Below are 72,089 nucleotides of genomic sequence, written 5' to 3'. Positions count from 1 at the left end.
CTGAAGACACCAGTTATGCAAGAGATCCGAAAAGTCACAGTATACAGATGCCGGTTATCTTAATGGAAAACCGTGCCCCGGACACCAGACACACCCGGACACGCCTGAAATCCCTCCTAGTCACAGTATACAGATGCTTACCTCAGAGCCGGTTACCTTAATGGAACACCGTGACCCTGATACTGGGCATGCCTGACATCCCACCTAGTCATAGTATAGTATACAGATGCCGTTTACCGTAATGAAACACCGTGCCGAGGACACCGGACATGGCATCGCATCTAGTTACAGTATACAGATGCTTGTTACCGTAATGGAACGCCGTGCCGAGGACACCGGACATGGCATCCCACCTAGTCACAGTATACAGACGCCGGATACCGTAATGGAACACCGTGCCGAGGACACCGGACATGGCATCGCATCTAGTTACAGTATACAGATGCTTGTTACCGTAATGGAACGCCGTGCCGAGGACACCGGACATGGCATCCCACCTAGTCACAGTATACAGACGCCGGTTACCGTAATGGAACACCGTGCCGAGGACACCGGACATGGCATCCCACCTAGTCACAGTATAAGATGCCGGTTACCGTAATGGAACACCGTGCCGAGGACACCGGACATGGCATCCCACCTAGTCACAGTATACAGATGCCAGTTGCCGTAATGGAACACCTTGCCGAGGACACCGGACATGGCATCCCACCTAGTCACAGTATACACAGACGCCGGTTACCGTAATGGAAGTCCCTGCCGAGGACACCGGACATGGCATCCCACCTAGTCACAGTATACACAGACGCCGGTTACCGTAATGGAACACCGTGCCGAGGACACCGGACATGGCATCCCACCTAGTCACAGTATACAGATGCTAGTTACCGTAATGGAACACCTTGCCGAGGACACCGGACATGGCATCCCGCCTAGTCACAGTATACAGATGCCGGTTACCGTAATGGAACACCATGCCGAGGACACCGGACATGGTATCCCACTTAGTCACAGTATACACAGACGCCGGTTACCGTAATGGAACACCGTGCCGAGGACATCGGACATGGCATACTGTATCCCACAGTATACACAGATGCCGATCTCAGCGCTGGTTATGGTAATGAAATCTCGTTGTCAAAACATACATTCGTAAATCCGCTGTCAACCAAAATAAACTTTCGGTCAAAACACGGTCCTAAAACAACGTTGAACGTAAACCAAAAGTACATTAAGTATAGCAATTGATAGCATTCATGCAAAACGAAGAAGTCAACAGTTTTGAAATAGGATGGAAAGGAGTTCTAGGCGATTAAATCTATGTCACTTTATAGGTTGTCGATGATGTGGGTATCTCAGCTGCGCTTTGTGTCTGTTCATATGTCCGACCTGGCGATTCAACGTTACGCGATGAATATATTGCCCCTTTACCCCGGGTTAAGCTAATTAGGCACAGTGAAGAGTCTGCCCATATTTAGTCATTCATTGTAAAACTTAAGAAATTTAGTGAAGGTGTTTGATGGGATAACGCCGTGGGCAGGACAACAGGCATGGCATCCCACGTAGTCACTGAATATAGATAACGCCGTGGCCAGGACACCAGACATGGCATCCCACCTAGTCAAAGAATACAGATAATGCCATGGCCAGGACACCAGGAATGGCATCCCACCTAGTCAGAATACAGATAACGCCGTGGCCAGGACACCTGGAATGGCATCCCACCTAGTCAGAATACAGATAACGCCGTGGCCAGGACACCAGGAATGGCATCGCACCTAGTCATAGAATACAGATAACGCCGTGGCCAGGACACCAGGAATGGCATCGCACCTAGTCATAGAATACAGATAACGCCGTGGCCAGGACATCAGGAATGGCATCCCACCTAGTCATAAAATACAAATAACGCCGTGACCAGGACACTAGGCATGGCATCCCACCTAGTCACAGAACATAGATAACGCCGTGGCCAGGACACCAGACATCGCATCCCATCTAGTCACAGAATACAGATAACGCCGTTGCCAGGACATCAGGAATGGCATCCCACCTAGTTACAGAATACAGATAACGCCGTTGCCAGGACACCAAGAATGGCATCTCACCTAGTCAGACAATACAGACACCTTATACGCATAAGAAATCAGTACGAACAATAACGCTGATTCTTCAGCTTGAAAATACCAAGAGACCAATTTCGAAGTCTTGAGCACGACCCTGGATTGAACCGTCGACAATACCACTATTTTCCCATATTTAACGCTTGTAAATTCAAAGACAACAAAGCCAGCAACTGTAGATTGAAAAGATACACTGAAACAAGAGTGAAAATACATACCGCATTCAATCCATCGCAATCATTTTCCCTTTTACTATCAGATGTAGAGTAGGGGGGACTATCCTCGACAATACGACTGTTGAAATACCCAGTTAGAGTTACCGCCCTTAATTCTTCCAAGTTTCTGCCACAGCCTCACCTATGGCCTCAGACCCCCCCATAAATTTCCCATAAGCGACAATGTTAACGTTTAGCGCTGTAGCTCAGCCCCAAACATTCCGTGGCCAATAAGCTTTGGTGCATACCTTAACCAGAGAAGCCATAAAAACCTTGACATAGGTTGACCGTCAAAATCTGAACCTCCCCATGCCTTCAGCTGAGAGGGGTGACTAACAAGGTCAAGAGGACGTCACTCACAGCCTCGTCACTGTATTACATTCATCCTCCCGAAAAACAGAAGTTGTAATTGGGTACTGAATCCTTATTCCCGGTTCCTTGTTCTAAAATAGGTGAGGCTCCAGAGGATGCACTCTCATGCTGACTATTGGCTTATTTAACAGTATAAGACGACTGTGCATTTCCACTCGATAGCCGATTTTCTGGCCATCTTTTCATAGAAGGGAAGTTGAATATACTTTATTGTCTACCAGTTACATCAGTAAGTTAGTTTGGGTAACGATCCAAAAGTATAGCTTCTGCCGGAGATCTTATATGCAGAGTGTAAATAGTTCTAATGACAAAATCACACTCTCAGAAGATTTCAAAAGACATTTTGCGCTTGAAGCTTTCAATATGTCAGCGCTACCTTGGTCGTCTTGTCCATACTTTTTCTCCCAAGGTAATGCTGGTCACCGTCCTATGAATGAAACATTCTTGAGTAAATTAATAAATCCTGTCCATACAGCCCCTGATAAGACCATCATATAGAAGATCAAAGTACACAGTGTAAATGGGAACAAAATAGCTATTAAATCTGTTGAAAGGTCCTCTGTCGTCCAAACCAGCGAAATTTGAAGTCAATGAAATGGGTTCTTCCTGACTATATAGATCACCAAATGACCGGGATATGCAGTAAAACATCATCGTCTAATAGGTATAATGGAAATGGCTCTGGTGACAAAACCTCCATTTGTGCCACCCTAGAAAGAATTTGCGTGTACCAGAAGGATTCAATGATAAACGTTACATGGAATTTTCATTGGTTAAAAATGGGGTCTTCATGTTCTCTATGATCCTTAATTACGGCCACCCATCTTTATCGTCTTATCCATATCTGTGCAGAAATGGCTGTGTAATCGCATTAATTTCATTTGTACCACTCTAAATGGCGTTAAATCTGTTTAGAAGCCCACTGTAGTGAACACCAGACCAACTTAAGGTCAATAAAATGGGTTTTTCCTGTCTATAAAGGCTTAAAATGACCCACATTTACAACAAAAGATTGGAGGCTAATATGTACAATTTAAACGGTTCTGGTGACAAAACCGTCATTTGTGCCGCTCTAGAAAGATATTGTGCATTTAGAATCTTTATTGGGTAAATATGGGGTCTTCATGGTTTCTATGACCGCTAATTACGGCCCCCCGTTTTGATCGCCTTATACATACCTGTGACGAAATGGTTGTGTAATCGCATTAGTTTCTCTTGTGCCGCTCTAAATGGCCATTAAATCTGTTCAAAATTCCTCTGTCGTGCATACGAATCCAACTTAAGGTCAATAAAATGGGTCTTCCTGTCTGTATCCCCAAGTAACCCCCAAATGACCCACATTAACTACAGAAGACTGAACTCTAATAAGAACAATTTAAATGGTTCTGGTGACAAACCTCTCATTTGTGCCGATCTAGAAAGACATTGTTCCCTTAGAAGATTCAATATATGAATGCTCCATCTCATTTCCATTGGTTAAATATGGGGTCCTCATGTTCTCTATGACCCTCAATACGGCTACCCATCATGATCGTTCTATCCATGCCTGTGAAGAAATGGTTAAGGAATCATACTGGTTTCTTTTGTGCCGCTCTTAATGCCAGTTAAATCTGTTTAAACATCCTCTGTGCACAACCAAACGGAGGTCAATAAAATGGGGGATGTTTTGTCCGTAAAGAATCTTGTAACGTCCAACAATTAGTCCGTTTTCCGCATTTTGTTTGTGCAATGTTAAGTTACACTTTTAGTACGACTTGGATGTCTTTTTGTCCGAGACCGAGTATGCGAAAGAAGGTGCGCTGAGTTATATCAAAGTACAGCTGTATATGTAACTTGTTGCAAGCCCAGTTGTGTTAAAGATGGCCTATAAAGCGGTACGTACGCATGTTTGTTTAGCGATTAGTTAGTGAATGCACGTGTATAGATTTCTCTTGTGTACCAGCTGTAAACAATAACTGTTATCAGTGTTAGCAGAGTTTACATGCGCGAGTTGCAACAATAACACCGCTGTTGTTTTTAAAATTTTTTGTTTTTTTTAAATTTAGCCTATGTTTATGTACGCAAAGTAATAGTAACTTACTTTCCATTATGTTTTCTTCCCCATTATGTTTTCTACCCAATTATTTACGAGCCTGTATGTTACTTCACATCACTTAATTGAGTGAAATTAGTGCTGTAATGTTCAGACGTGTAAGTTTGTTTTGTTTCCAGTCAGTCATCAAATAGATTACGCAACTCACATGAAACGTCAAAGACTGATGTATGCACAAAGACTGAAAGATATAAAGAGCATATATATCAGGGGAACGTTGGTCTTTGTTGCTAATTCCGATGCCAATAAATCTGTTAAAAGATCTTCTGTCGTGCACACATAGCCCCAAAAGGAAAGTCCCAAAAGGGAAATGGCTCTGGTGAAAAAACCGCCATTTTGCCCTAGAAATGTCTACCAGGATAGTGTTGAGTTCAAAATGATATAGTCCATGTCAGCCATGTTATCAGTTAGGTTTTTGGTGTTTAAATTAAGGTTTGATTTGAGACTTTGAAAGCGAGAGCGTGGCAGGAGGTGTTGTGATATTGTTATTGTTGTTTACATGAAGATTTAAGCAAAATAGTTGTGAGATTGGTCGTCAGGGTGAGATAAACAATGAACATTATGCGATATCCAGACTTCGCTATATGACATAAAATATAGCAAAGAGATAAAGTAACTGAAAGAGTATTTGTTTGTGTTACAGCTTGAACCGTCATCATCGTCGTCGTCATTGTCGTCATTGTCAGTGTTCAGAATAGTGTGTTTCTGTACCGTATGAAGTAAATCGGACGATAATGCTGCTGGTATGTCCCGAAATGACGTGTTCAGAATTCATTGGATGATGTTTGCTTCTGCTTCTGCAAAGATGTTCAAGAAATTTCCTGAGAGATAAATTCAAATATGATGTCAAGAACTAAAGAGGAATTTCGTACAATGTTTCATGAGGACAGGATAGTGTCGGAGAAAGTAAGAGAGGAGGTATTTTGTCAACATTAACAAGACAGTGAAGAAATAAGAGAACTAATGCTAAAGGGCGTACCTGTAACGGAAATAGATGAGAAAATGACGGTGTTATTGCATACTTTTCGTAAATTTACGGAGAAACAAGAACAATGCTATACAAATGTTAACAAGAATGTGAATGAGTCACAGACGTCTCATGAATATTTTCAAGACGTGAATGAAAGGTATCAGATGCCTAAATCTGATGTAGCAATGTGAAAAGATAGAGATATTCGGCCGAAGTCTTCGAATGGCGATATAGACATTAAAGGTGATGACAGCAATCTTCCGCAATAAGCTCAAGAGCTAAGGTGGCCCCTAAAAGGGCTACTTTAATGGTGCGTGCTGAGGCATTGAGAAAGCGCCGAGAATTAAGACGCAAACAAATGGAGCTTGAACAGTTAAATGAAATGATGACTTTAGGAACAGAAATAGCAGCTGCTGAAGCGGAAGAGCAGTTGTTGGTGGAATTTGGCTGTGATACCGCTCTTAAAAGGCCAATAGCGTTATCTCCCGTCAGTAGGTGTAGCCACTCTGATGAAATGCATGTGAAGTTTCTAGGTCAGACACCACACAGATATATGTCATAGACAGAGGTCAAAGATCAGTCAGGTGACTTTGACAGCGATATTCGGAATAATTCAGCGGATTATAGGACTGGTAAAAGAACTGCAGGTAATCCTCAAGAGTCTCAAAATAATGCTGGCACGCCACACCAAGAGGCAGTAATGAGAAGACAGCAAATCAGTGCCACAAGTGAGGGAAAGTTCTTGTCCAGCAGAAACAAATGTTAAATGTCATGCAGCTTCCCAGGACGGAGATTATGAAATTTGATGGAAATCCATTGAAGTTTTGTTTATTCATTCGAGACTTTAGAACAGTTTGGAGGTCACTGGAGTGAATGACAGTGTAAAGCTTAATCGCCTTTTCCAGTATTGCACCGATTAAGCCCTAGAAGTAATCGAATGTTGTTCTGTAATGGAACCAGAACAAGGTTATGCTGAGGCCAGAAGATTGCTATTTAGTCGTTTTGGTAACCAGTTTGTAACATCTAAAGCATGGATTTCCAAGATTACTGAGGGTCCGTCTGAAATATGGTGACAACACAGCTTTACGAAAATATGCAGATAACGTACGTAGTTTGCGTTGTGATAATGACAGCAATGGGGCGATTGAGCGAGGTAGATAATCAAATAAGGATGGGTAAAATGGTTAACAAGTTACCTCCAAAATAGAAGGCCAATAGATGCCGTCAAACATTTGAGGAGGAAAAATTGTTATCCTGACATAAATCAGCTTGTAGATTTCATTGACATGGCCGCTGAAGAAGCCAATGACCCAGTTTTCGGCACCATTACTATCAAGGGGAACTTCAAAGACAAGTCACAGAAATTCAGTTACAAAAGTAATCCCTGTAGTTCCATCTTTATGGTGCAAGCGAATAATGATACCAAATCAGCACCAGACATTCAGCCTCAAACACAGTCAAGTAGATATCCACCTTGTATCCACCTCGTGAGGCCACGCCATCTTTGTTTATGTCAACTTCAAACAGCTGAGTGTTGAAAAGAGATTTGAGTTTGTGAAACAAACAAATTTTGCTTTAATTGATTTTCACCCAAGCATATGTCCTATGCATGCACAAAGTCTAGTATGTGCAATATCAATGGTTGTGACGAGAAACATTCGAGATTATTGCACATGGCTGGCAGACGCCAAAATATCCTACTAAGTGAGACATTAGTGAACATCAACAGAGAAACCCAGAGTTCAAATAGTGTGAATGACAGTCAATGCCCTGCCGCCAGTAATTCAATGTGTGGCATCGCTGATATTTGGGTCGACAAGGACAGCGTTGCCTATAGTTCTGTTTGACAAAGGATTACCGAAGCTATATTATAACTAAGGCGCTACTTGACAGCGGTAGCACACATACGTTTTGCTCACAGGCGTTAGCTGATCAACTTAGCCTGCAAGGTTCAAGGACAACACTTTCACTTACCTCGCTTTCATCTGAAAATAGCAAATCGGATACAACGCTTGTTTCTTTGGATACTAGTGACGTTAAAGGCAGACAATTGATGTACCTTCCCAACGTATTTGTAGTTTCCAAGCTGCCTGTTCTAGAGGACAGCACTGTATCACAAGAAGATGTGAACAAGTGGCCAGGTGAGGAGAAGCAAGTCAACACTATGCTACCAGGACAGCATTTGGCTGATAGGGTTATGCGGAACAGCCATTTCCAACTTTGTGCAGGTTGACCAAGAACTACAAAGGAAGGTTGAAAGGTTAAATTAGATATGTATGAAGCAGATGTTCCGGAGATATCATTAGAAAGATACACGCGTGATTGACATTTGAAATGACAGTATCAAGATGACAGATGGCCATTATGAAATGTCCATTCACTTTAAAACCAGACCGCCATGTTTGCCAAACAACTACTGTCTGGCTTAATCAAGACTTGATAATTTCAGGAGAAAGTTGTCCAGAAGCAAGATGTTGTATGAGAAATACAAGTCGGGAATGCAGGGACTTTTTGATAAAGGATATGCCGAGAAGGTTCCAGAAGAAGATACTACAAAGCAGCAGATATCAGTTTGATATCTCCCACATCATGGAGTAACCAGTGAAAGTAAGCCTAATAAACTGCGAATAGTTTTTGACTGTTCGGCGAAGTCAAATGAAATCAGTCTGAATGACGCTGTATTACAGGGCCCTGACCTGACTGATAAATTAGTAGGTGTACTTCTGAGGTTTCGTCAGGAAAACATTGCTTTGATGGGTGATATAGAGGGTATGTTTCATCAAGTTAAGGTCGCACCGGAGGACAGATGCACTGCGGTTTCTGTGATGGCCTGGTGGTGACATGTCTCAAGAGCCAGAGATTTATCGGATGTCAGTTCACCTGTTCGGAAGGTTCTGGCGCCCAAGTTGTGTAAGTTTTGCAGTCAGACCTACAGCCCTGGACAATACCGAAGACTTTCCGGAAAATGCAATACAGACCATATTAGAGAATTTTTACGTTGATGACTGCTTGCAATCTGCACTCACGGAAAAGGAAGCGATCGACCTGGTTCAAGACTTGAATGAACTGCTCCGAAGAGGTGCTTTCAATCTTACCAAATGGATAAACAATAGCAGAAAAGTGCTGGACTCGAGCCCAGTTGATCTACGGGCGAAAGCAGCTTCGGGAATAGATCTCAACAGTAGCAGCCTCCCTTTCGAAAGAGCTCTAGGGGATCGTTGGGATACACAGTGTGACCTGTTCTGTTTCAAAATTCACCTCAGAGAGAAATCATGTACCCGACGAGGCCTCATGAGCATCATTAGCTCTGTGTACGACCCATTTGGTTTCGTATCCCCGGTCATATTACAGGCGAAAGTCCTCTTTCAAGATCATTGAAGAAAGGATGGGATGAGCCCATGGAACCAAGCAATTCAGCGAAATGGTGTTCGTGGAAGCAAGGGCTAATAAAAGTGGAGAAGTTTAAAGTAAGAAGATGCTACCTTCCAGTAGATTTTGGTGATGTTAAAGAATGCCAAATCGAGTTGTTTGCTGATGCCTCCGTAGTCGGCTACGTCGCTGTGGCATACATGACGTTTGTAAACTGGAAGACCAGGAGTCATTGTGCCTTTCTCATGGGAAAATCTAGGCTGGCTCCAATCAAGCAGCTTACAACCCCAAGGTTGGAGCTCCAGCTGCGGTTCTTGCAGTAAAATTGAGCTAATCGCTGCGCAGAGGGCTGAGAATTAAGAATGACGCCATGATGTTCTGGACGGACGGTATGCTCGTACTTCAATATATAAAGAATGAGTTTAAGAGGTTTCAAACCTTTGTAACAACCCGTTTGAATACAGACCGGATCCTTCCCAAGTGAGTGGAGACATGTCGAGTCCAAGATTAATCCGGCCGATCATGCCTCCAGGGGTTTGAAGGCTGAAGAGCTGGTCAGTCAGCTAAAGATGGAAGCAAGGAGCAGACGTCCTGTGGGAAGAGGAGCTGTCATGGCCGACTACCCCACGGATACCGGACGTGCTAAATAGTGATGTGGAGGTTAAGAAAGACAGCAAAGTAAACAGTACGGTTTGTAGTACATCTTTCTGTACCAGACTGCTTGAGAAATTTTCCTCCTGGTACAAATTGAAGTCATGCGTGGCTTGTATCTTACGACTAAAACTGTGCCTAAGAGGTAGAGCCAGAGGAGAAGACTCCAAGATTAGCAAAACACCTTTGACAGTAGCAGAGATTCGTTAATCTGAGATGGAAATTGTGAGGTTTTTTCAAAGAACTCATTTCCAGGACGAGTTAGACAAACTCATCAAATGTGGAAACCAGCCTGTGAGTCGGAAGAGTTCCATATACAGATTTGATCCTATGATTAACTCTGATGGTATCTTGTGCGTAAGAGGACGTTTAATGGCGGCTCCAATCAACCCTGAAGCTCGACATCAAATGATTCTTCCACAGGACAACCGTGTTGTGACACTAATAGTAAGGAACTGTCATAAACTTTTGGGTCATTCGGGTAGAGAGCACGTCTTGTCCTACATACGTCAGAAACGTTGGATTGTTGGATCTCGATCAGCAATAAAAAGGGTTCTTCATCAGTGTGTCCATTGCAATCGCAGACAAGAGCCATGTGGCGCTCAAAGAATGGCAGACTTACCTGTGGAAAGAGTCACTCCTGGCAAGCCGCCTTTCTCTTCCACCGGAGTTGACTGTTTTGGCCACTTTGTGGTAAAACGAGGCCGGTTTCAGGTGAAGAGATATGGTTGTCTATTTACTTGTTTAACAACGAGGGCAGTGCATATTGAGAATCTTGATTCGATGAATACAGATTGATTTATCACTGCCCTCAGAAGATCCGAGAGCAGAAGGGGACGACCTGAAAGGATAAGATCCGACAATGGGTCGAATTTTAGAGGCGCGAAAGGGAGTTGAATTCGGTTATCCAAGCCTTGAATCATCAGAAGATGAACTCCTACATGAGACAAAGGGAAAAAGAATGGCAGTTCTGTCAGGGTGATATTGTTCTCATTGTGGACGAGAACACCCATAGGAGAGCGTGGCCGCTTGGAAGGATTCAGAAAACCTTTCCTGGAAGTGACGGGATTGTCAGATCCGTAGAGTTAATGCCAAGAGGAAGTCTGTTGAGAAAACCGGTTCATGAGCTATGTCTGCTTGAACCGGCACATGAGTGACATTTTTCCTTTGCGAATTGGAGAAATGTTAATACGAAAGATTTAAGTTCCATTGGACATTGTAACTATTCATGTTTGTGTTACTAGTATTGTGTATTGGTATCTAAGTTTAAATGTTCCGCCGATGTTACGCTTCACATTTAAGGGGCCGGTATGTCGAGTTCAAAATGATATAGTCCATGTCGACCATGTTATCGGTTAGGTTTTTGTGTTTAAATTAACGTTTGAGAGTCCGCCAAACCCAGGGCGTGGCAGAGGTGCTGTGACGAGTGCACCAGAGACTAAACAGTGATGAAACGTTTCTCATTAACCAACTCCTTACAGAAGCCTGAATATTGCCAAGAAATTTGTGAGTTCATACAATGAACGCACAACCTGTGTAGGGTTGTCGGATATTGTTATTCCAGTTCTCAGATCGGTCGTCGGGGTGAGATAAACAATAAGCATTATGCGGTGTCCTGACTTCTCTAGATGATATAAAATATAGCAAAGAGATAAAGTAACTGAAAGAATATTTGTTTGTGTTACAGCTTGGACCGTCTTCGTCGTCGTTGTCGTAGTCATTGTTCAAAATTGTGTGTCTCGTATGAAGAAAATCGGACGGTAATGCTGCGGCTGTGTCCTGAAATAAGAGACGTGTTCAGAATTCATTTGCTTCTGCTCCTACAGAGAGTTCAGTGATGTGTGTCCCATCCAGTTTTGTGTGTCCCCCCTTACATACCTGTGAAGAAATGGCCATGTAATAACATTAGTTTCTTTTGTGCCGCTCGAAATTGCAATTAAAGTTGTTCAAAGGTTTTCTGTCGTGCCCACAAAACCAAGGTGAGATCAATAACACGGGCCTTCCTCTCTGTAAAGACCCAAAAATGACCCAGACATACAGCAAAACAATAACGTCTAATATGTATAATGTAACTGATTCTGGTGACAAATCCGCCATTTGTGCCGTTCTAGACATTGTGCATTTAGAAGATTCAATATATGAACGCTCCATCACATTTTTATGGGGTCTTCATGTTCTCTCTGACCCTTAAATAGGTCCGTCCATCTTGATCGTCCTATTTGCCTGTGTGAAGAAATCGCTATGAAATCGCATTAGTTTCTTTTGTGATGCACAATGTCTTTTTGTAACCAGAGCCATTTACATACTACATAGTAGACCTCAATTTTTATCGTATATCTGGATCATTTTGGAGTGCATACAGACAGGAAGGCCCCATTTCACTGACCTTAACTTGATCTGGCCTGCACCACAGAAGACCATTGAAGAGATATGATGTATCCATGTAGACATTTCCTCACAATAATTTATAGGACAGCAAGGATAGGTGGCCATAATCCAGGGTCACAGACAACATGAAAACCCCATATTTACCCAATAAAAATTGGGTTTGAATGTTCATATTTTGAATACTTTTGGTAAAAAATGTCTCTAGGGAGGTAAAAATGGCGGGATTGTCACCAGAACCAATTAAATTGTACATATCAGACTCGTACTTTTTGTTGTAAATGCGGGCCATTTTGGGGTGTGTAAAGACAAGAAGACCCCATTTTATTGACTTTTATTGGACTTGGCTTTGTGTGCACGACAAAGGACCATTGAACACATTTTATAGCCATTTCTACACAGGGGTGGATAGTGTGATTAAGACGGGTACCCCTAATTAAGACCCCATATTTACCCTTTAAAAATGGAATGGAACATTTATTGTTGATTTTTTTCTTGTACACAAAGTCTTTCTAGAGCGGCAGAAATGCCGGTTTTGTCACCACAGCCAATGTCCACGCAACTGAAGCCTGTTTATTGAAGGGTTAAGCAGCTCCACCTGGCTTTATTTACTTTCCGAACGCGAAACTGTGAACATTCAAGTACTCTTAAACTTCAGCCCGGGATGACTCGGACCTGTGTGTTACATAGGGCTACACGTCTCGCTCTGTCTCGTCAAACAGATTAGGCAGGTGTCTGGTTCTGTAATGGCCAACATGTTGGCCGTCCATGTACTGACGTAATGTACCGATGGAGATGTTTCAGATAAAGATTATGCTGAAGAGTTGGAATCCATGCATGATGGTTAGGCGACTTCATCGCGGCTATGCCGGCGATTTCTGCCACTATATCCTCAGGTAGACAGGCCTTTAGGCAGATCACTAAATAGTAGAACAAGGTTCTGATGTAGGTTGACAAATCCTGGAAAAATGCGATTTTTGGCAGGAGTGAAGGTGGTTTGAATCCGTGAAGCACTACCGGGGTATTCCGAATGGCATTACATATCGGGTAGGCTTCCCTTACCTTAGCCACTTGCCAATATTCTAAGGTTGACTTTTCTCTGTATAGAGAAACTACTATGCACAGGTTGCTGTGCAGACCTTCCCATTAGCTGGAGTTGGACTTGAGCTCACAACAAGCGCATGGGTTTATGGTGATAGCACATCAAAGCTTGGGGTTTAACGTCGTACGAGACAATTTTTCCTTCGACGAAGGAATCCTTAGGGTGCATGTACGTGTAAGGACAGATTCCCACCCCCTTGGCTGAAGGCCAAGCGAGGAAGATACAACTTCCTCTTTTAAAGTCTTAGGTGTGACTCGATCAAGGATTGATCCTGGATCTACCGGTCCCGAAGCGGACGCTCTACCAACTGTGCTATCCGGGCCGGTGTCTGTTATTGAGTTTGTACAGAATCGCATATCTGCAAATAGTTATACAGTCTACATTACTCTATGCGTATATAGTCTTATGTCTGTATATATTTGCAGAACATGCACAGACTGGTCTATCTATTTATATGCACATCGAAAACAAATCTATCCACTACGTAGGTATACAGTAAGTGAGTGCAGTCTATTTATCTACACCATCTGTCACGTCATCTGTCTTTCACGTCCTATCTGGTGCTTAGTTTACCGTCAGGAATGTTAGTCTATTATCCAAATCATCCATAGACCTATATATCCCGTAATGCACTCGTAGGATACTGTATAAGTGATTGTCAGCATCTGCGCCATTCACACACATCCTTAATTTAGAATCCCTTTTGTAGTTACTGTAGAGTAAGCTTTTGTTGTCTAACTGTATCTGTGTTATTCACATCCTTCATACCTCACCATTCTGTACTGTCGGCCGTGACACATATTTATGTGTAGCCCACAGATTGAATCCATGCGAATTTATATGAGACTTCACAGATTAAGGATTACGACTTACACATACATGTATATACAAGTGCAGCCCCTAGTGCTTGACAAACAGACTAAGAGATAACGTTTCCTTCTTGTGCATGAGTGCCGTATTTATACCCTCAAAACAAAATAATCCGTTAAATTATCATTCTGAGGAATGATACAATGCATTATGTTACTGCAACAGGTTCTTCTGTCAAAGTTATGTGTAATTCAACTTGTAAACGCTATATTAGGCTAAGTTATGTGTAATTCAACATGTAAACACTACATTAAGCTAAGTTATATGTAATTCAACATGTAAACGCTACATTAGGCCAAGTTATGTGTAATTCAACATGTAAGCGCTACATTAGGCTAAGTTATGTGTAATTCAACATGTAAACGCTACATTAGGCTAAGTTATGTGTAATTCAACATGTAAGCGCTACATTAGGCTAAGTTATGTGTAATTCAACATGTAAACGGTACAGTAGGCTAACGGCTTATTCTGTTGAACATACATCACCTGCCATATTATGCTATAAGAACAGGGTGCTTTCTGGTATCACTCAGGCGAAAGACTTTATGTCAAAATGCACAGATAATTTTTTAGTGCAATGTGGTCCATCCTTGCTTGAATCCACAAACGTTGAGGTTTGGTTCTCCAGAGCAGGGAGTCAAGGAACGCCTTTTCTTAGAGTACAAACAGAGGTAATCAATTCTTTCAAACAGTCACAAGGGACAGAATCTCAACTCCAGTTCTTACGCATGGTTACCTCAAATGAATTGTGCCGTATATTGTACAGGCTGTAGAAAACAGGTCACGTGTGTAAGTCCTTGTCAGATATATACATAAAGAACACTAACAAAATGCGCGTATATACAGTGTACATTATCAAAGAAACCATAATTTTGCACATTTTCCTGGCTATGTGCCAAATAGCACGGACTATAAACGTTGTGGCTTTATTAGGTTTCCATATATTATCATATAAAAGGCCTATACTGAAGATCACTTGCACAACTCAATTGAATTCATTGTGAAATCGGCCGTGTTATCAGTATTGCTAATAAATAATCGTCTATATATACATTACTATGTGTGTAGACAAAGGTACAGATATAGAATTATGCTGATACATCAGTGTTGGCAGCCTACAATGTTGAAGTTCACCTGTATATTTAACAGTTAGATATATAGAAAATGAAATAAGAACAAATTTCACATAGTCTCTTATACAAACTTCCAAGCACACAGTGAATCATCAAAAATATGTGTACTTATAGTACGGATACGGATTTCCCTCAGTCGCCTAGAATATACCTTGCGACTTGCCAATATCAATGAAAACTGTTGACAGCTTCTCTTTGCATGATTCCGTCCTATTTTCGCGCTTTGTATACTTTCTTAGTTCTTTGGAGGTTTGTGTTATAGGTCGCTTTGGGATTTGGTCGTGCGATTATTGATCCGGAACGTCCTTATTGTTTGACTGTGGTATACGAATGTCTGTTTAGACGAATAGACCTATATCGTGAAACGTAATTCACGTTTATGAAATCTTCATAATTTCCTATAGATTAGAGTAGTGCACAACTTACAGCTTAACTTACGGATAAACGATTAAGCTAGCATGGCACATGATTTCTATACTAATTTCATTCGTACCTCTTGAACATTCCTAGCGTCTTTCCAACATCACTAAAAAATTTTATTTTATACTTTTTTGGACGCCCACCATCTATTTGGAATATATATAGATATCAAACTTCATACCGAGGTCATTGGTTATTTTTCTAATTATTAGCCTCAGGCTATACTTCACATGTACGTGTAATGTTTGTGTGGCTGGGATAAGTTTTTATGTGGTTGGGATAAGTTTTTATGCGGTTGAGGTAAGTTTTTATGTGCTTGGGATAAGTTTTTTATGCGGTTGAGGTAAGTTTTTATGTGCTTGGGATAAGTTTTTATGTGTTTGAGGTAAGTTTTTATGTGCTTGGGTTAAGTTTTTATGCGGTTCAGGTAAGTTTATGTGATTGGGATAAGTTTTTATGTAGTTGGAATAAGTTTCTGCATTTAATTTTCACCATACATGTATTTATATGTTATGGACAATGACCAAATTGCCATGTGCTGAAATGTCTGTCGTGTCTTCAGTTTTGATTTTTATTCACCATTTCCATATAAATGTTTTAAATCATTACAGCAGGTTGGGCAACAGCGAAAACAAAGCCATTAAATCTTGTTCTATCCTACGTGGAATAATGTGTTTAAATAATCAGTGCAAAGGGCAGGATATTAGACATTCTTTTTCTAATTAAGAATTCCGAAAACAATTAACCTAATAGGACATGGTATGGTCACGCGGGGAATCGGCTCTAGTGCACGAAAGTGTGCATCTCAAGAAGCGAAAATGACTACAGCTGTGAGTAACAGCTGCTGACACACTCGTGTGGCGACTTCTTTTTCAGTTCTGTTTTGCTCTTCTTTTCCTGTTATATGCCAAGCATGCGACTTATAAAGCTCCAAGCATAGACTGAAGCAAAGTACAGGTCATAAAATCGAGAAATGATAGACTGCTATAATAGCACTGAAATATCTCTCTTTTTTTTAGTTTCGGACACTGTGGAGTGGAGAAAATCAGGGCACCATAAATGTAACTTTCTGAAAAATCAATGAACACGCAGTTACACAACAGTTAATTAAATACATATATAACAAATGTTCAGCCTTATACTTCCGCTATACGCATAACATGTTAATGTCACTGATAGCTACAGGACCACATGTCCTCTCAACCAGGGTTCACGCATGAGCTCGCTATAGTTGCCACACATCACGTAATACAATAGCTTAATTCTCATTTCTAATTTATGGTAACACTTATTTAATACAAGACAGCCTATATCTTATCTCACAAAAACGTATTTGCCTCGGCCCCTCCACCCCCCCCCCCCCCCCGCCCCCAACAGTAAAAAAAGAGAACAACAAAGTGTGGCGAATTTGCTAGAGACAGTCTATTATTTCATATAATTCCATGGGGAGGTTAGGGCTTCATTTTCTGCCTTGTCCATAACATAGACACAGGTTTTACCTGTAGAATGTAAATTTTTATGGGTTACAGATACCCTTAATTAAATTAGAATTTTTGTGGAATATTTTGAAATATTTTTTTAACATATAAGAGATAGGATATTTTGTGGACTCATGAGCGCAAGTTGTTTTTGGCGCCTTGATATGACTTTTGAAGGACGCAGTTTCCGTGGACCCCTGTTCTTTCCAACGTAAGAATTTTAATACTTGATGATTTACTTAGATGACCATATTTCACATATAATACATTTACATGTTGAAGGAGTTTCTCTCCAAGCTTAGTGATCAGATATTTTTTGGCTAGGTTGCAAACAACATTTTTCTAGCGACCTTAAGTTTGGCGAAACATCCGCCATTGTTAATATTTTGAAGTGACAAATTCGAGTAGAGTTTCCATTACTTTTGGACATATTCTTGTTGTAACAAACTACGTACAGCATCTTTCCAGTTAAAACAACATTAGTACTCACTGACTGTGGCATGATTTTGGCATAAAACGTCCTTTGTACCAAGTTTAAGACACTAAATCATTTTGGTTGTTGTTGTTGTTTCATCGCTCACGATCGTCGTTCACGGTGAACTGCCGTTAGACGAGATTGTCTACTTTACGACATCCTTTAGTGTTAAACTCATATTGAAGAGTTTCAAAAGGCGCATTAACTTGTATTTGAGAAAGTAAATAGTTTCACTCTACAGGCTCATCTCCCTTCTACCTACAAGGTATTGTTCATCTTTCCATTATCTAAAAAAAATGTATTTACAGTTAGATTGTTGCGCCATGAGATTAGATACACATGTACATGTATAGTATTTCTATACATATATGTTGTTACTTTGGTATTAGCCAATCAGTGCCCTGAGTACCATCCTTGGTACTCATGAATATTTATGAGCATAGACTATAAATACTGGGCAAATTCCCACTTTTAGTCCCTCGCACGATCGTCGTTCACGGTGAACCGCTGTTAGACGAGGTTGTCTACTTTACAACATCCTTTAGTCTCACTTGAAAACTAATGATTTTGAAGCACTGAGCTTTACGTGTCAGCCAGAGAGGGTCTAAGAACTGCAAGCGTAGACCATATATATATGTGCTTTCCGTGTCTGAGCTGAGCTTTACGTGTCTGAACTATACTGAGCTTCCTACCACGCAACCAAGAAAGACAGGCAACAGAAGAAGAAAGGAAAACAAGAAACGTAAACCAGAAACGTAAACCCTTACACTCCTATAAGAAGAAAGAAAGAAGCAAAACAGCTAAGTATAATCGTTTCATTACTCCTTTCCTTTTAAAGAAGCCTCAACCTAGCAAACTTTCGACAATCCCTCCCCCTCATCTAACATGGCCAAACGCAAGGCGACTGATATCCCTGAACTGAACAAGTCACCGAAGCGTTTCGCCCATAGCCCTCCTACAAACATTGCCAGCTTTATAGCAATTATTCAGAGTTTAGTGAATATGAGGGCTAGCCAATTCCCTAAACAGAAACTAGCCCAAGACCTGAAAAAGAAAGCTGGGGATGTCCACAGCGTTACGGAACTACCTGGCGGTGACCTTAAAATCCGTTGCAGATCCGAAACGCAGTTCCAGAAATTTCTACAGGTTGACCTTCTAGCAGACAAACCAGTAAATATTAAACATATACACCTCGAAGAACACAATGTAAAGGTGTAATATATGGCATTGACCTACATACCAAAATGGAAGATCTGATGAATAAGCTCAAAGATCAAAATGTCCTGTATGCAAAACGTCTTAGTAAGGGAAATACACCAACAGCAAGCGTAATGCTTGTCTTTAAAGGATTAAAATTACCAGAAACAGTTCAGCTGTCCCTGCACAACATTATTGTAAAGCCTTTCTATGAAGCGCCGAGACGTTGCTACCAGTGCCAAAAATTTGGTCAAACAAAGAAAGTTTGTAAATCCGACATAGTTTGTCCTAAATGTTCAGGAAAACACGAATATCAAAATTGTACGGAAACAAAAACCACCTACGCAAACTGCAAACAAAACCACTCAGCAGGATATAAAGGGTGCAACGCATACAAAAGAGCCAAAACAATCGAGTTTATAAAGGCAGACAAAGGAGTAAGCTAGGCCGAAGTTGTCAAACAAGCCAGGCAGACACAAAAACTCACCAAAGAAAGCGTGCTACCAAGCTTAAATTCTAAGGACACAATGCCAGCGCAAAGTGAACTAGAAAATCATGCACAGGAAACCGGAACCGAACAAACCGACCAAATTGTCATGAGTAAACTGGAATTTCTGGGTTTTATAAATATAGTGATCAACTCCTTTCACAATCAACGGTCAACAAATAGAACCAAAACTGACATAATAACCAATATCACACATGACTTTCTAAATTGGAAATTCACCCCAAAAGAAATAATTGAATGGGGAATGAACACAAAATTTGCCCAGAAGGCATCTACTCCAACCAAAATATCAGAACGACTAAATACGTCATATAATTACATCCCCAACGATGATCAACCGTATGGCTCCAAATTTCGATCAATAAATTCAATCAAAATCACATCAAAATCCTACAATGGAATGCCCGCGGCATTCCAACAAACGGAGACAACCTTAAAGTACTTACCTCTAAAACAAACCATAGGTTATTTGTATTCACGAAACCTTCCTCAAACCAGGAAACAACCCCACCGATGTGATAGCTTACAAGACCGACTGGGTGGAAATCTTATCCTTGTCAAGGAAAACATCATACACCTGTGCAAATATACCACGAAAATAAACCAATCCACATTATAAACATATACTCTCCCGGAAGTATGAGGAAAATATCCAAAACAGAACTCGACAATATTATTTCCATCTTCAGCCCAAGTGCTATTATCTGCGGCGATTTCAATAGCCATAGCCCTGTATGGGATGCAAAGTGTAAACATAATGACGATCGTGGTAACACAGTACAAGCATGGTTAGAAGAACACAACCTGGTTTTCCTAAACGACGGCGAAGGAACAAGAACAGACTTCGTCACAGGCATCACTTCAGCAATAGATCTCACTATTAGCACACCCGATCTCGCACCTAAAGCAGGCTGGAATGTTATACCAGATACACTCGGGAGTGACCATTTCGCTATCATGACAGAACTTGGTATGTCACCTCAATCTGAAGTAAATCTCAACAACCCCAAATTTCTGTTCCACAAAGCAAACTGGAAAAATTTTAAGAAAGATTGCCAAAATATATTCATTGACGATGACTGCCTCTCCGATATAGACCTATTCAACCAAAAACGTGATAATATACTCAGGATTGCAGAACAACACAACCCTATTTCCTCCCAGCATAAAAGGCCTGCAAATCCTGTTCCCTTGTGGAACAGTGAGTGTGCTGCAAATATAAGAAACAAAAAAGAGCACTGCGAAAATTCAAAAGAACCATATTACATACAGACCACGAAAAATACAAAAACTTAAAAACTGAAGCCAAAAAATCAGTCTACCGTGCCAAAGCCAAATTTGCGAATTAGGGTACAAAATCCTGAAACACTTACCGCTTAAAACACAAAATATAATACTAAAACTCATAAATACAAGTTGGAGGAAAAAAAAGCTGCCACAAAGCTGGAAATCGTCCATTGTCATTCCCATCCCAAAAACTGGAAAAAACCCATCAGATAGCTCCTCCTACCGCCCAATATCACTCACGTCATGCCTGTGTAAACTAATGGAAACTATGGTCAAAAACAGACTAGAATTTCATCTTGCTACAAATAAAGTACTAAATGAAACACAAAGTGGATTTAGAAAAGGACCAAGTACATACGATCATTTAACAAAATTACAACATCAAATCCGAAAGGGGATAAGTAGGCGCGAATTCACTCTTTCTGTTTTTCTAGATATTGAAAAAGCCTTCGACCTCGTTTGGCAGGATGGAGTTATACTCCAATTCGATAAACTCGGGATAAAAGGAAGAATTTAACATTGGATAAATGATTTCCTAACAAATCGGAACTTTAAAGTCAGACTTGGACAAACTTCATCTAAAAGACACACTCAACAAAATGGTACACCTCAAGGGAGCATACTAAGCCCGACGTTACTTAACATTCTGATAAACGGTTTAGCAAATACAATAGACAGCAACCATCCAAAAATAGAGCAGTCACTATTTGCTGACGATGCGGCAATATGGAAAACAGGCAAATCTATAAAGAAAATAAAAAATGCTATACAGAAAACATTAAACACCATCTCGAACTGGACCAACCACTGGGGATTTAAATTCTCAGCCACTAAAACGACAGGTATTGTTTTTACAAACGGAAGAAAAGTGAATATTGAACTTTTCTTAGGTAAAAAGAAAATTGAAATCAAAGAAAAAGTGAAATACCTAGGTATGATTCTTGATAGCAGATTAAGATGGAAAGATCATACTGATGACCTCACAATTTGATGTCAACGCGATCTCAATCTAATGAGATCATTAGGCGCGATCTCAATCATTTCAGGCACTAAATGGGGAGCTAACAAAACCACACTCATAAAAATGTACCAGTGTCTAATTCGCTCCAAAACAGACTATGGTGCAATAGTCTATCAATCCGCGTGCAAAACTTTATTTCAGCGAATTGATAGTATTCAATATTCTGCCTTAAAAGTAGCAACAGGAACCTTCAAAGGCACTTTGCTTTGCAGTCTCTAAGTAGAAACACTTGAAAAACCCCTTTACCTTAGAAGAGAACAACTAACCCTCAAATATGCAGGAAAAATAGGCGCTTACGGTAATACACATCCATGTTACAATCTAATCCACCCATATTCTGAAAATGAATATCTGGGAAAAAAAATGGACATACACTCAGCTCCAATAGGATATGAAATCAACAGACTACTTTGCAAATATGACATTGCCTTGCCAAAGCAACGAGAAAATGCATATCAACAACAACCCCCGTGGCTATTGCAAACTCCCCAAACAGACATTGCACTCCACGACCAAATTTCAAAACTGGAAAACCCAGTATATATCAAAGCTCAAGCCTAAGAACACTTCCATGAACACTACAACGGTCATCTAAAAATATATACTGACGGATCAAAAAATGTGCAGGGTCACACTGGATCATCATTTGCAATACCAGATCTAAACATAGTTAAAAACTATAAACTACCCAACCACCTCTCCGTCTATACTAGTGAATTATTTGCAATTACAATGGCACTACAATGGATTCTTGAGAACAAACCAAACCGAGTAGCCATACTAAGCGACTCCCTCAGCGGATTAATTTCCATCCAAAACTCCAAATCTGAGAGCAGACCAGACCTCCTACAAGAAATAATCTCGCTAACTAACAAAATACAGAAACAAAAAACCGAAGTGACTCTAGCATGGGTTCCAGCGCACGTTAATATTCGAGGAAATGAAACTGCAGATTAGGCAGCAAAATCGAGCCTACAGAAATATCAACAAGATATAGACGTTCCCCTGAGCCAAACTGAAATATATACATTGATCAATACCCAAATTAACAATCAGTGGAAAGAGGAATGGGACAAAGAATCCCGTGGATGGTGGCACTATAAAATATTAGACGGAACGATTACAAAATTAAATTCGTTCCAATTATTGAATAACCAAGATGACAAAACCATATCACGCCTGAGACTAGGGAAAACAGGGCTCAAAGCACATCTAGCAACTATAATTCAAAATTCTTCACCAACTTGCCCAGCCTGTCAAGAGGATGATGAAATCATAGAGCACTATTTGCTGCAATGTTAAACACAGTAAAGAACGAAGACGATTGGCAGAATGCCTGAAAATCTACAAATGTGAACTTCACCTTCAGACTATCCTTAACCCCAAGCCACACATAAGAGCACAAATATTCTCCTTACTAAAAGACTACATCAAATCGACGGGTTACGAAAGCCGAATCTAATAAAACATAACAATCAATCGATACCTTGATTCTGAGGGCCGTTTCTGCTCTAGTCAACAATACGTCACCTTCTCTGATTAAAAACAGTGCATTTTCCGAAATTACCAAACACATATACTAACAACGGCGATACCTTGACGTTGAGGGCCGTTTCTGGTCTGGTCAACAATACGTCACTTTATCTGATTAAAGAGAGTGCATTTTCCGAAATTACCAAACACATATACTAACAACGGCGATACCTTGATTTTGAGGGCCGTTTATTCCACAGATATATAATTCCTTCCTACAACTTTATCCCCAACTATATCGGCGATACCTCGATCTTGAGGGTTGATAAAACGTCCATGAAACCGATCTGCAAAAACATAGCACACGAAAACAATGTAACCATAAAAGTTGATAACAGTAGTAATTAATAATATTTCTCCATTTACTAATCTGCCCTCTTGTTTGTTGTTATTTATCTATTCTAATTAATTGATATTTATTTTCTATTTGTTTACAAATGTGTATATATCATACGAGGGGAAACCCTCTATCAATTTTTGATTGGTAGCTATACCACTAATTTGCTCCTAAGTATCTGTTTTATCAAATATCTTCTTGCTTAAGATATACATTATCTCATAAACAAAACCCCTTCGCTAATCAAAAATACAACTAACTTGTATATTTGTTTTCTCTATTTGTTTTCACAGGAACAAAAAAAAAACAAGTATGAAAATCTTAATTATCGGCAGCAGTAACGTTCATAGGCTGGAGAATAGTATCCTTCGAAATTCGATCCCAAACTCTAGAATCGACTTTGGAACAGGCCAGGACATTCGGTTCTTTGGTATTGGGGGAGCTAGAGTTGGGACAATTAGATGCTCTGGAAGATTGGAAAGTCTCCTTCAGGAGACAAAACCTGACCTAGTTATCTTCCACATTGGGGGAAACGATGCGGACTCTCACAAATCAGCAGCAGCAATTTGCGCTGATATTTTAGACTATGTTGGTGCACTTAAATCGAAATTCCAAATTCCATGGATCTACATCAGCCAGCTTCTTTACCGTCAGGTAACTCGGCGAATTTCGGTCCACATTTATAATACAAAAATCCATGAAATTAACAAGAAGCTGACAAAAAACCAATTGGCCACCTTCTGGAGACACAGGGGACTGATCCGACTACAAAAGCAAATTCTAACCAACGACGGAGTGCACCTAAACACTCTAGGCCAGGAACTGTTCTACCGGTCTATGAAACGTGCTGTCTGCGCCGCCATGGGAGGCCACGAATAAAAATTGGAAATAAAAAAGGAAATCAATTAAAGAAGACAGGGAAAACAATAAGAAGACCCATGGGAAGAAAGAAAATTAACACCAAGGAAACGAAGACCAGAAACATGAAATACATCATAACAATAGGACTATCTCTTGCTTCAACTAAGTGGATGAGGCCTGACATCCTTGTTTCTCATTTATACTTGTCGCACCTATTACAGGCACAGGTTTCCAGTACGCTGGTTTTGCCTGGACGGTGTCCGGTATAAGTGGCGGGAGCTCCTGAACTCCACGACACAGAGGAGGAAGCAAGAGAACAAAACTGTTAACCAATAAATAAAAGCACTACTGTTGTTTTCTCTCTGTGTAAATTTCTGTATAGGCAACTCATTGTAATTCTTTAATGTATATAGATCTATGTATTTCTAATGTAAAGATAACGTTAATCCCTGTAAATAGCTATTTATCCCCTTTCTGTTAAATGACCATGGCAGCATTTGAACCTATACAATAAGCTATACACATGCTACCACAAAAAGGTTTAATCCCACTAATTGACTCATGTACATATGTAAATAGTATACCAACGCACTGCCATTATCTACCCAAAATATTCATGTGTTAAAAAAAATAAATAAAACACTGATTTGATGGTCCACGATATCCGCCAGGAAAGTGACTCTAAAACCAGTATTTGAACCAAACTTTTAGTCCCAGATGACCTCGGACCACCGTCGTGTTTTCACCTAGTTAGCTTTCCAAGGCAGGTATTTTACATTTATAGAAGCAGTGTAAAGTGGTAGTTAGACAAGTTGTCAGCACTGAAGTGGGATTTCAGCTTTAGAGCATACCAAGAGACAGTGGGACTGCCAGTTCCAAATTGTGACACAAGTGTTCCCAGGCTGTCAGTCCGACTTTCCCAGGCTGTCAGACTGATATTCCCAACCATAATTGAGACAGTATATCTCAATAGTTTGTAAGTGGGATTTTCTGGACCAAAATTTTATAATTCCCAAGTATGTGCTGAAACATTTATACTGGGAGAAGTTGTCTATAAGTGCCCCTGAGCAATAGTGGGACTGGGATTCCCAGTTTCGGCACAGTGAGACGCCGAGTCCCACAATTTGGAACTCTTTTTCCCAAGTTATTACTGGACCATCTCTGTAACTGTCACTCCCAGAGAAGACCTGAAAAGTATTATTTGCTGGTAATGTCCCCACACATGGCTGACATATTGTCTATATAACACCAATAGGACATACCGCTATCACAGCAGCACTAGGTTTGATAGCTCCCAGAGATATCCCTAACACAGTTATCCGCACCATCTGAAGTACAGATGTCGTGTTTGTATATATATATATATATATATATATATATATATATATATATATATATATATATATATATATATATATATATATATATATATATATATATATATATATATATTAACATAGTCCTGTCACTCTACTTTAATAAAACTGTTGCTGCTGTTTGTTGAACCTTGAAATCGGACTTTTCTTGGTTTATTCGAAGTTCAGAGCTAACTAGTGGTTTTCCCGAACATACTACGGAATGACACGGACTGACCGAGCTGACATTCAAAAGAATCCATAGTAGTGAAAGTCTCCAGAAGTATACAGATATTGTTCCAGAGTTCGACACTGGGTGCTTCACGCTACCAGTATTGTGCTTTCCGCTGTAGTAAATGGTGTGACTTGGAACTCGGATATCTGTATCGTTAAGAAGGTTATATATATATATATATATATATATATATATATATATATATATATATATATATATATATATATATATATATATATATATATATATATATATATAAATCGCTACAAAAGGTTCGAACTTTTTCCCGAAATGCAACATGCTCTCCATAGTAACCTCGTTAGTTCACTCCACTGTGAAGGATTATTGCCAAAATATGACGAATCTGATCACATTATAAAGTTTATTTATTACATATGAAGACATACTGCAAGCTTTGACAGCCTTTATGTGACTTCTGACCTCAGGGCTTGGCGCTAGAGAAGGCTGAGGGCACTCTTTGCATACACCCGTTAAAAACTCCAAGTTCATCCCAGTTTTGATCTTGGTATTAATCAGATTTCTACAAAACACAGCGAAGACAGTCCAGTCTATGACAAGATGTTCAGTCTGCTGACTGCAGACTTTCCAACCTATTTATTTACCTTCTACAAGTGGCCCGTGGTTATTTGACAGTTCATGTTATCATTTGTATCGGAAAAAACTTTCAGATAAGATTTGTACATGTTTACCTTCTACAAGTGGCCCATGCTTATTGACAGCCCATATTATCATTTGTATCGGAAACAACTTTCAGATAAGGAGAAAATCAACTCAAGTACAAGACACAATACATCACTTGACCTGGTCTCAAAACAACAGAGAACTTATTTCTCTCAGAATGGGTTTGTTGGACTAACTACTAAAGTAGGGTTCGCCTAAACAGAAATTCACTCTGCAGTCTGCATGAGACACAGATCTGACTTTAAAGTGACCCAAGCTACAAATGGAGATCAAATCACGTGTATGGATGATTATTAAAGAAAATCATAGCCTTTCAACAAATGTTCGTTAATCGTGGGTTCACATAATTGATGTGCTCCATTAATGTCGCCATTAACTCTCCATTAATGTGTTTTATATCAAGATAAATAGTATTCCGTTGCTTTGTTGCTGTTACCTTAATGACGCGAGATCTCTGCTATGGGTTCCTCAAAGTGCATATAGTCGTAGTGCACGTTCGAGAAGATCAATGAAAAGTGAAGGATTGATAACATCCTCTTAACATCCTTTCTCACTTCTTAACACTCCAGTATATGAAATACCTTAATTCCAGCACACGACATTGTTATCAGGGCGCCAACTCAGCATTGGTATTAGGGCGCCAACACGGCACTGGTATCAGGGCGCCAGCGCCAACACGGCATTGGTATCAGAGTGCAAACAAGGCATTAGTGCCAGGGCGCCAACATGGCACTGGTATCAGGACGCCAACACGACATTGGTACCAGGGCGCCATCACAGCATTGGTATCAGAACGCCAACAAGGAATTGTTACCAAGGTGCCAATACGGCACTGGTATCAGGGCGCCAGCGCCAACACGGCATTGGTATCAGAGCGCAAACCAGGCATTAGTGCCAGGGCGCCAACACGGCACTGGTATCAGGACGCCATCACGGCATTGGTATCAGAACGCCAACAAGGAATTGTTACCAAGGTGCCAACACGGCACTGGTAACAGGGCGCCTACACGGCATTGGCAGTGGGCGCCAAGAAAGTTTGTTCCTCAAACTAAGTCCAAGGATATAGCTGATCGCCACAGTGGAATGGCTGACAATCAAGACTTTCACACAATCGTCTTGAAATCTTTCTTCATTAAGTTTCCTAGGTTGAAGGGTTAGTGACAGGTATCGCGCCAAGCACGACCTGCAGAAATTCATTGTAGAGGTACAATAATGGGATGACATGTAAGCAAGGGGAAAACACCAGGCTTTACTTTATAGAGTCTGACGACCTGTTTCCGGTCCGGCGGACAAGAGTTCCAGCGGACAAAAGCTCCGTCGACTTAATTAATGGAGAGAACGTATCAGACAGTCTACAAACATGATGTTAAATATTTGTAAGAAAAAAATTTCTTTTAGCGTGACTTCGTTTGCCATCTAAAGACTTGTTGTCCCAGTCGGGCACTCGAGTTGTCAAAACCATATGGCAAAAACTGAGTGTCTCTGATCTCAAACCAATACTATCATCAAATGCTTTTTGTCAAGTAAATCTGAGTATATTCTCTGAAGCATCTACCTCTATACTCAACTTGATTGGTTGAAAATTTTCAGCATGGCAGCCAGGTCATAGCTTGCTATGATTCACAGTATCACCTCTCGCATGCCTAGCCTAAGCATTTTGAATCGGTTTATTTATTTACTTATTTGATTGTACGCCTGCGGCCAGCATTATGGTGGGAGAAAACCTCAATCAGTTTACAGTTTATTTAGAAATTTAAACCAAATTATATTATAGTTCACAATAAAAAATAATTTTTGAATACTCTTAATAAGAAAAAAAATCATAAATTTATAGTTATAAGTTTCTATGCAGTTGTTTTCTATTTTATAATTACAATATAGATGTACATGATCTAATACAAATTATTCAGAATCATAAAATTGTACATATAAATTTTTGCCTTCAAAAGCTGAAGCAAAAATTGATAGGTGATTAAAGTTCTTAAGCTAAAATTTAAGCTTAAGATTTAGAATAAATTTTCTTAATGACTATTAAATGTTCCAGGAAATCTCGAAATAATCCGAAAGGTCAGTCAGGTTCAGGGAGAAGGTTTCAAGTTTTTTCAAACAAACTGTCAACGTGTATGCCATTCATCATATAGGCCTACTCTGATTACTGATTGAGGGGCTTTTGTTCGCGGTTTCCTTGTTTTGTTTGGTCTGGCGGAGCTTTTGCCCCCACGAAGTCTGTAGCTGAATATAACATATAGATAAAGCTGAATATTTTGTCAACAAAATTAAAATGGTCTGTAGCCTACAAGCCCTGCGTTCAGTAGCCTACATGTCCTGCGTTCAGTAGCCTACAAGCCCTGCGTTCAGCAGTCTACATGTCCTGCGTTCAGTAGCCTACATGTCCTGCGTTCAGCAGCCTACAAGCCCTGCGTTCAGTAGCCTACATGTCCTGCGTTCAGTAGCCTACAATCCCTGCGTTCAGTAGCCTACAAGCCCTGCGTTCAGTAGCCTACATGTCCTGCGTTCAGTAGCCTACAAGCCCTACGTTCAGTAGTCTACATGTCCTGCGTTCAGTAGCCTACAAGCCCTGCGTTCAGTAGCCTACAAGCCCTGCGTTCAGTAGCCTACATGTCCTGCGTTCAGTAGCCTACAAGTGCTGCGTTCAGTAGCCTACTCCTCTGTTCCCACAAGAGCTAGGAAGAACACTACATGAATATGAACAGTACTAGCCTAAAAATGCCATTTCAATTCACACTCAGATATATACACGTATATGTAGACGCAGAGACTTTTGATCATGGAGGTACATATACGTGTAGGCCGGTCTATCCATGCCTCCATGGTTTGGTTCTTCTAACAGTTAGCATGTATATAGGCCTACCAGGATAGGCCTAACTTAGTCGCAATATGTGCAGGCCTATCTCATCTGTCTATCGAGTGGCGCAGCCACGAGGGTTACAACTTTCCAAAACTTTCCAAAAATGTTGACTTTCTGATTGAAGACATTTGTCGGTAAATATCTTCAAAAATAAGGCACTTTACAAAGCAAAAGTTGTGCTGAGAGTCCACGGAGTATACAAGGGGTTAGCGATTCCAAATTATCTCACTAACAAGCTCTTATTTTCATCTTTTTGACATTTATATTGTATTTTAAAACATGCTGTTGTTGTTATCAATGATCTGAAATGTGGTAAAAAAAATTCATAAACACGAAAAGAGGTTGTCTATGGGATTTTTGTCCTCGGTGAGTCCGTATATAGGCCTATACCCTAGACTCTAAGAACAACTTTGCTTTTCCGCGTGGCATATTTTTGAAAATATTTACCGATAAATGTACTCAATCAGAAAGTCGACATTTTACAAACGCTTTCGGATTGTAACTCTCGTGGCTGCGCCACTCGACAGACAGATGAGTGACATATATTCCAATTAGGGCCTAATTTAAACTTAATTGTTCAATAGAAAATATGCAGCGTGAAATTTAAACCATAGAGGTATATGCATACACCGTTTCAACAATGCAGACCTTCCTGGGAAATTAAGGTGCGCATCAAAGATTAACAGTGGTAACTGGTATGCATGACCATCAGGTTTAGCCGTTGATCATACGGATGTAGGCCTATACGTCCTGTTACTATCAGTGGCGACTTAAGCCGGGTAGCTATTGCTTCATTGCATTTTGAAGTAGGGGGAGGTAACCCAGTCTATGACTACGCTTACCTCACAGAATAGTTTGATTGGTGTAAACAAGTCACATGACGGACCACACCTCCGCGGTTTCAAGGACGACGTGAGAACGCAGGCTCAGATATAGAAAGATCGGCCGAGGTTGTGGGTCAACAGCCTTAGTAAAAGCACCCGGAGATCGGAAAACGTGTTCTTAACATCAGTCACATCTGTGACCTTAGCATATATATTCGTCAATACGTCCTCAGTAATAGGAGATAGCTGATTTAGTTTCTAAAATGTTCCGCGGTGTAGCCAGTCGAGTTGTGAAGGGAAATCTCCACCAGAACTTGCAGAAATCAGCGAGTCAAAATGGTGTACTGTCAGTTACCAATGGTGTACGATCGGTAGCGGTGGGACTCTGTAATGATGATAGATTTTATTCCACATCAGTTGTCGATGAAAATGCAGAACCTAGTTTCACGGAAATGGTGGACAAGTTTTTTGATAGGGCTTCTGAACTCATCAAGGAAAAGCTTGCGGAAGATATGCATTCCAAAGGTGCGCGAGTTTCGATAGATGAACGACGGAAAAAAGTGGAGGGTGTTCTGAGAGTGATTAAACCACCAAATCATGTGTTAGCTACGTCTTTCCCAATACGGAGAGATAACGGCGAGACAGAAATGATCGAGGCTTACAGAGCTCAACACAGTCAACACAGAACACCGTGCAAAGGAGGTGGGTCTAAACAAACATCCGTGTGTTGGACTACACCATATTTTTGTCCGATGCAAATGCAGAAATAATACTTAAGCGATACCTTGACTCTTGATCTCATTGGTCAGATTGTAGGTCACCTCGGCTATAGTTGTGAATCTTGTATACTATACACTGCCGTAGTGACCAGGATACTTATTTCTTGCATTCTGAACTCCAGTTCTGGAATCCGAGTTTGAAAATGCATTTGACAGTAGATCTGCACGTTAAGTTACATGTATTTATGTTGCTAACGGCCACAATCATTAATGGAGGTGGTTATCACAGGCTTTTGCATATAAAACCAACAATATTCTGTGTTACAGTCAGTGTTCTGACTGGCCTTTATAATGATTTAAGGAACTCAAGATGACGTCATGAGGTTCTTAAGTGACAGTGACTGATAAAATGTGTAAAATAATCTTAGGGTACATGTGCTTGGATTGTTCAGATTTCGTGTACATGTGAAAATAAGTTAGTTACACAGTTTTCATGGTGATTCTTTATAATTGTGACTATCAGGTATGTTTAGTTAGGTACTTGTTCTTGTGATGTGTACAGTTGTATGATGTTTTTTGCATCCTGTGTATATACTCACAAGGAACTGGTGTATGGAGTCACATGACTTTCCACTCACTGAAAAAAAAAAATTGATATTAATGGCATAGCCCATTTGAGATCACCTTCAAAAGATTAGAACTATGTGTTCTGTCACATTTAGTCCCATATCCTGTTCACTTGTACCTGTGCTGTGAGTTACTAGCAGCAGCTAAATACAGCTCAACTGGGTTATGTAGTACAGTGTATATAAACCTTTTGTGGTGGCAGTAGACATGTCCGATCTGTTTTTCACCTTTGTGTTAACTCTAGAGATTATATTTCTGTCTTCAGGTATACGTTTCAGTGAGGATGTAAATGTGGATGAAGTTAAAGCTCTGGCAGCTCTCATGACCTACAAATGTGCTGTGGTGGATGTCCCCTTCGGTGGAGCTAAAGCTGGGGTTAAAATTAATCCTGCCAATTACTCAGAAAATGAACTTGAGAGAATTACCAGAAGATTTACTGTTGAGCTTGCCAAAAAGGGATTTATAGGTAATCCTTCATTCATCAACAGTTGATCTGAGTACTCACGACTCCTTCACCTCTCCCCAGTACACATTGTGGTTATAATTGTTACTTAAGTCGTAAATGTATACTTTCAAACACCTGACTCGAATCAACCCCTCAATACAAACACTTGAAAGAGAAATCTTCTTTTTTTTTTTTTTTATCTTGGATGTTTTGAAACTATTAATGTGTAAAGTATGAAGCATCCATGTGGTATTGTCTTTCAGTTCTCATATGGACCATCAAGGCACCATTTTATTATAAAGCTCATCATTCTGTTAGCTAAATATTTACAGGTGGAATATTAAGAATCGTCTGAAGTCATGAAGTTTCTTTCATGTATTATAAACCAATATCATAAATTGAACTGTATATCATTAATGTGAAATTTATCAGAGTATTTTAGTTTTTATTCCTTTCCATAGTGAGAGCTGATCCTTTGTTAAATGTGTTAACAAATAGAAAAAATACTATAAATTTTGAGTTGACCAGAGGTCAAATACCAAACACTTTATCCATTTCTGTCAGGTGCATCGTTTGAGTTCCACGAGGACTCTTTGTTCTTATATACATACTACATGTAGAAAAGGTGTGTATGTGTAACCTGTACCAGGGTTGATCAGGTGGCTTGGTGTCTGTTGACAGGACCTGGTATTGATGTGCCTGCTCCTGACATGGGTACAGGAGAAAGGGAGATGAGCTGGATGGCAGATACCTATGCCAACACACTCGGTAAGCTAACCAGATAGTCATTAGGCTAGCCCACTTAATCTTTATATGCCAACATGCGTAGTAAGCTAACCAGATAGTTTAGTGCATGCTATCACCGTTTTTAAGCTAAGCCATACTTGATAAGTACTTGCACGTTTCTGGGCTTCACAAAAATCTGTCTTTAATCAGATTTCATGAGTGTACACAAAGTAATTCCCTGAGAACATGTCTGTAAAACATCATGTATGACTAAGTGTTGTGCCTGTGTTCTTTTGCGGTGGAGGGCAGGGCGGGAGGGTGGGGGGGGGGGGGGGGGGGGTCAGGAAACTGTTTTTAAACAAATAATCACCATTGAGATCATTGTGTCTTACATAAAATTTAAATGCTTATTTAGTGAATTTTTCTGAACGTATCAGTGACTCACATGTACATGGGAGAAAATTCCTGTTCTAGTAAATGATCTAAAATTTATTCATTAAATTGCTCATTTTGCCTGATTTTGAGAGTTTTATTTATCATAGAAAGATGTTTTAAGGGTTGTTTGGAAGGTAGCATGTATCCTACTATGGAAATGTAAGCGTCAAATTCTAAAAGTAGTATTTTATGACTTTTATTTGCCCTAAAAATGCAAATATTTGGGCACAATTCAATGTCATTTATGGTATGTTCAATGTTTTGAATTCCAATTGTATATCCATGAGTTGTTTTCACACAGGTCACTATGATATCAATGCTCACGCTTGTATTACTGGGAAGCCCATCACACAGGGAGGTATCCACGGCCGGATATCAGCCACCGGCAGAGTAAGTCACGCCTCTGCCTTCATGGCTTCTGGATGGTACCAGTACTACATGTTTAACGTCTGTGTGGGAAGTATTCCAGTTGCTGAGCAATGTATGAGGTACAGCTTCTGTAACAGGGTTGATCTCTGTAAGCCTACAGTGTGACCTAAATGTAAGGTCACTCTAACCTGGTAGTAATAGCTCTACCTGACTAGTGGCTTACATTGGGTGAATCACAGTTCACAGCAGAAAGGACTAAGTCGAATGACTTGGATCTCATGTCGGTGAAATTTGATAACAGGACTCCATTGTCAAAAAGCAAATAAATTATGATATGAAGCTCTGATACATGTATTTTATGAACAATGGCCACTCAGTAGACAAAATTACCGGAAGACTGTCATGTTAGTTTTTACCTTTGATTCCTCAAGTGTACGTATGCAGTACATTTCATGTCAAAAATATATTTATGATTTATCTGTTCAGGGGTGTGTTCCATGGAATCCAGAACTTTGTGATGGAAGCAAGTTATATGAGTGCTATTGGACTCACGCCAGGCTTTGGGGATAAAACGTTTATTGTGCAGGTAATTCTTACTTTCACATCATTTGTGTAGCAGCTCTTGGTATGAAGGGCATGGCAGTTTACTCACTCAGGATTTTAAGGAATTTTCCAGGATTATTATTAAAACTTGGTGACATCAGTTGTCTGGGCTTGGTGTCTAACATTGTTTTAAGTGTGTAAAATTGTTGTCATACTGATGATAATTAATGGAAAAGACCCCAGTATGCTCCCAGAATCCAAGTGGAAAGCATGGCATGGCTTATGACAGGGTTGGGTGGTCATGCCATGGTTGTGTATGCGTAGTGAATCTACTGTGTCTGGTTCCAGGGTCTGGGAAATGTGGGTCTGCACACCATGAGATACCTGTGATGATAATTAATGGAAAAGACCCCAGTATGCTCCCAGAATCCAAGTGGAAAGCATGGCATGGCTTAGGACAGGGTTGGGTGGTCATGCCATGGTTGTGTCTCTGTAGTGAATCTACTGTGTCTGGTTCCAGGGTCTGGGAAATGTGGGTCTGCACACCATGAGATACCTGCACCGTGCTGGTGCCCGCTGTATTGGGGTCGTGGAGAAGGACGGCAGCATCTACAATCCTGAGGGCATGGACCCTCGCGAGCTAGAGGACTACAAACTGGTAACATTTTATCATGGTTTTAGTGATGGAGCTGTCATCACGGACCTAGTAGATAAGAAAACATACAAATAAATGCCAACACAACGGAAAACAATACATTAAGAAGAAAACAGACCCGTTTGACACATAAATAAACATACAAATAACAACAGACACAAAATAAATATTAAGGTTTGTTGCCTTGCCTAGTTAAAAATTATGTAAGTAACTAAGTAATGTAAGTAAGAAATCCTTACTGAGTGCATGCAGCATAAAATTCATGCATATGAATGTAAACATCACAAACACAGGGTTTCCCATTTTGCGTTTGGTAAACAGACCTATTCCTCCAGAAATAATACTGAAAATTCCCTTTCAGACATACAAAAAAGTGAAGTTAAGGAAAGCCTTTTCAATCGCTAGTGGAATATTTGAGCCCTTTTACAGATATATTGATGGTAATAAATAGTTAAATCACCAAACAAACCAGTCTACACACTTGGCAAACTCTTGTGTATCCGCTACATCACCACCGAGTCCCATTCCTACATCTAATCAAATTTTGTATTATTAGTACCAATGTGGCCGAGCCTTATGATCAAATGCACGTGGGTATAGTGCATGCAGCAGTAATGGCCCAGTCCAGTGTGCTCCAGCTTATTAGCTAGAATGAATAGGCCTGTATAGTAGCCCTAAAATGCGGTCTAAGGATGCTCTAATCGGCTGACCTATTCATACATCCATAATTTTGAAAAAATACTTGTAGAAGTGACAAGAAGTCAACGTTTGATGTGCGAGATTATGGCATTGTATCTGTATTGAGCTACCTCATCGGTAAAGTTCTCTGCATACGCAATACTTAATATCCAAATCCACTTTATACATGGTCTGTCCACAAGCCGAGGTATTATGGAATTACCACTCGTATACGCCACAGAATGAGATGGACATTGTCCACAAGACCACAAAGTTGCCGGCGAATGTAATTCACTTGACTTTTGCCAATGACACATAAGTGTTTTCTCATATTTTCGTTCTGCCGGTTGTAAACTAGACCTTACCCAATATTAAAAATTCACAGCCACTTTCATGGCAAGGGGAATACCACCTTCTCGCACTCTTTCCACCCCTCTATCGCCAACCCTCGACCTCAAATGGACTCAAAAATTTATTTCCTGGCAGAAACCCTGAAACATATACACTTGTATTTCGTGCTACAGAAATAATTTATTGGTTTCTTTAATTATATACTGTTTTTGTGCTTTGGTATATAACAGAGTAACAAAATATCAGTTGAGTATCAGTTGTTTCTGACGTCATTCTACAGGATGTTCTGTTGTGGGAAGATCTGTTTGATAATTTAATCATATTTTACAACATTATGGAATGCCAGTTGCCTTTTGAATGTTCAGGAAAATGGTACAGTAGTGGGATTCCCAGCATCTGAGGCCTACACCAAGGGAGACTTGCTGTTGGAAAAATGTGACATCTTGGTGCCAGCTGCTAGCGAACAACAGCTGACTAAAGACAATGCACACTTAGTTCAGGCCAAGGTGAGTTGTTTGAATGAATGTATCACATACCTGGTTTCTTTTCCAGTCTATGTATAGGATTCTGTTGTATACGTGTGACTGTTATGTGTTAAAACGCTTGTCTTGTTATTAGGACATGCACGGTCTTGGTTCAACTGGACAGAGAATCATCGTGATTCACTCACTTCACCTCTGTATAATTGCTCATTTCAATTCCTTGAACCCTCAGCAATACGCCTGAACATATGAAGCCAGTTGGATGCAGAGGTTTGGAGACAGAGGCATACATACCTACATGTACACATGGGTATAGAGGTTCTTACAGTTATATTTGATAATAGATGTACCTGACAAAATGCATATGACCAGTCTTCATTTCAAAGATGCTAACTTAGTAACACTTTTCATTTTAGGCAGAACGTATGAGGTCTTTACTTCCGGTGGGAATCTGATTCTCGCCATGACCCCCGTAAACTAAATTTGTGGGAATCTGCTGGGATTCCTGTAAGAAAGTCACAAAAATAATTCTCAAAATGACCAATTGTTCTCAAATTTCCAATTCATTACTATGCCTCCTCCCAATAAGTGGACGTACGATCATAAACATTGCCATAATGTGCGTTTTGTTCGACTTTTTACACGTTATTTTGAATGGGCGTTGTTTTTGTTCGCATGATAACTCATGGCGAACATTACTTAAAATATACAAACACTGGAACCTGTACACTGACGAACAGAGATCAAAATAAACTGCGAACTGATTTTGAATTTTTGAAATAAACCACCTAACTGGTGATTTTATCCTATATTGCAAGCAAACTCTTTAGCATAAACTAAATGACAAATAATAAAATACAGCAGGAGTCAAAATAATCACTGGCACATTGATGGTGAAAAACTTTGACATGGTGGCGAGAGTTGGGGTAAGGAAGTCCGGTGGCCCAAGCTAAATTAAACGGCAGGGAGGGAAAATAAGGGCTCATTGGTCTTCAGTTTGATTGATTTTCAGCAAAACGTGCTGGTTTCTAGTGAATGTCGCTACAGGTTATCCCATTGGCTATGCCTCTTCTGTGGACCACTGAGTGAGCTTGTAACAAATTATCAGAAATGCCACCTGTGTACAACAAGGCAATGGCCATTTGACAGCTACAGCAGTGGTAGTGGCTCTGACCATCTACAGAGGATGATACTGACCAAACTGAAACATATCCAAAACTAATGAGAAGATTGCAATGAAATTAACGTGGAGCTATGAAAGGGGTGCGTGAAGACATTATTGTAAAATATTGTGTGGGCTATCAGGCAGTGATGAAACAACGAAAGCGGCGGGAATTTAAACAGTTTGCTTGTATATTTGATCGCATCTACACCCAAGTTTTGGAACTAAAGGAAAGATTTTATTGTGGCATGCTACTGTCAGATGTCACAGCCACGTAGCAAATCCATTACAAATGTCACCAACTCAATCAGCTACAGCTGACTTCTGTAGCTGAAAGCTTTGGTCTAAGGATGGTTTATATTTCACTAATTGGGCAAATGCGAGAATCACTGAACCCCCTACATCTTACCCACCATTATTCACAGCTGATTTCTTAGCGTCAAACTTCTATTACCAGAACTTCTTAAACAAAAATTCTTCACGTCATCAGTCATTTTGTAATTATTTAAACAAAGATAATGATACACTATATATATCAGATCAACCTACAATGTTGAAACTTTATTGGCGTGGGGCTTTTTTCTATCATGAAGGGCCTTAAAATATTGGCAAAGGGCCAATAGATTTTCAAGTCAACTGGCCCTGCTGACCTTTTGATTTGGGGCTTATATCTACCCCCTGTATGGTGAATCCCTAAAACTGCTTGATTTATATACCACGATTAAGATTTGGAGTAACTGCATATTTTGTGGTACTAGATTCTGGTGGATTCTCACAGAGCAAACGTATGGGAATCCATTTAGATTCTGGTAAAGAATTGCAAAAATAAAGGCTATAGCATAATATATAATAAATGTAGCAATTTTGTCCGTCTGTCTGTATTTGTGTCCAGACTATAACACCAACCGTTTTCCACATTGAGTTTTAGTTTGTGGTGGATACATAGATACACAGGTGACGATATGTCACAACTCACATTTGTCCATTTTCTCTGTTGTCATGGTAACTAGTTAGTTACCCATTTTCCTTAGATTATGTAAATAGATTTGATTTTTTTGTCTGGCAACGCCCCCATCCTCTCTGTGTTTCAGGCAGTGTTTTAATTTTTAGTGGATACATAGATAACCAAATGACAATGTGTCTTGACTCACAATTGTCCATTTTTGCAGTTGTCATGGTAACCAGATAGCCATTTAATTTTATATACTACATAAATTGAAATGATTTCGTGTCTGAGCATCAACTCCAACTGTTCTTCGCATAAAGATTGAATTTGAGGTGGAGAGTTTTGTCCACTTGCAATGAAAATTCCCCTCGGGGCTATATTCACTACAATGCTGCTGGTATTCTTTTATTTATTTCAAACAAATGCATTTGTTGGGCGTATGTTGTGTTCACCTGAACTCTTGTTACAGTTTGAGAAAGGGAGGGCAAAGCATTCACAGCATTGCATAATATGACGTGTCGACATTGGGCAGTAATTACAGACCCAAATCCCATCACTCACATATTCTCAGATGTTTGGGGTATTCTGTTAACTTGAATTGCCTCATTCAAGCATCAAAAAATTGTGCTTTAAAAGGCAGTCCAATCTACTTTTTATATACATGTACTGTGCACCCATTACGCATACTTGTAGGACTTCCTTAACCTTCAACTATTATCATACCACTTGTGTCCAGGTTATAGTGCCATGTAACGAAAAGTTACAAAATATTGATTTATGATGTTTTGTTGAAAGTGACCCCAGGACTGTCTTGTACTTGGAACTGTATTGAATCCAGGAGAGCCGTGGTAATGCTAATATTAAAACACCTGAAATCTGGGAATGAACATCCCAGTATTGGTGCATGTATTTCCATGTGGTGGTTATTTGAACTCCTTGAACAGATTGAACAGGTCTCATCCAGTACAGATTTATAGCACGACAAGGTCTTGCACAGTACCACTTCATAAGTTACAAAATACTTCGCAATAAGGTATTAGCACATGTGATTTATGAAAAACAAATTATAATTGCGCATAATGTCCTTTACTTCAATTTCAGATAATTGCAGAAGGTGCCAATGGCCCAACAACAGAAGCTGCTGATAAAATATTTTTAGAGCGCAACATTTTAGTCATTCCGGTAAGATTTCAGTTTTTACATGACACTGCATTTGTGTTTTTAGTTCAGTGTAAGGTGACAAATTTTGGATTTTGATGTTGGCTTTTGGTTTTGTATAGGCCATGGCCTAACACTGTGGCAGAAGTTTGCTCACGAAGTGGTGTTTGTATAGACATTGGCCTAACACTGTGGCAAAAGTTTACTTACAGAGTGGTGTTTGTATAGGCCTTGGCCTAACATGGGGAAGAAGTTCTCACAGAGTGGTGTTTGTATTAGCCATGGCCTAACGCTATCGCAGAAGTTTGCTCGCGGAGTGGTGTTTGTATAGGCCTTTGTCTAACACTGTGGCAGAAGTTCTCACAGAGTGGTGTTTGTATAGGCCTTGGCCTAGCACTGGGGCAGAAGTTCTCACAGAGTGGTGTTTGTATAGGACTTGGTCTAACACTGGCAGAAGTTCTCACAGAGTGGTTTTTGTATAGGCCTTGGCCTAACACTGTGGCAGAAGTTTGCTTGCGGAGTGGTGTTTTAACAGGCCATGGCCTAACACTGTTGCAGAAGTTTGCTCACAGAGTGGTGTTTGCACAGGCCATGGCCTGACACTAAGGTATAAGTTCGCTTGCAGTGTGGTGTTTGCAAAGGCCATGGCCTAGCACTGTGGAAGAATTTTGCTCACAGAGTGGTGTATGCACAGTCTTGGTCTAACACTAAGGCAGAAATTTGCTTGCGCAGTGGTGTTTGCACAGGCCATGGCCTAGCACTGTGGCAGTAGTTTGTTTGCGGAATGGTGTTTGCACAGGCCTTGGCCTTACACTAAGGCAGAAGTTTGCTTGTGGAGTGTTGTTTTCACAGGCCATGGCCTAGCACTGTGGCATAAGTTTGCTCACAAACTGGTGTTTGCACAGGCCATGGCCTAGCACTGTGGCAGAAGTTTATTCACAGAGTGGTGTTTGCACAGGCCATGGCCTAGCACAGTGGCAGAAGTTTGCTCAGAGAGTGGTATTTGTACAGACCATGGCCTAACACTGTAACAGAAGTTTGCTCAAAGAGTGGTGTTTTCACAGGCCTTGGCCTAACACTGTGGCATAAGTTTGCTCATGGAAAGGTATTTGTATAGGTCATGGCCTAACACTGTGGCAGAAATTTGCTCATAGAGAGGTGTTTGTACAGGAACTGGTGTAACACTGTGGCAGACGTTTGCTCACAGAGTGGTGTTTTTACAGTAACTGGTATAACACTGGCAGAAGGTTGCTCACAGTGGTTTTTGTATAGGAAGTGGTCTAACACTATGGCAGAAGTTAGCTCACAGAGTGGTGTTTGTACATGAAGTGGTCTAACACTATGGCAGAAGTTAGCTCACAGAGTGGTGTTTGTACATGAAGTGGTCTAACACTATGGCAGAAGTTAGCTCACAGAGTGGTGTTTGTACATGAAGTGGTCTAACACTTTGGCAGAAGTTTGCTCACAGAGTGGTGTTTGTAGATGAAGTGGTCTAACACTTTGGCAGAAGTTTGCTCACATAGTGGTGTTTGTACAGGAATTGGTCTAACACTATGGCAGAAGTTTGCTCACAGAGTGGTGTTCCATTTGGTGACCAAAACAAACACATTTAAAGCAGAAACAGTATATGAATTCTGTTAATTCATCAGATAATTTTCTTTTGGTGTTTCAAAAAAACATCATTGCCACTGCTCATAAAACTTTTTTTTTTTGCCTTAATTTTATGCTTGATAAAAGTCAGTAGTGCATCGCACGTGGCCTGCTGCACTTGGCTTCACATGCAGTCTTCAACTGTACTTTGCTTATTTGTGGCCAGGATCTGTACATCAACGCCGGAGGTGTGACAGTTTCCTACTTTGAGTGGCTGAAGAACCTGAACCATGTTAGTTACGGTAGACTCACCTTTAAGTATGAGAAGGACTCCAACTACCATCTCCTAGGTAAGACCATGTGTCACTAGCAATCTGTAATGATTGCTGGGTCACATACATGGCATCCATAGCATTACATGTATGTACATGTGTATAACATTTCCTTGTGCTTTGTAAAACTGACAAAAAAATAAAAGTGTAGCTGAAGGTATTAACTGTCCTACAGTGTGTTGTCTTGACAAGAATTGCCACAAAGGTGTATGTGTTTTGTATTATGAAAACAGGTGGTTCTTGGTTTTACTGTTCTGTTTTTTTGTATAAGGAAGATAAAAAAGGTACCTGGAAAACCTGCCTAATTCGTTTGTTTTCAGCATTTCAGTTCTTTAGGAAGGCTGAAGGGGGTATATACCTGAGCAACTAGCTGTTGCTGTCAAATCCTTAATGTGCCAATAAATGTATGGATACCCTTGTGGTGTACATATCATGTATTGAAATATAGAACCAGTTGTTTTGGGATTCCTTCGAGAACTGTACATGTTGGCCATTCTATTGTATATACCTAAAACCTTTTCAGTTTATTTTCTGAGATACATGCTTACTCTAAATTCACATTCCATAAATTTTGATGGATACAGTTTGGCAAGACTTCAGTCTAGATGAGTTGATTTAATTTGGGTAACAAGTAAACTGATTATCTGCAGGTTGCAAGATGCCATGCAGAACATGTTACCTATTTGACATAAAGCCTCAGATGGTTGAACTAATGTGACTGGTTGTCAAGAATTTCAATTTCAGCCAGCAAAGTGTTCAGAGCTTTTGAAAAAGTATAGCACATCCAAGTTTTCATTTGTTTAGACAGTTGTTCTCTCCTGTGTTAGTATTTTTGTGTGGGCATCTCTGTAGTCACAACGAAGATCATGGTGAAGAAAGAGAAAACACTTACTGGAATTCAGTGTTCAGTGTATCCTTTATCTTTCAGAGAGTGTCCAGAAATCTCTAGAAAGGAAATTTGGTAGAAATGGTGGATCAATTCCAGTAGTTGCTTCTGAGGCGTTTGAAAAACGCATAGCAGTGAGTTTCAGTATCCAGGAAATGTGCCCCATGGATGCACCCATCAACCAGGGGTTGATCCAGCCATTCATTTACCTCAATTGTGTCACCTAGAACAACAACATGTATAACATATCATGTTTGACAAAATTACTTCCACATCTGTGGTTTAGTTTGGGAGCGGCTGGTATATGGTATGAGCCAACCTGTAAATGGTATGAGTCAGTAAATGTTCTCTAAAGGTGACCAATCTACATGTATGTCTCTGGATCAACCCCTGTCTAACAACTTCATGTACATGTATGTTTAAATCTATCTATCTATCTATCTTTAATCAACACCTTACTTACCTGTATATATCCACAACTTGCTAATACTTGTTGAATGTTGCACTAACACTTTTGTGTATTTACAGAGAGCGTACAGAAATCTTTAGAGCGGAAGTTTGGTAGGGATGGAGGTGCTATTCCTATTGTCCCATCAGAAAATTTTGAAGCCAAAATTGCTGTGAGTTATTGCTCCATGATGTGATGTTAGAACAAATTCCAGGCATCCCCATGCTGTGGCTCACTTAAGGAACAGATGCATTCCGCTCGGTGAAGTTGAAGTTTTATCCAAACAAACAATACTTCTTTTGCTTCACTGAGTGTGTGTCAGTATTTCAAAATTGTTTGTGAAGAACAAGAGACCACAGAAAGCACGTTAAACTGTGATATTATAAACTGAGATTACCATTCCACTCCAAGTAGAAGTTAAGATTCAAATTGTCTGTATATGTGTAGGTGTCTAAATGACATTTCTAGCACATAACCTCTCACCAACCCTGTTCTAATAGGGTCATGTGCCTTGTGCTAACTGGCTAGAACTGAGAAGATTATATGCATGGTATCCCCTTTGGCCACAAACAAATACATGTAGCTGGAATATGATCGTTTTAGTGTTCCTGTAAAACCAACTACCAATTTGAATGTCTTCAGAGTTTGTTCATCCTATCCCAATGCCCAGGCTTTTTCCACCCCAGAGACCACCTCTAATACTCCAAAGGTCATCCCTAACCAACATGCTCAGTCCCATTCACCCTTTGTCGCTTTGAGGACAGAAGTGTCACAGAATTGAGCATTTGTTATCAAAATATGAACACGGTGGAGGGTATAGTTACATGTAGCATGAGCCTAGATTGTCAAGTAGTTTGTGGTAACATGGTGTAATCTGCCAAATGTGGTCAGTGGATGGGTTCAGGCTGCATGTAATACTACCACTGTGCTATATAACAACATACACGTGTGCATCTATTTATCCACACTGAGATTACCACTGTGCTATATAACAACATACACTTGTGCATCTATTCACCAACACTGAGATTACCACTGTGCTGTGTATCAACAACATACACTTGTGCATCTATTCACCAACACTGAGATTACCACTGTGCTGTGTATCAACAACATACACTTGTGCATCTTTTCACCAACACTGAGATTACCACTGTGCTGTGTATCAACAACATACACTTGTGCATCTATTCACCAACACTGAGATTACCACTGTGCTGTGTATCAACAACATACACTTGTGCATCTTTTCACCCACATTAAGATTACCACTGTGCTGTATATCACCAACATACACTTGGCCATCTATTCACCCTCACTTGAGATTACCACTGTGCTATATAACAACATGCACTTAGGCATCTATTTACCCACACTGAGATTACCACTGTGCTGTGTATCAACAACATACACTTGGGCATCTGTTCACCCACACTGAGATTACCACTGTGCGGTGTATCAACAACATACACTTGTACATCTATTCACCAACACTGAGATTACCACTGTGCTGTGTATCAACAACATACACTTGTGCATCTTTCCACCCACATTAAGATTACCACTGTGCTGTATATCACCAACATACACTTGGGCATCTATTCACCCTCACTGAGATTACCACTGTGCTGTGTATTAACAACATACACTTGGGCATCTGTTCACCCACACTGAGATTACCACTGTGCTGTGTATCAACAACATAAATTTGTGCATCTATTCACCCACACTGAGATTACCACTGTGCTGTGTATCAACAACATACACTTGGGCATCTGTTCATCCACACTGACATTTTCACTGTGCTGTGTATCAACAACATACACTTTGGCATCTATTCACCCACACTGAGATTACCACCTTGCTGTGTATCACCAACATACACTTGGGCATCTATTCACCCACACTGAGATTACCACTGTGCTGTGTATCAACAACATACACTTTGGCATCTATTCGCCCACACTAAGATTACAACTGTGCTGTGTATCAACAACATATGCTTGGGCATCTATTCACGCACACTAAGATTCACGATTGTTGATGACACGTGTGGAATAGGTGAGGTTTAAGTGTGTGTCAGCATGTTAGTGTGTGCAGTATGCATGGATAGACCTTCTGGTCTGATGAAATACAAGTTTAGGTGTTTAAACTGTTATGAGTAGAAATGTAACTGTAGACATAGATCACCATTACACACAATGACATACATGAACACACATGTATATGTATGCAAAGTAACTTCGCACATAAAATTCTTTGTAAATCTGTAAAACCTGTAATCATGCACAACTGGACTTGACAGATTTTTGTTTCCCCTCTTTTTGATCAAGCATGACATACAGTTTAGTCAAGCATTTTTATATAACAGCGTGTTGTTTACCCCACCCTCTGTACAATAACTGCCAAACCCCTAACTCTACTGACATAAACTGTGTCAATTATGCTACTTTCAGGGTGCTTCAGAGAAAGACATTGTCCACTCTGGTCTGGAATACACCATGGAGAGGTCTGCACGGGTAAGTGACCCTCAGTTTTAGTCGGGTAACCACGTAACCTCACTGGAAACCTGTATTCAGTAGGCATCTGTCAGGTGGATTTAATTGATTAGTGTCTTACGTGCTCAAGAATATTCCGCTTGCCGTCTCGGCGGCCAACAGACTGGGAAAACCTAGGACCATCCACAGCTTGCTGACAGACCTTTCCCCATATGGCTGGAGAGGAAGCAACGACTGGACTTTAACTCACAGCAGCTGCATTGGTCAGAGGCTCCCCAAGTGATTGTGCCGATGCTAACAACGAGATAATGAGGCTGGGTTTATGCCTTTTTTCCGCCAACACTCTGTAGTCTCCGTCGAATGGTGTCATACAATTCCAATCTTTACGAACTCTTATAGTCTCGCCATTTATTTATTTGATTGGTGTTTTACGCCGTACTCAAGAATATTTCACTTATACGACGGCGGCCAGCATTATGGTGGGTGGAAACCGAGCAGAGCCCGGGGGAAACCCATGACCATCCGCAGGTTGCTGCAGACCTTGCCACGTACGGCCGGAGAGGAAGCCAGCATGGACTTGAACTCACAGTGACCGCATTGGTAAGAGACTGCTGGGTCATCACGCCGCGCTAGCGCGCTAACCAACTGAGCCGCGGAAGCCCCCAGCCATTTAGATGAATGTTAAAAAATCACACAAGTGACAACAAACATATCAAATTCCTCCATGAAATGGTTTGCTGTTCAGTATACGGTTGTAAAAACAGGTCTCAAAGAGTCCTGAAGTTAGTTTTTAAGTTTCCACTCGAATTGGCCCTCAAGAAAGGGTGAGTGAGTGAGCGCTTGGGGTTTAACGTCGTACCCAACAATTTTTCAGTCGTATGACGACGAAGGAATCCTTACGGTGCATGTACATGTAATGTGCCTCCTCGTAGCAGGACGGATTTCCACCGCTCTTTTATCTAGTGCTACTTCTTAGCTTTACCGGGCGGCCGGAAGAAACTCATGATTGCGTTTCTCAGAGGCCTCCCTGATAACAAACTGTTAAACTGGTTATAATCTGGACACTAATCCTTTAAGTGATTCACATTAGCATGGGTGCATGGTGATAATTTCATGCGTAGTATTTTGTATGGTATTAAATTTCATGAATGATGGGTATATGGTGATTTTGTGGAGTGGGTATTTGGTTAATTTCATGAATGATGGGTATATGGTGATTTTGTGGAGTGTGGGTATTTGGTTAATTTCATGAATGATGGGTATATGGTGATTTTGTGGAGTGTGGGTATTTGGTTAATTTCTTGAAGGGTGGGTATATGGTGAAATCTTGGATCGTAGGTGTTTGGTGAAATCATGGAGGGTGGGTATATGGTGAAATCATGGAGGGTGAGTCTGGTGAAATCATGGAGAGTGGGTATATGGTGAAATCATGGGGGGGTGGGTGTTTGGTGAAATCATGGGGGGGTGGGTGTTTGGTGAAATCATGGAGCGTGGGTGTTTGGTGAAATCATGGGGCGTGGTTGTTTGGTGAAATCATGGAGGGTGGGTACATGGTGAAATCATGGAGGGTGAGTCTTTGGTGAAATCATGGAATGTGAGTCTTTGGTGGAATCACGGGTGGGTGGGTGTTTGGTGAAATCATGGAGGGTGGGTGTTCGGTGATTTGAAGTAATTATATAACAGCTTTTCTAAGTGCTGTTGTTGGCTGTGTTACAGAACATAATGAAGGCGTGTATGAAGTACAACCTGGGGCTGGACCTCCGCACAGCTGCTTACATAACGGCCATAGAGAAGATCTTCAAGGTGTACCAGGACGCTGGGTTAACCTTTGTGTAAACACTTCGCACAACAATAAACATGCATATATAGACTTTCAGCTGAACTTCGAAGAGAAAGCATTTCGTGTTTTATACAAAGTTTTCATCATAATTTTTCTTTCCACGAGTATGAAGCAGACCCCTGGTTTGTGGTGGTATATGTATGCATCCCAGTGCAGTATGCGCAGAGATTTTGGTTGACACACTATGTAGCATGTGTTCTAGTTATAGCAAACTGCACTGGAGACCAACAGCCTTTGACAGGCAACAGTGTCTGACATGTTTTTTTTTTATATAGCCAAATTTAGTACCAGGTAATAATTGTGACCTGTTTTCTTTGTTACAAAACCTGTTCACTGTAATGTATTCACGAGCCATGCATTTTCTCCCTCTCTCCCATTTTAAATTCTGTTCAGAATCTCACGCAGGTTTCACAGTTCAAGTGCTATATATTGTTTGAGCTAGGAATCTGGAGAAATTTTTATGAGGAGGAAGTGTTGATGTTTTAATTCGATAGTGCATAAAGCTCCATAATAGGAGCCTCTGTATTGACTGAGACAGCTGTGATATCATCGATGTCACTTTATAGGTTGAATAAATCCACTGAAAACATTACCATTTGTATTGGAAACTTTTTATTGTATATTTTTATTATTTTCTGAGGATGTTGATCTTTGTCACTGATGAGCTAATAGAACAGATCTGTGTTTACAGGTGTCCTTGTTACTCACACAATCTGTTAATTATCATACTACTCCAGCGTGGTGTTACATGAATGACAAATGAATCCATATGTAAACAATGTAACCACATTTTTTGTGGACACATCTTCACTGTTAAACATCCATACAGTGTCAGAGCCCGAGTAGATTTTCTACATGCTAGTTCTGGCTTACGTTCACACCACACCAAGCACTTGTTAGGAGGGCTGTACTGCTGTCATCTTTCTGCCGATGCGACTGCCTCATCATTCAAGTCGGAGTCTGAGTCCTCCAGCTTTTCCTTCTCCTCCCTCACAGCTTCCTCTGTCTTCACAGCTGGCTTTTTATCATGACCCGGCACATAGCCTGCCAACTGCAGCGTAAAGCGCTCTTCTGACGGAGGGCTCACAATCTGGACCTTTGAGATCATAGGTCCTGACAAAACAGAACAGACAAAATAGTCAGCTGTGAGAAATCAACATCAAGCTGTCAGGTTTTCCTGACAAAACAAAACAGACAAAATAGTCAGCTGTGAGAAACCAACATCAAGCTGTCAGGTTTTCCTAACAAAATAGCACAGACAAAATGGTCAGCTGTGAGGAATCAACATCAAGCTGTCCGGTTTTCCTAACAAAACAGCACAGACAAAATGGTCAGCTGTGAGGAATCAACATCAAGCTGTCAGGTTTTCCTGACAAAACAGAACAGACAAAATAGTCAGCTGTGAGAAATCAACATCAAGCTGTCAGGTTTTCCTAACAAAGCAGCACAGACAAAATGGTCAGCTGTAAGGGTGAGTGAGTGAGTGCTTGGGGTTTAACGTCGTACTCAACAATTTTTCAGTCATATGACGACGAAGGAATCATTAGGGTGCATGTACATGTAATGTGCCTCCTTGTTGCAGGACGGATTTCCACCGCTCTTTTATTTAGTGCTGCTTCACTGAGACGACTTACCGAAGGCAAGTATGCCGCCCCGCCCGAGCCATTATACTGATACGGGTCAACCAGTTGTTGCACTATCCCCTTCATGCTGAACGCCAAGCGAGGAAGCTACAACTTCCTCTTTTAAAGTCTTAGGTGTGACTCGATCAAGGATTGATCCTGGATCTACCAGCCCCGAAGCGGGCGCTCTACTAACTGTGCTATCCGGGCCGGTCGTCAGCTGTAAGGAATCAACATCAAGCTGTCAGGTTTTCCTGACAAAACAAAACAGACAAAATAGTCAGCTGTGAGAAATCAACATCAAGCTGTCAGGTTTTCCTGACAAAACAGGACAGACAAAATAGTCAGCTGTGAGAAATCAACATCAAGCTGTCCGGTTTTCCTAACAAAACAGCACAGACAAAATGGTCAGCTGTGAGGAATCAACATCAAGCTGTCAGGTTTTCCTAACAAAACAGCACAGACAAAATGGTCAGCTGTCAGGAATCAACATCAAGCTGTCGGGTTTTCCTAACAAAACAGCACAGACAAAATGGTCAGCTGTGAGGAATCAACATCAAGCTGTCAGGTTTTCCTGACAAAACAGAACAGACAAAATAGTCAGCTGTGAGAAATCAACATCAAGCTGTCAGGTTTTCCTGACAAAACAAAACAGATAAAATAGTCAGCTGTGAGAAATCAATATCAAGCTGTCAGGTTTTCCTGACAAAACAGGACAGACAAAATAGTCAGCTGTGAGAAATCAACATCAAGCTGTCCGGTTTTCCTAACAAAACAGCACAGACAAAATGGTCAGCTGTGAGGAATCAACATCAAGCTGTCAGGTTTTCCAAACAAAACAGCACAGACAAAATGGTCAGCTGTCAGGAATCAACATCAAGCTGTCAGGTTTTCCTAACAAAACAGCACAGACAAAATGGTCAGCTGTGAGGAATCAACATCAAGCTGTCAGGCTTTCCTGACAAAACAGAACAGACAAAATAGTCAGCTGTGAGAAATCAACATCAAGCTGTCTGGTTTTCCTGACAAAACAGCACAGACAAAATGGTCAGCTGTCAGGAATCAACATCAAGCTGTCAGGTTTTCCTAACAAAACAGCACAGACAAAATGGTCAGCTGTGAGGAATCAACATCAAGCTGTCCGGTTTTCCTAACAAAACAGCACAGACAAAATGGTCAGCTGTCAGGAATCAACATCAAGCTGTCCGGTTTTCCTAACAAAACAGCACAGACAAAATGGTCAGCTGTCAGGAATCAACATCAAGCTGTCAGGTTTTCCTAACAAAACAGCACAGACAAAATAGTCAGCTGTGAGGAAATGTTGGGGGCTTGATCATGATTCCTGACAAAATGGCACAGAGGAAATAGCTGTGAAGAAAACCTGACAGCTTTATCACAGGTTCTGACAAAACAACAAAATAGTCAGCTGAGAGAAAAACTTGGGGGCTTAATCATAGGTCCTGACAAAACGGTGCAGTTAACATGGTTAGAGCATGGTTAAAGTAATCAGCTGTGAAGAAAACCTGACAGCTTGATCACAGATCCTGACAAAATGGCACGTATAAAATAGTCACGTCACAAAAACCAGGGGCTTGGACACAGATCCTGACCAAATGACATGGATAAAATAGTCAGCTGTCACAAATACCTTGGTCACAGATCCTGATAAAACAGCACTGATATAATAGCTGTCAAAAACCTGGGGCTTGGTCACAGATCCTGACAAAATGGCACTGCGCAAACTGTGTAAAATTGTAACATTACACAGCTGTCACTGCAGTATATGCCATCAGTGTGAGACACCTTTGAGAAACATCTCCCAACTAATATACCAAAATCTTTTCAAGGTACTCAAATGATTCCTACGAGGAATCAAGAATATATCCTTTTGAAGGATACCTACATGTCATCAGGAGAGCCAAGCCATTATAGCTAATTATGTACCAGAAAGGCAAAACACTACCAGAATTCTGAGGACTGTTTCTTCTGAGCAATATATAGAAGAAAGCCCCAGTATTCCTTTGCTTTTGAGTAAAACTACCAGTGAAAGCTTCGGTCAGGGAAGTTTGGTCAGGAGAAGCAGCAAAGTCTGCTAAGGCAAGCCAATTGCTCACCTGCATTGTATAACAGATGGCCATGTTAAAAATTGCATAACTCTCCAAAGACAGCCCAGTTATGTGTGTGGAGGACAGAAGTGATCAAACTTTAATGGCAAGGCCTGTCTGGAATCCGTGAGTTTCTAGTTACAGTTGCTGAAGGTTAAAAAAATCTTGCTGTACCATGTGACATGTCAAAATTGTTATGCAAAAATTTTTTGTTACATTTACTATAACATGAGTGTTTATTTGGCAAAAGTTATTTTGAGTAGATGAACGTTTGTGAACTTAACATGGAAAGATGTGTCATTATTTGTGCCTCTGAACCACAGCGTGACAGGTAATCAGTAAGTTAATATCAGCTAAAGTTGCCTGTTCTCATGGTAGGCCTACAGTGCAACTTTCTGTTTTACCTGTAGTGATCAAAGACTTAAACTGCCTTATTGGGCAACAAAGTCTACAGGCTTTTAGAAATTGCTGTTAGACTTAATACCATGTAATATTGACAGTATCAGACTGGGACCAATTGTTCAAAAGTACAATAAGGTTAAGCCAGGCTTAAATCTTAATACCAGTCTCAACATAATACAAAGTATATAACACTTTAGTCTGGACTAAAGACTAAAGTTACAACTGTCTCCCAGTGATGTCAGAAAGGTGGGACTTTTTGCTGAGTTAAGATGTGCATTTGTACCAGAAAGAAGATGAATACTTACCTAGCTTTGCAGGCCTATTGGATGACACAGATGTGACAACCTCCTGGAAATTTTCAACAAGCTGTTCTAATGGCATGTTCAACTGCAAGAGAGGATTCATCAAACCTGGCTGTTAAATGGTGACTGTAAATGTTCAGTGTTTAAGCTTATAATACAAAAATGAAGAAAACATAAAGCTGGACACTGTTATTTTTGGTCCTCAGCTTCACTATCTTGTAATTACAATGCCATTTCATGCAAATTTTCCATCAGAACTTTTCGTTTTTTAAAACCGATGTCAGATCGGGGTCACTCGACCAACAAATAGATGAAGAGACTATACACCAGCTCAGCCCCTTAACAAAGGCCTATATGGATCTTAAATTTGAAACAATGGTGTACTTGGAAACCAGGTCTGAATCATATATCTCATAAAATGTGATCAGATGCCTTGGTGTAAGGGAGTAATTCCTGAAACAAAATGTGACACAGACAGACCGACAGACTGCAGATAAACCCCAAACAGATATTTGGCCCCTTCCACAAGGGATGCTGAGCTATACAGTATTTTATTAATCCTGTAACACCACATTCATTCAAGGAGAAATCACAAAATTCCCAACAGTTTAACTCCTCCTTTTTCACACCACTGACCAAAAGGAATCTGGACCTGACATTTCCACAGTTCACATACATGACCAAAAGAAATCTGGACCTGATGTTTCTGAGGTTCACATAACTGACCAAAAGGAATCTGGACCTGATGTTTCTGAGGTTTACATACCTGACCAAAAGGAATCTGGACCTGATGTTTCTGAGGTTTATATACCTGACCAAAAGGAATCTGGACCTGATGTTTCTGAGGTTTACATACCTGGCCAAAAGGAATCTGGACCTGATGTTTCTGAGGTTTACATACCTGACCAAAAGGAATCTGGACCTGATGTTTCTGAGGTTTATATACCTGACCAAAAGGAATCTGGACCTGACGTTTCTGAGGTTTATATACCTGACCAAAAGGAATCTGGACCTGACGTTTCTGAGGTTCACATAACTGACCAAAAGGAATCTGGACCTGTCATTTCCACAGTTCACATACCTGACCAAAAGGAATCTGGACCTGATGTTTCTGAGGTTTATATACCTGACCAAAAGGAATCTGGACCTGATGTTTCTGAGGTTTACATACCTGATCAAAAGGAATCTGGACCTGACGTTTCTGAGGTTCACATAACTGACCAAAAGGAATCTGGACCTGATGTTTCTGAGGTTTACATACCTGATCAAAAGAAATCTGGACCTGATGTTTCTGAGGTTTACATACCTGATCAAAAGAAATCTGGACCTGATGTTTCTGAGGTTTATATACCTGACCAAAAGGAATCTGGACCTGATGTTTCTGAGGTTTATATACCTGACCAAAAGGAATCTGGACCTGACGTTTCTGAGGTTTACATACCTGATCAAAAGGAATCTGGACCTGACATTTCTGAGGTTCACATAACTGACCAAACGGAATCTGGACCTGTCATTTCCACAGTTCACATACCTGACCAAAAGAAATCTGGACCTGATGTTTCTGAGGTTCACATAACTGACCAAAAGGAATCTGGACCTGATGTTTCTGAGGTTTATATACCTGACCAAAAGAAATCTGGACCTGATGTTTCTGAGGTTTACATACCTGATCAAAAGAAATCTGGACCTGACGTTTCTGAGGTTTATATACCTGACCAAAAGAAATCTGGACCTGACGTTTCTGAGGTTTATATACCTGACCAAAAGAAATCTGGACCTGACGTTTCTGAGGTTCACATACCTGACCAAAAGGAATCTGGACCTGACGTTTCTGAGGTTTACATACCTGACCAAAAGAAATCTGGACCTGACGTTTCTGAGGTTTATATACCTGACCAAAAGGAATCTGGACCTAACGTTTCTGAGGTTTACATTCCTGACCAAAAGGAATCTGGACCTGATGTTTCTGAGGTTTACATACCTGACCAAAAGGAATCTGGACCTGATGTTTCTGAGGTTTATATACCTGACCAAAAGGAATCTGGACCTGATGTTTCTGAGGTTTATATACCTGACCAAAAGGAATCTGGACCTGATGTTTCTGAGGTTTACATACCTGGCCAAAAGGAATCTGGACCTGATGTTTCTGAGGTTTACATACCTGGCCAAAAGGAATCTGGACCTGTGCAACTGCCTCAGAAATCCTCTGTGATTTGTAAGACACACCTCTGGCAAACAGTAACATCATCTCTTCAACATTGGGCGACAAGTTGCCTGTAAACATAAAATATGAAACCTCAAATTTTGGGTTCACTGTTGATTCCTACGAGAGTCTGGTAGAATTGTCTCTGGTAGGAACATCATTCCCTACTGGGGCAACAGATTCTTGTTCACACAGAGTAAACCACTCAAATGTTCATGCAGGAAAAACTGAGATGGGTGCCAGTGGACTGCCACCATGGGAGGCTAATTTCTGTAAGGAGCACAATTTTTCAATATCGGGATCAAGGCTTTCTCTTAACTTCAGAACAATTTTTCAAACGACTCAACTTTGCCTGAGTTCATCAGCACACTTTTTGCCTGCAGGCATGACAGAATAAGCAGACTGTAGACATCAGGGAATGTACATAGCTTCTCACTGGGAGTAGGTTCTTTTCTACTGAGGTTGTAAAGAAAAAATTATGCAACTATTCTTCTCATTTTCAAGCAATCACTGTCACGTCTTGTAAACAGACAGTAAAATTAGTCCCCATTTATTTATTTGATTGTTCTAACACCATACACTTTCCGTTGCACAATGACGGGCTGTTTTCAAGGTTTCATCAAGGCCCCAAGAACGCTGACAGTGGGGGAATCCACAAATTCCCTGTCCAAGGCCCCCAGAACACTGACAGTGGGGGAATCCACAAATTCCCTGTCCAAGGCCCCCAGAACGCTGAAAGTGGGGGAATCCACAAATTTCCTGTCCAAGGCCCCCAAAACACTGACAGTGGGGGAATCCACAAATTCCCTGTCTAAGGCCCTCAAAACACTGACAGTGGGGGAATCCACAATTTCCCTGTCCAAAGCCCCCAAAACGCTGACAGTGGGGGAATCCACAAATTCCCTGTCCAAGGCCCCCAAAACACTGACAATGAAGAAATCCACAAATTCCCTGTCCAAGGCCCCCAAAATACTGACAGTGGGGGAATCCACAAATTCCCTGTCCAAGGCCCCCAAAACGCTGACAGTGGGGAAATCCACAAATTCCCTGTCCAAGGCCCCCAAAACACTGACAGTGGGGGAATCCACAAATTCCCTGTCCAAGGCCCCCAAAACACTGACAGTGGGGGAATCCACAAATTCCCTGTCTAAGGCCCTCAAAACACTCACAGTGGGGGAATCCACAATTTCCCTGTCCAAAGCCCCCAAAACGCTGACAGTGGGGGAATCCACAATTTCCCTGTCCAAAGCCCCCAAAACACTGACAGTGGGGGAATCCACAAATTCCCTGTCCAAGGCCCCCAAAACACTGACAGTGGGGGAATCCACAAATTCCCTGTCTAAGGCCCTCAAAACACTCACAGTGGGGGAATCCACAATTTCCCTGTCCAAAGCCCCCAAAACGCTGACAGTGGGGGAATCCACAAATTCCCTGTCCAAGGCCCCCAAAACGCTGACAATGAAGAAATCCACAAATTCCCTGTCCAAGGCCCCCAAAATACTGACAGTGGGGGAATCCACAAATTCCCTGTCCAAGGCCCCCAAAACGCTGACAGTGGGGGAATCCACAAATTCCCTGTCCAAGGCCCCCAAAATGCTGACAGTGAGGGAATCCACAAATTCCCTGTCCAAGGCCCCCAAAACGCTGACAGTGGGGGAATCCACAAATTCCCTGTCCAAGGCCCCCAAAACGCTGACAGTGGGGGAATCCACAAATTCCCTGTCCAAGGCCCCCAAAATGCTGACAGTGGGGGAATCCACAAATTCCCTGTCCAAGGCCCCCAAAACGCTGACAGTGGGGGAATCCACAAATTCCCTGTCCAAGGCCCCCAAAATGCTGACAGTGGGGGAATCCACAAATTCCCTGTCCAAGGCCCCCAAAACGCTGACAGTGGGGGAATCCACAAATTCCCTGTCCAAGGCCCCCAAAATGCTGACAGTGGGGGAATCCATAAATTCCCTGTCCAAGGCTCCCAAAACACTGACAGTGGGGGAATCCACAAATTCCCTGTTCAAGGCCCCCAAAACGCTGACAGTGGGGGAAATCCACAAATTCCCTGTCCAAGGCCCGCAAAACGCTGACAGTGGGTGAATCAACTAATTTCCTGTCCAAGGCCCCCAAAACGCTGACAGTGCGGGAATCCACAAATTCCCTGTCCAAGGCCCCCAAAACAATGACAAAGAGGGAATCCACAAATTCCCTGTCCAAGGCCCCCAAAACACTGACAGTGGGGGAATCCACAAATTCCCTGTCCTAGGCCCCCAAAATGCTGACAGTGGGGGAATCCACAAATTCCCTGTCCAAGGCCCCTAAAACGCATTCCCTGTCCAAGGCCCCCAAAACACATTCCCTGTCCAAGGCCCCCAAAACGCATTCCCTGTCCAAGGCCCCAAAAATGCTGAAAGTGGGGGAATCCACAAATTCCCTGTCCAAGGCCCCCAAAACGCTGACAGTGAGGGGAACCCACAAATTCCCTGTCCAAGGCCCTCAAAACACTCACAGTGGGGGAATCCACAAATTCCCTGTCCAAGGCCCCCAAAACGCTGACAGTGAGGGAATCCACAAATTCCCTGTCCAAGGCCCCCAAAATGCTGACAGTGGGGGAATCCACAAATTCCCTGTCCAAAGCCCCCAAAATGCTGACAGTGAGGGGAACCCACAAATTTCCTGTCCAAGGCCCCCAAAACGCTGACAGTGGGGGAATCCACAAATTCCCTGTCCAAGGCCCCCAAAACACTGACAGTGGGGGAATCCACAAATTCCCTGTCCAAGGCCCCCAAAACACTGAGAGTAGGGGGAATCCACAAATTCCCTGTCCAAGGGCCCCAAAACACTGACAGTGCGGGAATCCACAAATTCCCTGTCCAAGGCCCCCAGAACGCTGACAGTGGGGGAATCCACAAACTCACTGTCCAAGGCCCCCAAAACGCTGACAGTGGGGGAATCCACAAATTCTCTGTCCAAGGCCAGGGCTGAACTATGAGAATGAAAGCCAGGTGTCAACTACTCGTCTATAAACACCTCACAATAAAAACAGTAGCACGCAGGCAGTTTTACATGAAGACGCCTCCTGGTTTTCTGACGTTATCAAGTCCTTGGTCCTTGGAAGTACAGCTGAACACTATCAATTCTAACCCGCGGAGTAACACATAACCTTCCCTTGACAAAGCTAACCCCATCAATGTGAGACAAAAGGCAGTACACATACCCTTCTGAATAACAGGGAATCTGTCCTTGAGTAGAGCACGGATAGGGATGAGGTGAGTTAGCAGATCTGGTGTACACAAGACAAACTCAAAGTCCTCCAGGGTTATGTCCCCTTGTTGCACCTGAAACAATCAACGGAAAACAGCCTTAAATACACAGGTCCATCACCTGCATGTACATACTGTCTAAAACTAAGAGACACCCCACATGACAAAGATCTACTGTCATTCCTATAATTGTTTTACAACTAAAATTCACAGGAAAGCACATGTATTTTGAAACAAAGAAAAGACAGATGTTTCTTCTAGCTCTAACTCCATGAGCGTGTGTAGAACTCCAACCATGCCAACTCTAGATATGACAAAATTTTAATGCTTGTAATAAATTGATCATTTTTTTTTCAAACACATGGCTCACATTACAAAACAACTTTTATACTTACAAGGGCATTTAAACAGTCAGTAAGCTGTATTCACACAATGCTATTTGTCAACACATCAAATTTCGACTAGACCGGACAAACAATATTTTCATACAATTTGTAGGGTTCAACAAATTGCACAATGAAAACATGGTTAATGAAATAGTGCTTCTCCGCTCTTTTGCCTGACATGACAAATTCAGAAGAGTTGATACAGCTTTACCTTCCTAGTTATCTCCCTTGAGCGCCTCACTCAGCTGGAATTTATCCCGCTTGAGTTATAGCATGCACAAGACTTTTAACCTTTCACACAGCCTACTTTTACATATAATGATGCTTCTGCAAATCTAAGTGAAGGTCAGAGTCACAGAGTTACCGATTGTATTAATTCTGTTCCACCAGCTGCTATAGCTCCCATTTCTAATGCTTTCTGTTGTTCTTCAGATTTCTGAAATAACACAGAATATTAAAAAAGGGTGAGAAATGCTCTAGTGAGAATGAGCCGATGATAACGCGAGACAAAGAGTGTGTGACAGACTGTGAAAGCTATGTACAGATTTTCTCCAGAGACTTTTACTTAACAAGGAAGAAAATTACATGGACACAGAAATCAACCATGATATTCTTTACTGATTCAGTCTTTTGCTGTATTGTAACATACAGGAAAATTACTGCTCTGGTGTTAAAACGCATTCATACGGATTTCCTCAGGCTCCTTCCCTTGTATCTAACATGAAGTAAAATTACTGTTGTCTTACAGAGTAAATGGAACCCACACATTCACAGCTACAATAATATGTTAATTTTTAAGCTTAGACTTATTATTTCAAATTTCATCTTACCTCACAAAATACAATGCACCTTTTTTCTTGCTGGTCTTCAAACTGGTGTGGAACATGGGCTGTACCTCTCAACTGACTCATGAACTTTGTCTGTAACAGATTCCGTAGTTGATCACATATAAATCATCTGTAACTTTGTCTGTAACAGATTCCGTATTTGATCACATATAAATCATCTGTAACTTTGTCTGTAACAGATTCCGTATTTGATCACATATAAATCATCTGTAACTTTGTCTGTAACAGATTCCGTAGTTGATCACATATAAATCATCTGTAACTTTGTCTGTAACAGATTCCGTATTTGATCACTCATAAATCATCTGACAATTTCCGCTGGATCATGCAGACAAAACCGTTAACACTGCACTATTCTTTGATCAGTTTCTAATTATTTGATCTATGTATATTGAAACCTGGAGTTCAATAAATGGCAGAGAACAATTTTTCAAGAGGAGGCAAAAAAAAAAAAACAAAAACATAAAGCTGCACTAATTAAAACTTAAACATTTCTGAAACAAAGTTCCATCATGTCCCATTCTCACTAGTTTATTGTTGGAGAATGATTTGAAATTCAAGGGGCATAGCTCCTACAAACATAACACGCCGTTCATAACTGCATACTGACAATCAATCAGTGAAAACAAGTGGCACAGATCTGCATTTCTGAAGAAGTTTTTTTTCCAAGTTCAGCTTCAATACAATAATATGTAGAAACATCAGTAACACCTCATTATGACCAGGTAACTTATGAACTTTGAGCAATTATCACATGTCTAATCTGGTGGTGTGAATTTGACTGAAGAGCTGTATTTCAGCTGAGCTTTGATTCCACTGTCCACAGAATGGAGAGCAACATGATGTTAAGCACCAAGCATACATCTTAACACACACTAAACCAAACACAATGGAAGGATGTCAACTTAGTATTATACTAATACTGTACTTGATGGACTACTCAAGAATAGAAACATTATGCATGCGAATAATAAGCTGTATCATTCTATGCCATCCTTGTGTGGGTATATTTATTGTGATGTTCAAGTGGAATGTCATGCCAAAGACACCAGTCATGAAGTCCCAGTGAACACTGACACCAGGTTTATCACACCTGGTTCACCTACATGTAGTTGCCACCTTTCAAGTCTTTAAACATGACCTAACTTTGTATCAAACCTGAGTATCAAACCTTCCTGATCACTGAGACAGCAGATCTTATCTTCCTGGTCACTGTAGACAGCAGATCTTACCTTCTTGGTAGTAGTCATGTCTAACATCATGTCTGTATAGATCAGACTATCCTCACTGTCCAAAATCTCTGGTACAGCATACTCCCTATGTCGGATAATGGCATCTTCTAGCGTGAGCTTGGGTTTAGGATAATACAGGCGAATCCATACATCATCTGTAGGGGTTTTAGTCCTCCATGCTGGACTGTCTGTACCCCTGGTGTCCTTGGGTTTACTTCTACAGAAAAAAAAAATATTATGACTATTTTGCTGAATAAAGGAATCTCTTCTCTCACCATGCAACAGAAAGTTTGATATTAGGTTATTACATATAATTATAATGTTCACATTAATGCCATGCTCAAAAATACTTCACTCATACATGTACATTGACCATCGGCGCAATGGGTGGAGCTGACCATCGGCGTGATGGGTGGAGCCGGCCATGGGCGCGATAGGTGGAGCCGGCCATGGGCGCAATGGGTGGAGCCGACCATGGACGTGATGGGTGGAGCAGACCCAGGGGGCAATAAATGGAGTCCTCTGTTGGTGTGATGGGTGGAGCTGACATTGGGCGCGATAGTTGGAGCCGACATTGGGCGCGATGGGTGGAGACGACCGTGGGCGCAATGGGTTGAGCCGACCATGGGCATGATGAGTGCAGCCCATTGTTGGTGTGATGGGTGGAGCTGACCTAGGGTGCAATAAATGGAGCCGACCGTCAGCGCACTGAGAGGAGCCGACTGTTGGTGTGATGGGTGGAGCCCACTGTCGCTGTGTTGGGTGGAGCTGACTGTCGGTGTGATGGGTGGAGCTGACTATTGGTGTGAAGGGTGGAGCTGACTGTTGCTCTGATGGGTGGAGCTGACTGTCGGTGTGATGGGTGGAGCTGACTGTCGGTGTGATGGGTGGAGCTCATTGTCGGTGTGATGGGTGGAGATGACTGTTGGTGTGATGGGTGGAGCTAACTGTCAGTGTGCTGGGTGGAGCTAACTGTCAGTGTGATGGGTGGAGCTAACTGTCGGTGAGATGGGTGGAGATGACTGTCGGTGTGATGGGTGGAGCTCATTGTCGGTGTGATGGGTGGAGCTAACTGTCAGTGTGATGGGTGGAGATGACTGTTGGTGTGATGGGTGGAGCTGACTGTCGGTGTGATGGGTGGAGCTAACTGTCAGTGTGATGGGTGGAGATGCCTGTTGGTGTGATGGGTGGAGCTGACTGTCAGTGTGAGAGAGAGCCACAGAGAGAGCATAGTGTGTGTATGCTTTACTGTTAACACTCAAGTGACCTCCACTATCCACCACATGGGAATCTCCAAAACATCGCATCTGTCTGAGCCATTACAAGGAAAGATAAATCTGGAATGAGTATGTTGTACATCAGATTTTATCCTACAGGATACCTACTGTATGGACTGTTTCCTAGATACCCAGGCCTGGTTTGATTCCTTTTTGGACTCATGGGGAGCTCGGTATCGCTGGGTTTTCTTCTGTTTATATCGCAACTGGATGTAGGTGACAGTGTGTTGTTCAGCCCATTTCAGACTCGAAGTACATCTCAATAGCCCTAAAATAAGTCAAACGCCAAAAGATTAAACACTACATTGTCTCCGGACTTCATCAAATACCAGGTTTCCTCCACCCATAAAACTGATCGTCATCATATACGGGAAAAATTCTTCAGTGTAGCTTTAAACAATAACCAAATGAATAAAGAAATACTTCTTTTGGTGATTTATTAAAGACAGAGCATATAAGCTAAACTTGTTAAAGCTTCAAAGCTGATAGAGTACATGACACACCAACTGTTTCATTTATTTATTTATTTGATTGGCGTTTTATGCCATACTCAAAAATATTTCACTTATACAAGGGTAGGCATTATGGTGGGAGGAAGGTTGCTGCCAGACCTTCCCACATACACAACATTGTTTTAGTGTTGTGTTATATTTGCTATATATTTTAATGTGATACTTAAGTATAATACTTAAATATCACATTAGCAGGCCGTTTAGAGCATCTCTGAGCAATGTTGTGCTTGCAATAAATCAACAGACGAAAACGTAAGAAACATAAGTGTCTGCAAACTTAAGGCCATGGAGACATATTTGATGCATACGTGAGAAGGTCTGACAGAAACCTGCGGATGGTCATGGGTTCCCCCCGGTCTGTGCCCGGTTTCCACCCACCATAATGCTGGCCGCTGTCGTATAAGTGAAATATTCTTGAGTATGGCGTAAAACACCAATCAAATAACTAAATAAATAAATGAACGTATTTGATGGGTAATTCTTGTCTCCATCGCAGTGACATACGTCCATTTTTACACAAATTTACATCACTCTACCTTGTGATAGCACCCAAATATTACCTACTGTGTAACATACTATATTTTCCAGTAACACCATGCATACTTCTCAGGATATCGTTTCCTGTTAATGATTTGTCTATACCTGTTTCTTTTATCATTGTCTGCTTGCCACAGATGCCAACGAGTTTAGTGACCAGATTTCTTGAATAGATAAATCGGCAATTCAGGAGTCTTGCGAGTTCATGCAGGCTTGGACAAGACAAGACAGGGGCTTTCACAAACTAAAGGAGCAATTTTACAACAGTTGCTATGTGGAATGTACATCTTGCATAGTCGGGTCTGCCTGCTGAATTGTGCTGTAAGCAGCAACTGCTAAATTACATTTCTTAGCAACATTAGTTTGCGAGAGGCCCCATCTTATGCCACCTAAACCTGTGAGATCTTGTGACTGAGATTCCGAAATGCTTTCATGCGATTTGTGCGAAAAAAAAATGAATTACAGTCAGATCACCCTCTAACCAGTACACCATCTATATATAATGCATGTTCAAGCTAGTGCCATGGGCACTATATATATATACATACATACATATATGTGGCCGATAAATGTTGCCAAATGTTGCCATTGTAAAATACACATTTTCAGATTATTTCTGGACTTTGAAGATTGTAAAGTGATTGCATGTTAATGTGATTTTTGTTGTATAAAGAAATGAGCACAGTGTTCTTGCTGGAGGTCGTTTTGATGGAAACCCAAAAAGAATTTCATTGAAACTAGCATAACATATTACCAAACTTCATTACTAGCTTTACATCTCCCAGCAAGGTTACTGGAGACAGCAAACTAAAACAGTATATCATTCAAAAAGGGCTGCCCTGGGAAAGCATCTTTTACTAGAATAATGCTATGTTGTTGTTGCTGCTGACATATCATGGCAAGGTAGGTGGTATTCACGTAATTTAAATTACGTTATTATGTTTCCACTTATTCTGACAGAAATGTATTACTGAATCACTTATTCCTGTACATTGAAAGCGTACAGAAAAAAGCTGGCATTGAAGTACGCATGCAGAGCATTCAAAGTACCTCGGCATGCCATGGAAGCCACCATTTTGTTTCAAGTCACTTCCGGTTTGAGAAACGGGAAGTAGAATATCATCCAGTGAGATTTCGTTTTACAATAAAGCTTCTCGAAGCGGCAGCCATACTGTCTGAATTTAGCGGTGGAAGAGAAGAAAAATTCTTAATGTTTACAGCTGCTTAAGCCACATTGAATCATAATTTGTTCGATAGGAGTCCTCAATGAAGGTAAGGTATTTATCCAGCGGTCAGGGAGTTGACCGTATGTCAGTAAAGCTAGGCAATGTGCCTTCGATGATCTGCTGATCTCAGCAGCTGATGAGTGATGGTTTGGCATATAGAGCTATGCACACACTGTTTTGCACCTGTGCATGAATTAAAACATTGTTTACATTCACACCAGAGTACAGAAAATCGGGAAAACTCAGAAATGTTATATATGCTATTTATCATATGGAGCAGTGAAATCCTGTGTGACCGAAATAAGGGTGACAGCACCTAGGCGCCTACCCTGTTTATTTTGTTTGTCCAATATTCAGCACGCAGAGTGTAATTAACCTCAGAATCTGTATAGTTATTGGGTAGAGAGTGTACAGATTGGCATCGTCCTATTAGACATTGTTCAAAATTTCACCCCAGACTAAGGGCTAATTCAATTCTCATGCCGCATTCAACATAAATGGCAATGTTGCATGTAGATGTAAGTGCTGAATGTTTATTGAAGTTATTTACGGAACTAGCAAAGTAGACTGCACCATGGTTGATTCTCTTCAGTGACAGGTACATTGAAAAGACTTTTCGCATCTCCTTTCATTCAAGTCCCAATGTGACTATTAATAATTTCCACGAAGTGCTGCACACAATATGTAAACTTTTTTGTATTCCTGTCTAAATCATTGTTAACCCAACCAACTGGCCGCTGTTGTTACAAGTTCAAATCCAGCCTTGATTTACTCCTGGCACACTTTTGCCTTGTGTAAAGGAAATATTTTATCACCTTGCAGCAGGTTTTGTTTACAAATGTCAAGATGAAACACTATTTTGTGCTTTTCATGGAACTATAATTTTTTTAAATTTTACTTGAGTAGTTGATCTCTTCACATTTTTGACTGCGAACAAATTAATGCTGATTTTTCTTATACACCATGTTCCTCAAGACATTTTGGTCATTTATTCCCTCTGTTTTTGAGACATTTATTTCTCGCTTACTTTTCAACATACGGCACTTATGTAGCTGAATACATTTAAAGGCTAAAAAAATTGTCCCACAATTTTTTTATCACCTTTATAGTTTCAAAGATATTAATAAAGGTCAGGAATATCAAAGTTTTAAAAATTTTTGAAACATTTGACTGTTTTAACTTTAAATGATCACTAAAAATACCGAAGATGAATCTGCCCGACTGTTTTTTTAGTTTAAGTAGTAAACTATCCAGCTGGACAAAAAAATTCTGGAAAAATTTTTAAAAAAAAAGCAATTTGAAAAACACTGAAATGAAAGTTTAATGTGCGGTCTTTTAGCTTTATATAATAGCTTTATAAAATATATACATATGACTGTTCTAAAAATATTTTGGGCTACACAGGCTCATGTAATGCCATTTTGTATATTACATGGAGCACAGTAGTAACACATGCCCATTGCGACAAGGTGGCAAGTGGCACACCAGCTCATGGTATGTCATCTTATTACATGGAACACAGCAGTAACACATGCCCACTACGACAAGGTGGCAATAGGCACACCAGCTCATGGTATGTCATCTTATTACATGGAACACAGTAGTAACACATGCACACTATGACACGGTGGCAAGTGGCACACCTGCTCATGGTATGTCATCTTTTTACATGGAACACAGTAGTAACACATACACACTGTGACAAGGTGGCAAGAGGCATACCAGCTCATGGTATGTCATTTTATTACATGGAACACAGCAGTAACACATACACACTGTGACAAGGTGGCAAGAGGCATACCAGCTCATGGTATGTCATTTTATTACATGCAACACAGTAGTAACACATGTCCGCTGCGACAAGGTGGCAAGTGGCACACCAGTTCATGATATGATATCATATTACATGGAACACAGTAGTAACACATGCCAACTATGACGAGGTGGCAAGTTGCTCACCAGCTCATGGTATGTCATCTTTTTACATGGAACACAGTAGTAACACATGCCCACTACGACAAGGTGGCAAGAGGCACACCGGCTCATGGTATGTCATCTCATTACATGGAACACAGTAGTAACACATGTCCACTGCGACAAGGTGGCAAGAGGCACACCAGCTCATGGTATGTCATCTTATTACATGGAACACAGCAGTAACACATGCCCACTACGACAAGGTGGCAAGAGGCACACCAGCTCATGGTATGTCATCTTATTACATGGAACACAGTAGTAACACATGCCCACTACGACAAGGTGGCAAGAGGCACACCAGCTCATGGTATGTCATCTTATTACATGGAACACAGTAGTAACACATGCACACTATGACACGGTGGCAAGAGGCACACCAGCTCATGGTATGATATCATATTACATGGAACACAGTAGTAACACATACACACTATGACAAGGTGGCAAGAGGCACACCAACTCATGGTATGATATATTACATGCAACACAGTAGTAACACATACACACTGTGACAAGGTGGCAAGAGGCACACCAGCTCATGGTATGTCATTTTATTACATGCAACACAGTAGTAACACATGTCCACTGTGACAAGGTGACAACTGGCACACCAGCTCATGGTATGATATCATATTACATGGAACACAGTAGTAACACATGCCAACTATGATGAGGTGGCAAGTGGCACACCAGCTCATGGTATGTCACAGCAGGATCTGTGGAGGAATGCTTGATTTAGCCATGAATCTGAAATAATCCTTTGTCAGATTCATCCAAAGGATGTGCATGCATGTGGACTTGAACTCTAAAAGTGGAGAAAATATGAAAATTACTTAGAGTGTAGATGGAAAAATATGAAAAGTTCATTTGAGGTGTGGTCTTTGGCTTTTTTTTTTTCTTTAAAGAAAAAAAGACACATGCAAAGTTTTTGTATGATAGATATTTGGGACCCACCTCTTTGTGTGTTTTGTATTGTCTTTGTGTAATAATGTCATAAATGAGGATATAGCACATGTTTAATGAATATATTTGCTCTGGAATTTGGTATTTTCAGTAAGCAAATTTGTTCAACCTGGATATTGATTGGATTTTAGGCCTAATTCAGATTACTGGCATGAGTTTAGATATAAACAACAATGGATATGATAAGACAAAGAGTTGGTCCCAGAGAGGCATGATGAGAAAGTGCAAATTTCAAAATCCCAGCACAGTTCTGTAAGTTTTGGAATCAGAAGTATTAAACTTGGACGAAGAACTCATGAACGTTGTAATGCCATAAAAGAGCCATAAAATGTACTCTCGATGAAAAACACCAATTTTTCGTTCAAACGAGGCACTGTGTTTTTCATTTACAGTGTGAAGGTTAACGTGAACCAGAAAAATATCTTTACTGATAAGTTCATGTGTGTATTTCTATGTCCTGTCAAAGTTTCGTTTTGGTTAGCGTTTGTCTTCATATGTACAACATAAGCTTTATAATGTGATGAGGCATATTTTAGCAAGTTTAAAATCTGTATTTCTGCCCTTCAGCACAGGGACTAAAAACGTCTCTGCAGAGAAAAGGTTGTATATCTGGGAAGATTTTGAATCTTTGTGGCACTTTTATTTTCTTTGGAAGCATACTTTTGTGTTAGTAAAGGTAAAGGCCGTCTTGCATTAAATAAGTGTTATCATGAATTAGAATGGATAAACTATGGTATTATATAACATTTGGATTATTGCGACATCATACATGAATCCTGGTCGAGAGCATGTGGTCCACTAGCTATCATTAACATTAACATGTTACACGTAGAGGATGTATAAACTATGGTATTACGTAACATTTGGATACTATTGCGACATCATACATGAATCCTGGTCTAGAGCATGTGGTCCACTAGCTATCATTAACATTAACATGTTACACGTAGAGAATGTATAAACTATGGTATTACGTAACATTTGGATACTATTGCGACATCATACATGAATCCTGGTCGAGAGCATGTGGTCCACTAGCTATCATTAACATTAACATGTTACACGTAGAGAATGTATAAACTATGGTATTACGTAACATTTGGATACTATTGCGACATCATACATGAATCCTGGTCGAGAGCATGTGGTCCACTAGCTATCATTAACATTAACATGTTACACGTAGAGAATGTATAAACTATGGTATTACGTAACATTTGGATACTATTGCGACATCATACATGAATCCTGGTCGAGAGCATGTGGTCCACTAGCTATCATTAACATTAACATGTTACACGTAGAGAATGTATAAACTATGGTATTACGTAACATTTGGATACTATTGCGACATCAAACATGAATCCTGGTCGAGAGCATGTGGTCCACTAGCTATCATTAACATTAACATGTTTACACGTAGAGAATGTATAAACTATGGTATTACGTAACATTTGGATACTATTGCGACATCATACATGAATCCTGGTCGAGAGCATGTGGTCCACTAGCTATCATTAACATTAACATGTTACACGTAGAGGATGTATAAACTATGGTATTACGTAACATTTGGATACTATTGCGACATCATACATGAATCCTGGTCGAGAGCATGTGGTCCACTAGCTATCATTAACATTAACATGTTTACACGTAGAGAATGTATAAAACTATGGTATTACGTAACATTTGGATACTATTTCGACATCATACATGAATCCTGGTCGAGAGCATGTGGTCCACTAGGTATCATTAACATTAAACATGTTACACGTAGAGAATGTATAAGCTATGGTATTACGTACATTTGGATACTATTGCGACATCATACATGAATCCTGGTCAAGAGCATGTGGTCCACTAGGTATCATTAACATTAACATGTTACACGTAAAGAATGTATGAACTATGGTATTAGTAAACATTTGGATACTATAGCGACATCATACATGAATCCTGGTCAAGAGCATGTGGTCCACTAGGTATCATTATCATTAACATGTTACACGTAGAGATGTATAAACTATGGTATTACGTAACATTTGGATACTATTGCGACATCATACATGAATCCTGGTCAAGAGCATGTGGTCCACAAGCTATCATTAACATTAACATGTTACACGTAGAAAATATATAAGGTTGAAAATTACATTTGTTATATATTGATTTAATTGATTGGTGAACAACTGCGTGCTCAAGAATTTTTCAGAAAGTTACATTTGTAGTGCAGTGATTTTCATAATTCTACAGTGTCTAATGCAAAAAAAAAGGTATTTCAATGTGACTGGAGCCAGCTACAATTTTTCGACTTTATAACCTGTACATTGCTTCAGGGCATGTTTGGAGCTTTATAGGCTGTATGCTTGCAATATAACAGGAAAAGAGTAGTAAAACAGAACCGAAACTGATACCAGGTCCTTTCCATTCAATAAATTTATCACACATTAATCACGTCCTTATTTGGATATTACAATGTAAGGATGATACATAGCAAGAGGAATTTTCAAATAACCTCTTCTCCTGAAAGAAAAACTCCCAAAAAGTATTGAAGTTTCATGCTTTTTCATCGGATTTTGGCATTATTTATATGTTTTCTTTTTTAAAACCTGAAGAAAAAAAATATGTATATGAATAATAACACTCCCTACACTAGTCCGTATGTACTCCAGTGTCTTAACATTGTATTTCCACACGTCTAAGACTTTATAAACTCGGCCATTAAATGTGAAGATAAACATTACAATACAACTTACATGAAGTCCTTAACTTTTTTCATTGTTTTTCTTTGCAGTTCCCTTTACTGTCATGCCGAAAGAAAAATATGAATCACCTAATCCCCGAAGATCCCATACCCTTATGTCAAGTGAAGATCAGGCACTGGGTAAACGCTCCACATGGTACGAGCTGGAGATCACAGGTACGTCTGACATCGTGCTAGCTCATTGGCTGCCTTTTGCTGTTGCATTTACATGTATGGACCTGATGCAGCTATGATCGCAAGTTCACTTACATATACATCCTCAGGGTTGACTTCAACGTTTGGCATTTGTTTGTTTATTATTAGTTTTTCATGAGCCTATCTCTGAAAATAGAGGTGCTCTTCGCAATAATTATTTATTATTAATTTTGAAATAAAGTTGAATATGAATTTGGTGAAGATTCTGTTACATATAAGCCAGAAGGTCATGAGAAACAAAAAAAAAAAATGAGTTAACTGTGGCCTTGAATGAATGAATACTTTTATAGATAATAGAATTGTACTTATGTAAAAAAAAAACAGACATGTACATGTTTTACTAGGAAATGTTAGCACTTACAATGTGCCTGCAACTGCTTAGGATTGGTCACAAATCCTGGACAGCATGTATTAATGCTGTTGCTGTATTAAAGATTGCTTCTCTTTTGCATATCTTGTGCTAAATCTTGCAGTAACTGATGGTATCGTGTTGTTTCTTTTCCAGGCACTGTGCGAAACATCTCTCCCGTACTGTGGCGACTGCAGCATTTGACATCGTTATATTAAATGACAATTACCTGACCCGCCTCCCTCAGATATCGCCAAACTCACTCATCTCACATACCTGGATCTCTCCTCTAATAAACTGCGCAGCCTGCCCGCGGAGATTGGGGACATGATTCACCTCAGGGAGCTCCTTCTCAATCACAATCACCTGCGAGTGCTGCCTTATGAACTTGGCAAACTCTTCCAGCTCCAAACGCTAGGTAAGCCCTCTCCTAGCCTGAGATGAACTTCACAAACAAATGTATTTAAAAAAGTGTCTAATGCGAATCTGTATTGATGGCACGACTGACTCACGGGCTAACAGTTTTAGGGTGGGTCTTATTATGGTATAATGAATTTGTCTGTCTATCCATACCCATATTCATGTCCAGGCTTCAACTCCAGTTGTTTGTCATGTGGAATTTTAATTTTGCTTGACGTATGTATCCAAATTTCTCTATGTACTGTGTCGATGTGTACAATTTGCGGTATTGTGTGTGGACAAACTAAATTGTCTGCATGTGCAGTTGTGTATATACAGGTACACAGGTATCAACATAATGCACCTTTCATTTGTCCATTTCCACATTTGCCATGATGAGCAGGTTGCCTGAATTCTCTATCTTCACTATACAGATGGGTACATGTACTGGGGTGGTTTGGTTTCAAGCTACAGTTGTTTTGCACATGCAGTTTTTGTTGATACAGAGATGACAGTGTGTCACTCCAGTTTCCAACTGCCAATTTCCCAGTATGTATATAATACAAATAGGAATATATTTGCTTTGATCTTGATGATTGTTTTAATTTCATTGTAGATGTAGATCAGGAAATAAACACATATTTTAGGTAGGATTGTAGATAAACAATGAAACCCTGAATTGAGGACTGCTTGTACAAGTACATTTAGTGGGAAGACTGCATGCTACACACATACGGTGCGTCCAGTGGGAAATATGCATGCTACACCCATACGGTGCATCCAGTGGGAAGACTACATGCTACACCCATCCATCCAATGGGAAGACTGCATACTACACCCATCCATCCAGTGGGAAGGGACTGCATGCTACACCCATACGGTGCGCCCAGTGGGAAGACTGCATGCTACACCCATACGGTGCGTCCATTGGGAAGACTGCATGCTACACCCATCCATCCAGTGGGAAGACTGCATGCTACACCCATTCGGTGCGTCAAGTGGGAAGACTGCATGCTACACTCATACGGTGCGTCTAGTGGGAAGGCTGCATGTTACACTCATACTGTGTATCCAGTGGGAAAACTGCATGCTACACCATACGGTGCATCCAGTGGAAAGGCTGCATGCTACACCCATACGGTGCCATACAGTGGGAAGACTGCATGCTACACCCATCCATCCGGTGGGAAGACTGCATGCTACACCTATACGGTGCATCCAGTGGGAAGACTGCATGCTACACCCATACTATCCACCCAGTTGGAAGACTGCATGCTACACCCATAGTGTATCCAGTGGGAAGGCTGCATGCTACACCCATACGGTGCATCCAGTGGGAAGACAGCATGCTACACCCATACGGTGCGTGCAGTGGGAAGACTGCATGCTACACCCTTACAATCCACCCAGTTAGAAGACTGCATTCTACACCCATCCATCCAGTGGGAAGACTGCATGCTACACTCATAGTGTATCCAGTGGGAAGGCTGCATGCTACACCCATACGGTGCATCCAGTGGGAAGACTGCATGCTACACCCATCCATCCAGTTGGAAGACTGCATGCTACACCCATTCAGTGCGTCGAGTGGGAAAACTGCATGCTAAACCCATTCAGTGTATCCAGTGGGAAGGCTGCATGCTACACCCATACGGTGCATACAGTGGGAAGACTGCATACTACACCCATCCATCCGGTGGGAAGACTGCATGCTACACCTATACGGTGCATCCAGTGGGAAGACTGCATGCTACACCCATACTATCCACCCAGTTGGAAGACTGCATGCTACACCCATCCATCCAGTGGGAAGACTGCATGCTACACCCATCCATCCAGGGGGAAGACTGCATGCTACACCAATACAGTGTATCCAGCAGGAAGACTGCATGCCACACCCATACAGTGCATCCAGTGGGAAGACTGCATGCTACACCCATCCATCCAGTGGGAAGACTGCATGCTACACCAATACAGTGTATCCAGTGGGAAGACTGCATGCCACACCCATACGGTGCATCCAGTGGGAAGACTGCATGCTACACCCATACGGTGCAACCAGTATTTAGCTAAATAAGAGTAAATAAATAAAAAAGGAGCTATGATAACTTTCTGTACACGGACAAGCGAACTACGTGTACTTCACGCATGGAATGTAAGGGATAATAATTCCTGTCCTGCTTGTATTTGAGGTACAAGAAACTGCCCTAGGAGGATTGTGGGAGATGAGAATTCATATTTGAATGAAGTGGCTGCATG

The 72,089-nt window shown here is 40.8% G+C and overlaps 2 protein-coding genes across 4 annotated transcripts; one reads left to right on the top strand and one right to left on the bottom strand.

The window, feature by feature from the left end:
• The first annotated feature begins 30,479 nt into the window (after positions 1-30,479).
• Positions 30,480-47,866, top strand: LOC135461282 (glutamate dehydrogenase, mitochondrial-like). 2 transcript variants are annotated; one of them, XM_064738293.1, is made up of 12 exons: positions 30,480-31,086; positions 31,996-32,196; positions 32,857-32,943; positions 33,638-33,727; positions 34,194-34,291; positions 34,769-34,906; positions 36,298-36,438; positions 39,624-39,704; positions 41,497-41,620; positions 42,531-42,622; positions 45,393-45,455; positions 47,151-47,866. In XM_064738293.1, exons 1-12 carry the CDS (start codon positions 30,648-30,650, stop codon positions 47,268-47,270), a joined length of 1,674 nt encoding a protein of 557 aa, XP_064594363.1. In that variant the 5' UTR covers positions 30,480-30,647; the 3' UTR covers positions 47,271-47,866. The 2 variants fall into 2 exon arrangements, with proteins under 2 accessions (XP_064594363.1, XP_064594362.1); XM_064738292.1 differs by lacking the exon at positions 42,531-42,622 and adding an exon at positions 43,017-43,108 and having other exon boundaries at positions 30,484-31,086.
• Positions 47,867-47,983: 117 nt separating this feature from the next.
• LOC135461283 (uncharacterized) lies at positions 47,984-63,034 on the bottom strand. 2 transcript variants are annotated; one of them, XM_064738294.1, is made up of 9 exons: positions 63,005-63,034; positions 61,014-61,173; positions 59,629-59,845; positions 58,379-58,468; positions 57,913-57,984; positions 57,117-57,237; positions 53,867-53,979; positions 51,709-51,790; positions 47,984-48,387 (listed from the first exon to the last, which is right to left on the bottom strand). In XM_064738294.1, exons 1-9 carry the CDS (start codon positions 63,027-63,029, stop codon positions 48,191-48,193), a joined length of 1,077 nt encoding a protein of 358 aa, XP_064594364.1. In that variant the 5' UTR covers positions 63,030-63,034; the 3' UTR covers positions 47,984-48,190. The 2 variants fall into 2 exon arrangements, with proteins under 2 accessions (XP_064594364.1, XP_064594365.1); XM_064738295.1 differs by lacking the exon at positions 63,005-63,034 and adding an exon at positions 62,709-62,726.
• Between the last annotated feature and the right edge of the window lie 9,055 nt (positions 63,035-72,089).

Source organism: Liolophura sinensis, chromosome 1 (genome assembly GCF_032854445.1).
Source record: "Liolophura sinensis isolate JHLJ2023 chromosome 1, CUHK_Ljap_v2, whole genome shotgun sequence".
Taxonomy (NCBI): domain Eukaryota; kingdom Metazoa; phylum Mollusca; class Polyplacophora; order Chitonida; family Chitonidae; genus Liolophura; species Liolophura sinensis.
The sequence above is the reverse complement of the archived record's forward strand: the minus strand, read 5'-3'. Positions and strand labels throughout refer to the sequence as shown.

Excerpts from the sequence above, each read along its gene's own strand:
- LOC135461282 (XM_064738293.1), top strand. The coding sequence starts at position 30,648 with ATGTTCCGCGGTGTAGCCAGTCGAGTTGTGAAGGGAAATCTCCACCAG. Across the intron at positions 32,944-33,637 it reads TACCTATGCCAACACACTCG|GTCACTATGATATCAATGCT; the intron begins GTAAGCTAACCA and ends GTTTTCACACAG. Across the intron at positions 45,456-47,150 it reads CCATGGAGAGGTCTGCACGG|AACATAATGAAGGCGTGTAT; the intron begins GTAAGTGACCCT and ends GCTGTGTTACAG.
- LOC135461283 (XM_064738294.1), bottom strand. The coding sequence starts at position 63,029 with ATGGTGGCTTCCATGGCATGCCGAG. Across the intron at positions 57,985-58,378 it reads GGTGCATTGTATTTTGTGAG|AAATCTGAAGAACAACAGAA; the intron begins GTAAGATGAAAT and ends GTGTTATTTCAG. Across the intron at positions 51,791-53,866 it reads TCCAGATTCCTTTTGGCCAG|TTGAACATGCCATTAGAACA; the intron begins GTATGTAAACCT and ends CCTCTCTTGCAG.